This window comes from Bison bison, unplaced genomic scaffold (assembly GCF_000754665.1).
Source record: "Bison bison bison isolate TAMUID 2011002044 unplaced genomic scaffold, Bison_UMD1.0 scf7180017864068, whole genome shotgun sequence".
NCBI classification, from domain to species: Eukaryota; Metazoa; Chordata; class Mammalia; order Artiodactyla; family Bovidae; genus Bison; species Bison bison.
This window is the reverse complement of record NW_011494640.1, coordinates 12,663,957-12,735,786: the sequence shown is the minus strand read 5'-3', so window position 1 is coordinate 12,735,786 and position 71,830 is coordinate 12,663,957. Positions and strand designations below refer to the sequence as shown.

The following is a 71,830-nucleotide window of genomic DNA, read 5'->3' as shown; positions in this document are numbered from 1 at the left end:
CACCTTTTTTTCACTTTACATATTCATCATTTTCTATATGTATTACATGAAGAGTCGGAAGGGGACTTGAAAACATTCTTCATTATAAATTACAAGCCTGAAACTAAAGAAGTCGATTAACTTGCCCACAGCCGTCACGAGATCTTCCGTTTTCCAGTCAGGAAGCTCCATTTCTGAGCTTCCTCAGAATTCTTAAGAAAACAGCATATAAAGTTGCACCCTTCTGCTTTTCTCCCAACCTTTAACCAACCCCATAAACTATCTATTCCAACTGGATTACTGAAGGAACTCACATGAACCCACTAAAGAGTTGTTAAAGAAGCCATAAAATCATTAACCACTCGTTTTAAAACATGCTCCCCAAAAGAAAGACTATGACTCTTTTTTTCAACTTTCAAATGGCTACATCTACAGGCTCCAGTCAGCTCTCCATGCAGACCCAAAGCTGTGGATCTGTCCAACAAGCTTTTTTCCAGAAACTTAAACAGGGTTGTTGACAGTGACAGGCAAAGAAAAAAGAAATCCCACTTAGCCACGGGTTTAATGAATATACTCCCTTACCTTTCTTTGAAGACTTGAAGTCCTCGAACCAATCCTTCCAGACACAGCAGGTCATATCTATTGGCAGGGACGTCAATTTTGTAGAGAACAACATCAGAGGCCCCATGGGCCTTTTCATTACCTTGTTCCTTACTTATAATTTCCTTTTCAGATGTCTAAAACAAACCCAAAAATTAAAACAAAACTAAATAAATCTAAATTTTTTTCGAAAAAGTCATTATCAGTCCTATAAAGAAGTAACTACACTGTTCATGTTCTTTCCAGAGCAGCAGAAAGCTGTCTAAAGCAAGGCGAGGGCTAAACTTTGCCTACTACTTGTTTTTGTAAATAAAGTTCTACTGAAACACTGTCAGGCCTATTCATTTACATTTCATCTGTTGTCATTTCCATACTGCAACAGCTGAGTTGTGACAGAGACTCTATGTAGCTTTCAAAAGGTTGCTATTTGGCAGAAAATGTTTGCCCATCCTTGATCTAAAAGAAAATGAAAATACCAAGGAGAACACAATAAGAACCAAGGAGCAGCAATAACGAAAGTGTCAATGAGACAAAGTTAAGGAAATTCACCAAATAAAAGCTATTTTGGGAATTCCCTGGCGGTCCAGAGGTTAGGTCGCCACACTTTCACTGCTGAGGGCCTGGGTTCAATCCCTGGTCAGGGAACTAAGACCCCACGAACCAAGAAACAAAAAGAGAGAGAGACAGAAAGAAAAAAGAAAAAAAATGAAAAGATATGCAACTTTTTATAAGATAATGACTCTAAAAGCTAAATCCTATGGGCACCCAAGACTAGAAGCAACATGAAAATGAGAATAATACTATAAAAGCAAACAAAAACATTTTAAGGGATCATCAGAAGCTGTGGTATAAATCAGAAGGAATTATAAGTGTATAGTCCATGGGGTCGCAAAGAGCTGGACACGACTGAGTGACTTTCACTCACTCACTCACTCACAGGTACAATGGGAAGAGGTCTAAGGACAGTAAAGGGTACAAAGCAGCAAGAGCAAAAACAAACGAGGGAGAAAGGGGAAGAAATACCACTAGAATAAATTCAGTGCAGAAGTAAAAAGCTTAGAATATCTCAATCACCACACTGTAGAGATTTTCTTAAAAACAATCATTGCCAAGAAGTTAAATCTGTTCTCTACATTTACCATGGCAGGAAAATACCTATATACTTATTTCCAATCAAATTCCTTAGAAGTCATACTCCAACTGTTAATGTTACCCACTAGTTATCCCCACTTAACTGGAACTCCTGCTATTTCTATCACAAATCATCTGCTAAAATAACTGATGCACTCCTATCAAAATATATGATGTATTTTGTTTTACATGGGGCTTTCCCACTGCCACAAGATAAGCAGTTCAGATTACTTCCCAAAGAAGTATAATCTACACTTGTATAGCATGCTGAAGAATTCACTTTCCTCAATGAGCACTATGCACCTGAGTTACACCTGAGGAATCACAGAGTCCACAGGAGGCTGGAACCGCCCAGGGCTCATAGTGCTTTTTGACTGTGGGCTCCAAGGAACACCTTCACTGGCCATCTCAAACTCAGTAGGCATACTGTGAAAATTAGGGAAAATTTAAAAATAAAAAAAGAATGTTGATGTATGGCAGAAATCAACACAATATTGTAAAACAATTATCCTTGCTTATTTAACTTATATGCAGAGTACATCATGAGAAACGCTGGGCTGGAAGAAGCACAAGCTGGAATCAAGATTGCCGGGAGAAATATCAATAACCTCAGATATGCAGATGACACCACCCTTATGGCAGAAAGTGAAGAGGAACTAAAGAGCCTTTTGATGAAAGTGAAAGAGGAGAGTGAAAAGGTTGGCTTACAGCTCAACATTCAGAAAACAAAGATCATGGCATCCAGTCCCATCACTTCATGGCAAATAGATGGAGAAACTGTGGCTGACTTTATTTTTCTGGGCTCCAAAATCACTGCAGATGGTGATGGCAGCCATGAAATTAAAAGACGTTTCCTCCTTGGAAGGAAAGTTATGACCAACCTAGACAGCATATTGAAAAGCAGAGACATTACTTTGCCAACAAAGGTCCGTCTAGTCAAGGCTATGGTTTTTCCAGTAGCCATGAATGGAAGTGAGAGTTGGACTACAAAGAAAGTTGAGAACAGAAGAATTGATGCTTTTGAACTGTGGTGTTGGAGAAGACTCATGAGAGTCCCTTGGACTGCAAGGAGATCCAATCACTCCATCCTAAGGGAGACCAGTCCTGGGTGTTCATTGGAAAGACTGATATTGAAGCTGAAACTCCAATACTTTGGCCACCTGATATGAAGGGCTGACTCATTTGAAAAGACCCTGATGCTGGGAAAGATTGAGGGCAGGAGGAGAAGGGGACAACAGAGGATGAGATGGTTGGATAGCATCACCGATTCAATGGACATGAGTTTGGGTAAACTCCGGGAGTTGGTGAAGGACAGGGAGGCCTGGCATGCTGCAGTTCATGGGGTTGCAAAGAGTCAGATACGACTGAGCAACTGAACTAAACTGAAAAAATAAGTTGTTTTTTTTTTTAAAGAAACAAAAAAATAAAAAAAAGAGGATAAAGAGCAAGGGGAAGAGAAGGGGTCAGGAGAGGAAGAGGAGAAAAGAAATGGGGAAGGGACGGGGGAGGATATGAGAAGAGGCAGGAAAAATTAGAATTTAAACTGAGTTCCATCAAAGGGGTCAACAAAATTGCTAATGTTTTAGTGAAGAAAAATGAGTCACTTCATAGGGGTGCTGGATTTCAGGCAGGACCCCATATAAAGGAGGGGAGAAAATGTAACTAGAGATCCTTTACAAAAAAGACATGGCTGCCTAAGCCTTCTCCCATTTTCAGTATCTCAGTTCATACAAAGATCACAGGTGATGACTGTGATCAATGCAGTTTATCAGTGCTAACAAAAATGTTATGGAAATCAATAACCACAGAAACTTCAGAGCCAGAGGGATCTATGATAAGCGAAAGTTAAAGTGTTAGTCCCTCAGACGTGTCCACCTCTTTGAGACCCCATGGACTGTAGCCTGCCAGGCTCCTCTGTCTATGGGATTCTCCAGGCAAGAATACTGGAATGGGCTGCCATTTCTTCTCCAGGTCAGAGGATCGTCCTGACCCAGGGATCGAACCTGGGTCTCCTGCATTGCAGGCAGACTCTTTACTGTCCGAGCCACCAGGGAAGCCCAGCGGGATCTACAGGGATCCCTGAAAGGATCATACATGTAAACTCCTTATTTACAGATGAAAAATAGGCCCAGAAAGGCAATGTAATGTCCCTGGTTCCACAGCTAGTAAATGTGGTAGCTCAAACTATTACTTCATTTTTTCTGACCTTCAGTCCAATGCTTAGATATTACAAAACCTCAAACATAATTTTGAATTCTAATAAAATTAACATATACTATAGAAATCTCAGCTGACTTCTCGAGCATATAGATGCTCATTAACATTAAAAAAATTCTTTTTTGTAACATTAGTAAAGCAGCAGCAGGAAAACTAAGACAAGACAACACAGGTTTTTGTCAGTCTGAAGGCTTTTTTAACCTTATAGTGTTTTATACACTGAACAGATTAAGAAGGCTTGGGGGAAAAAATAACACTAATTACCAAGAAATATTATCTTTTTATTTACAAGCACAGTGCTTCTAATACATAATCAATATTAGTTATCTATTTGGTAAATAAAGCTATTTTTTAAACATTTTAATCAGTGTACAATTCAAAGACCAGGAAAATGTTTCAAAATCATTTTTACAAGCAATTCTTCAAAAGGCAGGAGATCATTTTACAAGATCAATGTGTAGAGTAATAAATGAAGAATGAATTAACACCGGAACAAGCATGGGAGGAAGGTGGGATGGGGCTCAGAGGAAATGGAGGAGGAGGGGCCAGAGGCCAAGGAGACAGCAAGTCGGCTGAAGCTCAGTTTCCATTGCTCCCAGACCCCTTCCTGATGCCTCGACAGGACTGCGTCCGAGTAAAGGCATGAACCCCTGTGGAGATTTTACATAAAGCAACAACTTGGAATCAGAGCTTAGTCTCATAACACAGAGAACACAGAAACCACCAGGGCCCACAAATGTTTCCTCTTAGTCTAACCATAAGGCATCAAAGATAAAATGTAATGAACTTAGATACAGAATATTAAAGAAGTATCTAATACATACAATTTCATCAAGTTCCAGTCCAAATTCAAAGCACAGTTCATCAAATTCTTCGTCAGCTAGGGGGAAAAAAAGAGATTACAAATTTTAATCTGTTCAGTACAAATGCAAATAGCACATAAAAACTGCATCTTTTTAACTGTCTTACACCGAACATACTAGATATCAGGCATCAGATATCACCATTTAAAAACAAAAAAAGCTTGATCAAAAACAATTTTTAAAGAAAGAAAAACAAAACTATTAAATAAAGGGCTGATTCATCTAACTAATATCAGCTATAGAATCAGATTACCTGATTGTAAGCATGGGGAGCTTACACTTGCTGCTAAGTTGCTTCAGTCATGTCTGACTCTGTGCGACCCCATAGACGGCAGCCCACCAGGCTCCCCCGTCCCTGGGATTCTCCAGGCGAGAACACTGGAGTGGGTTGCCATTTCCTTCTCCAATGCAGTAAAGTGAAAAGTGAAAGTGAAGTTGCTCAGTCATGTCCGACTCCTAGCGACCCCATGGACTGCAGCCCACCAGGCTCCTTCCACAGGATTGTCCAGCCAAGAGTACTGGAGTGGGGTGACCAGAACGTCATATTTAACAGTAAAATGCTAGAAGCTTTTACTCTGAAATTATTTTGAAGACATCTATGCCATCCTTCTTACACTTACTTGGAAGAAAAACAATTTGCAAGCAGGGATCTAATGTAAAGTGGGTCCAAATCACAGATCCAACACAATAGAATCACGTCATATAACTGCTATCATTTCAAATTCTCTGAGGTGGCCTGACAGCTGGCTTTGGAGCCAGCTCAGTCTGAGTTCAATTTCTGACTGTTCCACTAGTCCTGAGAGCTTGGCACCTTATGGAAACTTTCTGATTCCTATGCCTCATAAAGTAGTATTTTACAGCCATGCACGCAACTGTTGGAAAGATTTAAATGCATTCATGCAGATAATGGGCTTCACCTAGTATCCTGAAACACAGTAGGTCTGCAATCATTAATAGTTCTCTTCCTTACTTTTAAATCATATCTTACTTCGCTTTGCTACCTGATACACAGCATTGTCAGGGTTTTCATGTTACGAAGAATGGAACACAAACCATCATTACCAGTATATTCTAGTGTTAAGCTGGTCTTAAGATTTCTGATCCTGACATTGAAGTTCAATTCAAGTTAACATTTACTGCGCATCTTCTATGAGTTGGCACTATATTAGGTGCCAGGGCTACAAAGATAAATAAAACACAATTCCTGCCATAACTACTTCCTACTCCAGCAAACAAACCAGATATGTAAATGCAGGTATGTTAAGTGCAAGGTACAGAGCTGGCACAAAGGAAGTCATCAACTGAGGGTCAGTAAAAACTTCACAGAAAGGAGTCCATTAGGCAGGGACCGTGGGGAGTGAGACAACAGCATGAGAAATCTGGCACGTTCCCTATGAATGCTGCATGAGGCTCATGTCAGGAAGAGATACAATGGAAGAAGTAGAGAGAAGTCAGCTCCTGATGCCAAGGGATTTGCCCCCCGTCCTGCCTGAGGCGATGGGGAATTACACTGCAGGACTTCCAGCTGGGCAACAGCATGATCAGATCTGCACTTTAGAGCAGTGGTATCCAACCTTTTTGGCTCCAGGGACCGGTTTAGTGGAAGACAATTTTTCCACAGACCTGGGGGATGATTCAAGCACATTACGTCTATCATGTACTTAATTTCTCTTTTTATTACATCAGCGCCACCTCAGAAAATCAGGCATTAGATCCCAGAGGTTGGGGACCCCTGCTTTAAAGAATGGTGGCAGGGGACTTCCCTGGCATCCCCAGTGGTTAAGAATGTGATCCCAATGCAGGAGACCAGGTTCAATCCCTGGTCAGGGAACTAAGATCCTTCGTGCTGCATGGTGCAGCCAAAACAACAACAACAAAAAAGAATGGTGGCAGGGTGGCAGACGAACTGGAGCAGAGAATCTACTGCAAACAAGTGAGACAGTGAGGAATTCATTAAAGCAGCAGCAGTGAGTGAGGGAGAAGGAAGAATGTGAGAAATGCGGAAGGTAGAATCTGTAAGGCGCAAAGGCTGACTGGGAGGCGGGAAGAGTGAGTGAGCAGGAGGTGCCTAGGATGGCTCCCAGGTCCCTGGTGGGGTGAACGTGTAGGTGGCGAGTGTCATTAACTAGGGCAGGAGGTGACAGAGGCCCCCATCGAGCCCTCCTCCTGGTGCTCGCACCCTGTTAACTGAGGTCTCAGACGACCACATGGACGAACCCAAAGCACACTGTCCAGCCCAGCCCAGCTCCGAGATGACTGCACACCCAGCTGACAGCTTGCCCGCAACCTGGTAGGAGACCCACGGCCAGCTCTCCCAGCTCCGCAGCTCCTCCCTCGATTCCTCTCTCAGAAACTGCGAAATAATAAAGCCTTGTCATTTTAGCCTCCTAAATACTGGTGTAATCAGTGATGTAGCAGTAAATAACTAACATAGACTTCGGTCCCTGGAAGTGGAGTGCTGCCGTAACAAAACAAAACGCAAGAAAGGCTCTGGAGTCAGGAGGTGGGCTTTGACAGCGTAAACAAAACCTCAAGTGCCTGACAAAGCTGTTATTTGAAGCCTCAGTCTCCGACAAGGAGGCAGGTAAGGACATGGAGGAAAGTGAGGAAGTGTTACTGGAAACTGACAGACCCAGTATCCTTTTCATGTAGAGGCAAAGCTTAGCAACACTATTGCTGACAGTTACCAGGACTGAAGAAAATGTACCCACTCAACAGGGTGATATTAACTAAGCTTTCCATCCAGTGCTGACACAGTGGTTTATAATGTGAGAGAAGAGATGAAGACTAGCAAACAAAAAGGAGCTGGGACTTGATGGTTTTAAAAATTTTCAGTCTCCTCAGATACAACAAATGCTAAGATTAAAAAATGACTTCTGAGCAAAAAGCAAATCCAGAGCATTGCCAGGGAGACATGGTCTAAAGATGAAATCAAGGGTGTGACTGTAAACTCTTGAGACTCAGCAAAATCAAAAACACTGTTCACTCAGACAAAAGGCACTATGGATCAAGAAATGAAGGATGTGCCTCACAAATTTATTCAGTCTCCCAACTGAGTTTAAATAAGAGCACTGTGTCAGCAGAGGCCCAAGGTACAGAACAGCTTATTTCAGAGATCCGTGAGTGCTGTGGCTTTTGACCAAGGAAGTGGAAACCAACAAAACTGACTGAAGATCCAGAGTTTTTTTTTTTTCTTTTTAAAGAAATACATATGCACAAACATTGCAAGCTGGAGCTAAAAGGGACAGAGACGGGAAGAAATGAATACCCAAAAGCTGTTAGTGGGAAGAAGACTGAGAAAACCAATCAGCTGTAAAGAGTGCTTTCTTTTCACCAAAAAAATAAAGTAAAGAGCATCATCCGGAGGGTAGAACCAAGAGACTAGAGGGTGGAGCAGAACCAAGGACAAAGATCCCAGGCCTGGAGTTCTAATCAAGAATCTCCAACATTTACCAGCTCAATTTCAGAACTACCATAGACCAGTAAGTCCTTTGTGTCTCCAATCTTATCTTTTGAAGAACAATGTCCTAGGCCTGTCTTACCACAGTATGTTAGGTGCAGGTGGAGCAGATAACCTGTCTCTTTAGTCTCTCGGGTCAAGAGTAATTATACTCGAGGAGCTGTACTTAGGGAACTACACTGAAGAGCCTCGTCCGCAACTGGACCTGATTTAGATGAAGAGACTGGGTTCTGAGCTGCTGCTGTAATGCGATGACACTTCTTGCGGCTTTGGGAGGGAGTATACGTTGCATGTGGGAGGAACATGAATCATTGGGGGCCACAGGACAGACGGTACTAGTCAGGTCCCAAGCTGGCCTCCAAGAACACTTGCCTCTGGTCTTCTGGTACCAACATCCTTTGCAGTCTCCAGCTGCACAGTGCCAGAATTGGTCTCTGTGACCCAGAGAATATGGCCAGGGATGGTATATCACCTCTGATACGTTAGGAAAAACTGTGGCTTCTATTGTGAGCTCTCTCTTGACTATCTGCTCTCCTGGACCTCTCACTCTGGGACAAACGAGTCACCATGTTGCAAGCAGTCCTATGGAGAGGTCAAGGTGGGAAGCACTGAAACCTCTGACCAAAACTCAGCAAGGAACTGCTGTCTGCCAACAAGCACTTGAGTGAACTTGGAATTAAGACTCTCCAGCCCATTAGACCTTGAGATGAGTATAGACCTGACACCTTTACTACAACCAGGTGAAAGTCAGAACCACTCAGCTAAGTCACTCCCCAGTCCTTGAGCCTCAGAAACATACACCAAATGACCATTGTTTTAAGGTGCTAAGTGTGAGGATTATCTGTAGATAACTAAATGGTTACTGACAAAATTGTTTGGACTCATTAAAATATACTGAATCCTTTATTGGGTCCTAATTATCATACAATTTGTTTTATTCCTTTCAGCTCTATTTCACCACTTAAATGCAAGGATGAACCAACAATAAATCATGTTTAATGATTCCCTCTAACAAAATGACCCCCCTAAGTAACTACATCTTTGGGGTTTATATGATATACAGAAGTGGCTCTGGCAGCATTGCAAGCAATTACACCAAGGCAGGACAGGCCCAGAATTGAAGAACAGTGAAAACAAATCAGTTAACAAGAAAACGAGTGGCAAGAAGAAAACATCTTAACAGAAAGGCGATAAAAAAAGATGGACTAAGGAGACAAAACTGCCCCAGAAGAGCAAAATGAATAGAATAAAAGCAGCTTGAGGGATTCCCTGATGGCTTAGTGGTACAGAATCTGACCTTAATTTAATTAACATTTAAAAGATTAAGAACACGTGAAATATAAAATAATAATGAGTATTATTCCTGAACTGTCTGAAGTACACCAACATCAATCTTCCTGAGTGAAACTTTAATGAGCCAGCAGTCAACAGATATTTATGAATAATCAAGTTTACCTGATATCTCTCAATATGAAGAAAAGGGAGAGGGTAGCTAGAGAATAAAACATCAGATGATGGTGCTGCTGCTGCTAAGTCACTTCAGTCGTGTCCGACTCTGCGTGACCCCATAGACGGCAGCCCACCAGGCTCCCCTGTCCCTGGGATTCTCCAGGCAAGAACACTGGAGTGGGTTGCCATTTCCTTCTCCAATGCATGCAAGTGAAAAGTGAAAGTGAAGTCGCTCAGTCATGTCCGACTCTTAGCGACCCCATGGACTGCAACCCACCAGGCTCCTCCATCCTAAATAGGCTATAAATCTTACCATTTTTTAAAACCTAGATTATTTCTTACTTTCCCAGATATGGATATCCAAGTGGGAATTTACCACAGTTGTCCTGAACAAATTTTGCTACATACCACCTTGTGTAACTTAGATATATCATAAAAAATTAGTGAGAATACGGTTTAGAAGGATGGGTTAGAAATATAAAAAAGCATAGCATGAAATAAACAGCATAGAGAATAAGAGCCCCGTTTAGAGGACAAGAGCATTACATCTATTTTCAGGGACTTAGGGCAAAACACCGGGCTTCCCAGGGGGCTCAGTGGTAAAGAATCCTGCCAATGTGGAAGACTCAGGATCCATCCCTGGGTGCGGAAGATCCCCTGGAGAAGGAAATGGCAACCCACCTCCCAGGATTCTTGCTCGGGAAATCCTATGGACAGAGGAGTCTGGAGGGCTACAGTCCATGGGGAAGCAAAAGAGTCAGATATGACTTAGCGACTAAACAACAAGGACAAAAGACTAGGGAGAATAACACTTTAAGAATACAGGTAACCCTTGAAGGAGGCAGGGATCCAGGTTCGGATCCCTCCACCAGGTCCGAAATCTCTGTATAACTGACAGTTGGCCCTCCTGCGGTCTGCATGGGAGGATTCAACAACCACAAATGATGTAGAACCTCAGTATTTACTGCTGAGAATAAAACCTTCTCTAAGTGGACCCGCTCAGTTCAAACTTGGACTGTTCAAGGCTTAGCTGCACCACAGTATCTAAAAGTACACCTGAAGAGCTTTTAGTTTTTAAACCTAACTTTATTTCCACAGTAGTATCTTATTGTAGAGAGCAGTACCTGAGGGGCTTGCTATATTGAGCCCTTGAACCAATTATCACACTCGTTACACAAGCTGATAACATTGGACACGGCAGATGTCCCTTCAACTGCTACATGTATAGGATAATTGGTAAGTGTACTTTATATTTCCCCTTTTTTTCAGTGGCAGTGTTTTTTAAAACTGAAGAGATGAAGGGGCAGCCTGAAGACTAGGTCCACCGAGTCGACTCCTCGTCACTCAGGGCTCAGCCCACATGCTGCTGCTGCTGCTAAGTCACTTCAGTCGCGTCCGACTCTGTGCAACCCCATAGACGGCACCCCACCAGGCTCCGCGGTCCCTGGGATTCTCCAGGCAAGAACACTGGAGTGGGTTGCCATTTCCTTCTCCAATGCATGAAAGGGAAAAGTGAAAGTGAAGTCGCTCAGTCGTGTCCGACTCTTAGCGACCCCATGGACTGCAGCCCACAAGGCTCCTCCGTCCATGGAATTTTCCAGGCAAGAGTACTGGAGTGGGGTGCCATTGCCTTCTCTGAGACCACATGCTACCACCTAATTAACGTTTTTCCAGACACAGTATCTTTTTTGTTTCCCTGCTAGCATTTAACATTATCCAAACCAGCATCAGTTACTAAGCTGGTTTTATTATCTGCCCCTTTCATCAGAAATGTGAACGTGGTGGACTTTAGGCGCCCTGTGCACCGCTGTATTCCCCAAACGCCAAGAACAATACATGGCACATAACCGGCGTTAGGTAAACGTGAATAAAATAAAACTAGGAAGGAAAGCAGGCTGTGCCTCCTGCTCCTGCTCACAAATGGGAGTTCCCAGAGCGCTCTTCTTGCACTCCACTGGCTACACTTGGAATGCCATCCGGAGCTTCATTCCTGTTCTACCCCCTGGCATCAGGTACGCCGGAGGCGCTCCGTAAGACACCCGTGAATGAATGACACTGCGAGCCCAGCACGTGCGGGTGCTGCCCTGACACCCGCGGCAAACTGTTCCCAGAGGCTACATCCGCGGTTGGCCTACCCTAGCTGGACCCCGAACGCGAGGCCAAAACCTGCGCGCAGCATAAACGTGGCCACAACGCCTTTTTGCAAGAGGGTCCCAGCCTCCGAGGAGAGGCGCAGAGCACAGGCTACGGGACGCGCACTCACTGTAGGTCCGGCCCAGGGCTCGGAAGAGCAGATCTCGCTTCACGCTGACAGTCGGCATGGTGAGTCCTGCCCACTGCGCCTGCGCGGAGCGCGGGCCCAGGCTCGGCGACCGGCCTGTGTGTAGGACCCGAACCTTCCGTGCGGGCTGTCTTAAATATTGCCCGTCTAATTCTCACAGTTCCTCCTCTCGATTTTCATTTGAAAGCAGGTGAGTCGCCACCATGAAGCTCATTAAATCTAATTCGTTGGGAGAATAAACTGGAGGCCGAAAAAGGTGACATACTTGGATAGAATGGGCGAGGGTTTGATAGGCAGTAAGATGAACAGCCCGCGAAGGTCCTCACGCCTTCAACACTACGGGAGGAGGACGGCCAGCTAGGTGGGCGGGGCGAAGGCGGGGCGAGTGCGTGGAGGAGGCGGGACCTAGAGAAGGCGGGACCTAGAGATAGAGACGTCTCTTGGGAGGGAGTGAGACTGTGAGAAGGCGAGGTCTTAGGCAGCTCCAGGTGGCGCTAGGGATAAAGAGCCCTCCTGCCAGTGCAGGAGAGCTAAGAGACTTGGATTTCATCCCTGGGTGGGGAAGATCCTCTGGACGAGGGCGCGGAAACCCTCTCCAGTATTCTTGTCTGGAGAATCCCATGGACAGAGGAGCCTGGCGGGCTACAGTCCATGGGGTCGTAGAGTCAGACACAACTGACGCTTATTAGCAGGCAGCCAGGACTGCGTGATGTGCAAACCCAAGTAGCGGGAGCCAAACTGTTAGCGCTTCTGCTTTTATCTCATTCTTTAGACCCTGATGCTGGGAAAGATTGAAGGCGGGAGGAGAAGGGGACGACAGAGGATGAGATGGTTGGATGGCATCACCGACTCAATGGGCATGAGTTTGAGTAAACTCTGGGAGTTGGTGATAGACAGGGAGGCCTGGCGTGCTGCAGTCCATGGGGTCGCAAAGAGTCGGACACGACTGAGCGACTGAACTAAAACCAAAAAACTAATCTCTTACGCCCTACTACGTGTTCTAGCTGTGCTTTGGACTTTATCGCAGCCGTATTAGGGAGGCTTCCTTAGAAACCATTTTTTAAAAGCGGAAACAGACTGACATGTACTGGGTTTCTATTGGCAGATGCTGTGTTCAGTCCTTTGCTGGCCTTGGCAGATCTCCTTCTAACAACATTCAGTGTAATCAGCAGCAGAACAGCCATCGAATGTTCCAGGCCCTAATGCCTGGAACCTGTAAATGTTACCTTAAATGGAAACAGTCTTTTTAGATAGTTAAGATTTTCGAGATGCAGAGCCTATCCAGGATTATAAGAATAGGCCCTAAATACAATCACATGTATTATTATAAGAGGAAAGTCTAGGCAGTCTGAGTGCGGGTTGGAAAAGAATTTCCAGACACAGTATTTCAGAAGGGAGTTTCTTGAGAATAGGATGGGAGATAATGAGGGTGCTGCTAGCACAGTGGACTGGGGGCTGTTAGAACAGCTACAGCATCCCTGCTCAAGGGAGAGCGGATGCTTTCCCTGGGTTAGTAGCCAATTTTTATAGCCTCAAGACAGAATTCCTGCTGGAAGGGTGACATTAGGTGATTGGTCAGAGTGCTATAGGGTGAGCACTGGGGTGGGCATTTTTGCCTAAAATGGGATCAGGAAGCTTGTTGGTGGTGATTGGTGGCCAGGGAGGAGGCTTTAGGTAAGGGTTACAAAGGGGCTTGCATGCTAAGTCACTAAGTCATGTCCAAACGTCTGGAACCATATAGACTGTAGCCCGCCAGGTTGCTCTGTCCATGGGATTCTCCAGGGAAGAATACTGGAGTGGGTTGCTATGCCCTCCTCCAGGGGATCTTTCCAACTCAGAGAGTGAACCCAAGTCTGCTATGTCTCCTGAGTCGGCAGGCGTGTTCTTTACCACTAGCACCACCTGGGCAGCCCCACAAAGGGGCTTAGTCAGTTCCAGAGGTGACCTTGGTTCTGGGCTCCACTTCAGTGGCCTTGATGAAAGGCCTGGCACCTGTGGCCTTGGGGCAGGGCTCCATGAAGAAGTTAGAGGAAGATTTAAGAAAAACAGAAGAGAGGAAGCAGCGTAACCATGGGGGACGAGATCAGAAGGATACAGCCACAATCCAGGGAATGCCAGGAACCACCAGAAATGGAAGAGATGAGTAAGGCTTCTCCCCTAGCCTTCAGGAGCAGCCCTGGAATGTCTCTAGACACTTTAATTTGGGCCCAGTGAACCTGGAATTCTGCCCCTCAGAATTTTGGACTTTTGGACTTCTGCCTCTCAGATCTATCAGTTCAGTTCAGTTTAGTTCAGTTCAGTTTAGTTCAGTTCAGTGCAGTCTCTCAGTTGTGTCCAACTCTTTGCAACCCTATGGACCGCAGCACGCCAGGCCTCCCTGTCCATTACCAACTCCCAGAGTTTACCCAGACTCCTGTCCATTGAGTCAGTGATGCCATCCAACCATCTCATCCTCTGTTGTCCCATTCTCCTCCTGCCTTCAATCTTTCCCAGCATTGGAGTCTTTTCAAATGAGTCAGCTCTTCACGTCAGGTGGCCAAAGTATTGGAGTTTCAGCTTCAGCATCAGTCCTTCCAATAAACACTCAGGACTGATCTCCTTTAGGATGGACTGGTTGGATCTCCTTGAAGTCCAAGGGACTCTCAAGAGTCTTCCCCAACACCACAGTTCAAAAGCATCAATTCTTCGGCACTTCCCTCAGATCTATAAGCAAATGCATCTATTAGTTTAAAGTCACTGCATTTGTGGTACTTTGTTACAGCAGCCATGGGGAAATAATACACCAGGTAGCTGCTGCCATTATCCTCATTTTGCAAATGATAAAAATGAGGCCCACTCTGATTCACCCAACTCAAAAGGTAGAGCTGAGACAGTTCCACAAGGGAGCCTACCCTTATCCTTTCTACTGGACAGTGAGTGAGGGCCTCCAAGACCATTCAGCTGAAGGGACTGTGGCTATGTGGGATTTAGGCCTCCCTGGTTGCCAGGTAGGGCTTCCCAAGTGGTGCTAGTGGTAAACAGCCTGCCAATGCAGGAGATGCAGGTTCCATCCCTGGGTCGGGAAGATCCCCTGGAGGCAGGCATAGCAACCCACTCCAGTATTCTTGCTTGGAGAATCTTGCACAGAGGAACCTGGCAGGCTACAGTCCATAGAGTTGCAAAGAGTCAGACGTGACCAAAACAATTTAGCACACACCCACACACAGTTGCCAATTAATCTGGGTTTTTTTCTTTGTTTGTTTTTTACATAAGCTTTCCTGTTTGGCTGCAGGCAGTGCTTTCTCAGTGCCTAACACGATAGATTGGCAGAGGCCCATCAATGGCAAATAAAATTTGCCCAAAGCCAAATAAAATTCTCTGCCCCCCAAATTGATACTCGATGGAAAATGAATCAGTGAATAAAGAACTTCCTGAATTATTGCATGCTGAACAGCTCTTCTCTGGACATTCCAAATTGTTCTGTGGCCTTTAACCTTATTTTCCTTATCTATAAAGTTGTTGTTGTTCAGTTGCTCAGTCATGTCTGACTCTTTTCAACCCCATGGACTGCAGCATGCCAGGCTTCCCTGTCCTTCACCATCTCCTGGAGCTTACTCAAACTCATGTCCATTGGATTGGTGATGCCATCTGATGATCTCAGCCTCTGTCCCCCACCTTCTCCTCCTGCCCTCCTGCCTTTCCCGACATCAGGGTCTTTTCCAATGAGTTGGCTCTTCACATCAGGTGGCCAAAGTATTGGAGCTTCAGCTTCAGCATCAGTCTTTCCAATAAACATTCAAGACTGATTTCCTTTACAATTGACTGGTTTGATCTCCTTGCAGTCCAAGGGACTCTCAAGAGTCTCCTCCCACACCATACTTCAAAAGCATCAATTCTTTGGTGCTCAGCTTTCTTTATGGTCCAACTCACATCCATACATGATAACTAGAAAAACTAGCTTTAACTATACAGACCTTTGTTGGCAAAGTGACATCTCTGATTTTTAATACACTGTGTAGATTTTCTTCCAAGGAGCTGCTGCTGCTGCTGTTAAGTCGCTTCAGTTGCATCCGACTCTGTGCAACCCCATAGCAAGGAGCAAGTGTCTTTTAATTTCATGGCTGCTGTCACCATCTGCAGTGATTTTGAGCCCAAGAAAATAAAGTCTATCACTGTTTCCATTTTTTCCCCATCTATTATTGTAAGGATTAGAAATAATACTCATAAACGAGTAGCATGATTCTTGTGTCCTGAGTCCTGGAATTTGGGCATTGTCATTATTATTATCCTCAGTTTCAGACTATTCTCAGAGGCATTCTGTTCCCAGCTTCTACATGCCATATCTCATCCATCCTGCTTTTTGTCCTTGTGCAGGCATAGGTACCCTGTACCTTCTCCTGGGAAAGGTTGAGGTCAAGAGAAGGCGGCTTCAAAGGATGAGATGGTTGGATGGCATCACCAACTCAATGGACATGAGTTTGAGCAAACTCAGGGAGATATTGATGGACAGGGAAGCCTGGCCGAGCTACAGTTCATGGGGTTGCAAAGAGTCAGACACAACTGAGCGACTGAACAACAACCTTCTCCACGACTAGCTAGAATTAAGACAGGCCTGGCACCTTTTGTTGCTGTGCTTCAGTGTTTGTACTGGGACACACCTCTCTTCATGCAACAAAATACAAAGGAATTGTATGGAACTAAAAATAGTTGTGTGCATGCGCAGTGGAACAGATTCTGAACAAAAGATACAAAGAGACCCCAAAAAAGAAAAAAGAAAACCCAATTGCCACTTTCAAAGAGCCTGGAGCAAAAATGGGGTGCTGGGAGCACCACAGTAAGGGTACTGTGCACACTCCCCTGCACACAGTACCACCTAACAGGTGAGCAAAACACCAAAGCTACCCCTCTGTCCTACCTGTGGACACATTCCTACCCTCACCCCATGTAAGGAACAAGCTCTCTCCTTCCGCCTTCCTCCCCGCTGCACTCAAGGAGTGAGTAAGCAAGGGAACGTGTTTTTTTGTTCTCACTCCTCCCTGCTGCAGCAGGGGCCCCAGTAAAGCCTTGTCTGAATTTCTTGTCTGGCCTCTAGTCCATTTCTATTGATTGGGGAAGGCCAAGAACCCTGTTCAGCAACAAAAATGTTAGGATAATCTAATGGAAAAGGGAAAACTAGGCTACAAGTACACATCAAAAATGGCATTGCTGCTGCTGCTAAGTTGCTTCAGTTGTGTCCGACTCTGTGCAGCCCCTTAGACGGCAGCCCACCAGGCTCTCCCATCCCTGGGATTCTCCAGGCAAGGACACTGGAGTGGGTTGCCATTTCCTTCTCCAGTGCGTGAAAGTGAAGTTGCTCAGTCGTGTCCGACTCTTTTCGACCCCATGGACTGCAGCCCACCAGGCTCCTCTGTCCATGGGATTTTCCAGACAAGAGTACTGGAGTGGGGTGCCATTGCCTTCTCTGAAAAATGGCGTTGGCTGACAGATAAAAAAGAGATGTGGAAAATGTTGGGATAGTACATCACAAAATATAGATAGGTGTTTCTCTTGTCTAATTTTAAAGCCAGCCTGAAAGCAAAAATGAGATGCCACTATTTCCTAGGACTGAAAGATGGGCTGGCCGATAAACATGAAAAGTTCTCCATACAATGGAAATTAGGAAGACACAAATTAGGGCTTCCCTGGTGGCTCAGCAGTAAAGAATCTGCCCACAATGCAGGATACAAAAGAGACGTGGGTTCAATCCCTGAATCAGAAAGATTCCCTGGAGAAGGAAATGGCAACCCATTCCAGTATTCTTGCCTGGGAAATCCCTTGGGCAGAGGAACCTTGCAGGCTATAGTCCACAGAGTCACAAAAGAGTTGGACATGACTTAGCAACTATACAACATCAACAAACAAGATTAAAATAAAATACATTTTTATACCCACCAGATTGGCAAAAATGTGAAAGTCTGACTAAACCAGATGTTGGTAAGAATATGGGAGTATAAACTGATACAGCCACTTTGGAAAACATGACCTTACCTACCTAGCAAGGCGGGGCATATGCCTGCCCTACTACGCAGCAGTTAGGAACCCAGGAGTATTCCCCAAAGAAACTCTTACCCTTGTGCATTGGACTACCAAATAAGAAGGTTCACTTATATTGTTCATTATAGTTAAACACTGGAAATATCCCAATGTCTATTGATATTAGAACAGGTAAATAATTATAAATTCATACAACAAAGCACCATACAGCTGTGAAAATGAATTACAGCTGCATGTATAAACTTGGACAAAAAAAATAAACAAACCATGGAAATATATATACAGCATGGTGCCATTTATATAAAAATGAAAAACAGGGTAACCTAAAGAGTATATTATTTAGGCATACATCAATAGATGGGGCTTCCCTGGTGGCAGCGGTAAAGAATGCTCCTGCTAATAGAGGATACATGGGTTTGATCCCTGGTCTGGGAAGATGCTCTGGAAAAGGAAATGGCAACCCACTCCAGTATTCTTGCCTGGAAAGCCCCATGGACAGGGAAGCCTGATAAGCTACAGTCCATGGGGTCTCAAAGAGTTGGATGTGACTTAGCAACTGAAAAACGACATGTCAATAGATGGTAAGACTAAAGGAAAACCGATGATAAACAGAAAATCTGAGACTAGTCAGTTCTTCTAGTCAACCTTCTCCATGAATAGCTAGAATTGAGACAGACCTGTGGGATGGAAAGGACAAAGCCTATAGCATTGGGATACCCAAGGGTTTGAAAAATATTAGTAGTGTTCTGCTTTTTCTGGTATACCTTTATGGATGTATTTTAAGGAACTTAAAATGAAATGAGAAACAAGAGATGAATTGTGGCCTCCTTTTGGGAGGTGAGGGAAACAAATGCTTGGTGGCCTATAGCTGAGTAGAAACACAATAGGAAAACTTCAAATTTGATTTTAAGTTTTTTTTTTTTTCATAAACATTTTTAAAAGAATTTTATTTAAAGAATCTAATTTATGATTCTTTTCCTTTATATATTCTGGATTTTATGTTCTGTTTTTTTTTTAATTTTATTTTATTTTTAAACTTTACAATGTTGTATTGGTTCTGCCATATATCGAAATGAATCCGCCACAGGCATACATGTGTTCCCCATCCTGAACCCTCCTCCCTCCTCCCTCCCCATACCATCCCTCTGGGTTGTCCCAGTGCACCAGCCCCAAGCATCCAGTATCGTGCATCGAATCTGGACTGGTGACTCGTTTCATATATGATATTATACATATTCCAATGCCATTCTCCAAAATCATCCCACCCTCTCCCTCTCCCACAGAGTCCAAAAGACTGTTCTATACATCAGTGTCTCTTTTGCTGTCTCGTATACAGGGTTATTGTTACCATCTTTCTAAATTCCATATATATGTGTTAGTATACTGTATTGGTGTTTTTCTTTCTGGCTTACTTCACTCTGTATAATAGGCTCCAGTTTCATCCACCTCATTAGAACTGATTCAAATGTATTCTTTTTAATGGCTGAGTAATTCTCCATTGTGTATATGTACCACTGCATTCTTATCCATTCATCTGTTGATGGACATCTAGGTTGCTTCCATGTCCTGGCTATTATAAACAGTGCTGCGATGAACATTGGGGTACACGTATCTCTTTCAATTCTGGTTTCCTCAGTGTGTATGCCCAGCAGTGGGATTGTTATGTTCTGTTTTAATAGAACTTTTACCATCCCAAGTTATTTCTTTTAAAAATCACATATTCTTTTCAGAAGACTTGAATGGATTTTTTTCCTTTTCCATTTAAATCTCAGATCATTACAAAATTCACTTTGGTTTTAAGATACTGAATGAACCAGATTTTTTTTTTCCCCTAAACAGCTATCCAGTTAGCTCAGCAAAATTTATTGAATAAACTTCTTTTTCCTCAGAGATTTGAAATACCTTCTCTAGCACATATTGAATTTCCATATCTATTTGGGTCTGTTGCTGAACTATCTATTCCATTGCTAGTACAAAACTGCTTTAATTATTATAGCTTCATAATACATTTCAGTATTTGAAGGAGTGTTCGGTGCTTCCTTTTTAAAAAATTTCTTGACTATTCTCTCATGTTACTTTTTCTCCATGAGCTTTAAATTCTATCAAGTTCTGAAAAACATTCTTCTGATGTTTTACTAGGAATCATATGTACTTTATGGGTTAATTTAGGAACTTTTCTAACCAAAAACCATAGTCTCCATGCAGGTATTTCGACATACCAGACACTGGTCCACCTTAGAAATTTTGAATCAGCAGTTTCCTCTGTTAGAGTGTTCTTGACCCCAGACTCCTGCAGAGCCAGCTCTCTCAGCTCCAACAAGTCTAAGAGAGATTTATCCCTGACTATACTGTTTATTATGGTTATTAGATATAAATGTCTTTCCCTAATAAAATATAAATTTTATAGAGCAGAAATTTTTGTATTTTGTTCAATAATATATGCCAAGAGCCTTAAACAGTGACTAGCACAGAGCAGACCTTAGATAAATGTTTGATGGTTTCCTTTAATGATAGGAATATTATATATTTATATCATTAATATTAAAATACATATTGTTATATATTATATAGAGAGTATTATCTTTTCTTTTTTAAATAGATACTTCAATAGAAAAAAAACGGTCAAAGAATGTTAACAACCATTTCAATCAACAGAAACACAAAACAAAAAGTGAGGAGGGGGGAAGCAATGCAGATTAAAACCACAGTGAAAGCAGAGATATTTTCTCCAGGGAGACTAGCAAAGATTAAAGAAGTAAATGATCTGCCTCCTGCTGGCAAAGATTTAGGAGGCTGGCACTCTTAGGCACAGCTGTCAGGAATATAAATAGTAGCTTGACAGTATGAATCAAACTTTTAGATGTATACTCTTTCATCCTGAAATTCCACACCTAAGATTATTCCAAGGAAATAATGAAGGGAGTATTCTTCTCTTTATAATACCGAGAATTTGGAGACAAATGTCCAACAATATGGTACTTGATGGAATAAATTCTGACACCTCCATATAGTAGAATACCACGCACACATTAGAAATGATGCTGCATTTTTCAACATGAAAAATTCTACAACAGGGACTTCCTTGGTGGCCCAGTGGTTAAGAATCTGCCTTGCAATGTGGGGGACGCGATTTCAATCCCCGGTCGGGGAACTAAGATCCGGCATACCTTGGAGCAACTACGCCTGTGCGCCACAGCTACTGAGGCCCACGTACCACAGATGGAGGGCCATGCACTGCAGCAAAAGATTCTACATGACACAGTGAAGATCCCACATGCTGCAACTAAGAACCGAGGCAGCCAAACAAATGAATTAATCATAAAATGGCTCCTTTTAAAAAGTCCACAACGTAGTACAGGAAAACAAGTTTCTAAACAACATACTTAAAATGGTTTTTCAAGGGCATGTATGTATGTGACTGTGAACAAAAGTAAAACAACTGGAATGGTATACACCAAAGTGTCAACAGTGGTTATCTTGGGGTGGCGAGCTCACTTTCATCATTGTACCTTCTGTATTTTACAGACCTGTAATTAGTAGGATTACTTCTATTGTGAGGAAAAACCAATTGTGTTCGGTTCTCCTCCCTGCCTAATCAATGGCACACAACCTAGCTCTTTCATCACTACAGCTTGTGTAGATCTGGCCGATGATGATTGTTTTTGCCCATAAAACGTGTAACGTCCTTGGAAGAAGTTTCTGATTATGCCACTTTCCTGTAATGTTTGAGGGTTGGGCAGCAGCTGGGAAAGACATGTTGTCAGATCCGAAATTCTTCCTACATAGGTCCTGAAAGTGCAATGCTGTGTCTGATGACAGCTCACACTAGAGCAGCATATAAAGTGACACTTTAACAGATCTATTAACAGATCTGGTCTATTAACAGATGAATGGATAAATAAGATGTGACACACACACACACACAATGGAACACAACTCAGTCTAAAAAAGCAATGCAATTTTGCCATTTGCAACAACATGGATGAACTTGGAGGTATATACTAAGTCAGAAAGAGAAAGACAAATACTCTATGATGTCACTAATGTGGAATATAAAAAGTACAGTAAATGAGTAAATATAACAAAAGCTCACATATATAGAGATATAGAGATACTCACAGATATAGAGAAAAAAAAAAAAAAACTAGTGGTTACCAGTGGGGAGAGAGAAAGGAGGAAAGGCAAGATAGGGGCAGGGAATTAGGAGGTACAAACTACTATGTATAAAATAAATAAGATATGAGGATATTTTGTACAGCACAGGGAATATAGCCAATATCTTATGACTAGAAATGTAATATAATCTTTAAAACTTGTGGATTATTATGTTTTACACATGAAACTTATATAATATTATATATCAACTATACCTCAATTTAAAAAAAGAAATGCAAAAATTTTGATTAGAAAAAAAATAAAGTGGTATGCTGATATTATGTATGTGCTTTCTTCTTCAAAAACAAACACTGTCCATTCCCAGCCTAATTTCCTCATCCATAAAGTGGATGTAGGACCTCATTGGATGGTTTGGAGACAAAGTATGTGGAAACAATTTGAAAGATGCCAAATACCTTTTGAATACTAGCTATTAATACTCCAGGTGACAACCTAAGTAATCTGAGACTGCAAATCCTTTCTGGTATTAAGCTTAGTAAAACTTGAGCTGCTGCCTCCAGGAGTGTGAGACAGGGCTGTAAACTCAGATGATAGATGATACAATTTATAGAAACAATGGCAGATTTTCTTTTCTTGGGCTCCAAAATCACTGCGGATGATGACAGCAGCCATGAAATTAAAAGACACTTGCTGCTTGGGAGGAAATTTACAACAAACCTAAACAGAGTATCAAAAAGCAGAAACATCACTTTGGCGACAACAGTCTGTATAGTCAAAGCTATAGTCTTTCCTGTAGTCACGTACATGTGTGAGAGTTGGACCAAAAGAAGGCTGAATGTCAAAGAATTGAGGCTTTTGAAAACTGTGGTGTTGGAGAAGACTCTTGAGAGTCCCTTGGACTGCAAGGAAATCAAACCACTCAATCCTAAAGGAAATCAACCCTGAATATTCTTGGAAGGGCTGATGCTGAAACTGAATCTCCAATACTTTGACCTCAAGCTGAAGCTCCAATACTTGGGCCACCTGATGTGAAAAGCAGATTCATTGGAAAAGACCCTGACCCTAGGAAAGACTGAGGGCAAGAGGAGAAGGGGATGACATAGTATGAGATGGTTGGATAGCATTACTGAATCAATGGACATAAGTTTGAGCACACTCTGGGAGATAGTGGACAGGGAAGCCTGGTGTGCTGCAGTCTGTGGGGTCGCACAGAGTTGGACACAACTTAGCAACGGAACAAAACAGCAACAACAACCTCGTTTTAATTGCTATGTATCCAAAACTAGTTCTGTTCTGATGAAAACCTAATATGCCTTTCCTATAATTCTCCTGGAGTTTTAATCTCTTGTAGGACATGACCAAAGTTTTCTACTGATGGATCCAACAAAATCAAGAAGGTCTGCTAGACTCTCCAAGCATCAGGTTGATATTCCTGATTGTCAAGTCACTGGTCAATTTTAATTATATTTTTAAAAAAAACTTCTTAGACTTGTTATATTATTGACCATTCCCTCTTTCTTAAAATTCTTTCTTAATTTTCCTGACTCTCAACTCCTCTATTTAACTCCTTGGATTTTTCTACTATTGTAGGTGAGAAACCATGCAATGTCATGTTAAGGGTTCTAAAACTAGTCACAGATTATGATTCTGTATCTCAGTTCAGTTCAGTTCAGTTCAGTTCAGTTGCTCAGTCGTGTCCGACTCCTTGCGACCCCATGAACCGCAGCATGCCAGGCCTCCCAGTCCATTACCAACTCCCGGAGTCCACCCAAACCCATGTCCATTGAATCAGTGATGCCATCCAACCATCTCATCCTCCATCATCCCCTTCTCCTCCTGCCCTCAATCTTTCCCAGCATCAGGGTCTTTTCAAATGAGTCAGCTCTTTGCATCAGGTGGCTAAACTACTTACTAACTGAGACTTTAGACCAATTACTGAATACTGATAAGCCTTCATTTCTTATGAAGTGAAGATAGTAATAATATCTACTGCGTAGGTATGGGATAAGGCAATGGCAACCCATTCCAGTACTCTTACCTGGAAAATCCCATGGGCGGAGGAGCCTGGTAGGCTACAGTCCATGGGGTTGTAAAGAGTCAGACACGACTGAGCGACTTCACTTTCACTTTTCACTTTCATTCCTTGGAGAAGGAAATGGCAACCCACTCCAGTGTTCTTGCCTGGAGAATCCCAGGGATGGGGGAGCCTGGTGGGCTGCCGTCTCTGGGGTCACACAGAGTCGGACACAACTGAAGCGACTTAGCAGCAGCAGCAGCAGCATAGGTATACCTTAGGGTGGTTGTACAAATTTTAATAGAAGCAGATCATGCTATGCACGGGGCTTCCCAGGTGGTGCTAGTGGTAAAGAATCTGCCTGCCAGTGGAAGTGACACAAGAGACTCAGGTTTAACCCTTGGCTCAGGAAGATTCCCTGGAAGAGGGAATGGCAACCCACTCCAATATTCTTGTTGGAAAATCCCATGGACAAAGGAGCCTGGCAGTGACAGTCCAAGGAACCACAAAGAGACACAACTGAGCGACTGAGCATACACATGTATATACTTGGCACATGGGGAACACTTGATCAATATTAACTCTCATGGCCTCTTCTACCTCCTACACTACCCTTTCTCTATCTTCAGTGTGGGGTACCCTCTAGAGGTGTGTCTTTGGTGATCTTCTCCCTGAAAGATCTCCACTTCCACCATCACCTAAACAGATATGGCTGTCATTCTAGCCCCCAGCCGACCTCTTGCCTCTGCATAGCTCTTGCTGGTTTCTCAACAGGCTGGCACGCCATACTCAAAACTTAAACTTTCCACTTACCACAAAATTTGTTCTTCCCCATGTTCTTCCTATCTTTTTCAGAGTCATGAGCATCCACAGAGTTGTCCAAGCCAGAAATACTGAAGTCAATCTAACTCTTCTCTCTTCTAACAAGTTATGATTGAGGCAACTTGGGATAATCTGCTCAGCATTCCTTGTTTCTCTCCACACAGGGTAAACCTTTGAGTCACCACGGTAAAGCAACGGGACACTGTATCTCATGCCAGTGAATTGGTCCAGGGGTAAACAGCTGAAGTAAGCTGAATTTTGGACTTGGAACCACTGGGGACATGAGGTTCTTCTTTTTTTTTTTTAATGGTGGAAACAGCAAGATGCAAGGCTAAAGCTATTGGTGTTTCTGTATGTTCTCTGTATGTTTCCCATCATACAGAGAAAACTAATCAGTAATGAGCTAAAATGATATTGACATGAAGAAAAGATAGCAGAGAGAGACCCAGAAGGACTGAAATCCCTGGTTATTCGTAAGACTCAAGTGTCTCCCTCCTCATCCTGAAACTTGATTGTTCACATGAATGAAGTTCAGAAGGATGAAAGCTTGGAGTGTAAGGGTCAGAGAAGGATTACAGCTGAGACTCAAGAGGTGAGTGCGTGTGTGTATGTGTGTGAGTGCACGCTCAGTCCTGTCTGACTCTGTGACCCCATGGACTGTAGCCCGCCAGGCTCCTCTGTCCATGGGATTTCCCAGGCAAGAATACTGGAGTGAGTTGCCTTTTCCTTCTCCAGGGGATCTTCCTGATCCTGGGATCAAACCCACGTCTCATGCATTTGAAGGCAGATTCTTTTTCGCTGAGCCATCAGGGAAGCCCCAAGAGGTAAATAGAGGCCCTATAATGCAGGGTCTGAAACTACTTGAAAGAGTTTGGAGTTTAAGAGCAATGGAAGAAACTGAAAAGTTTTAAGCAGAAAAGTGACATGATTAACTTGGTATTTTCTTAAGTTCACTTTGGATACATTGTGGAGAAGGGATTAGGGATGGTAGACCAAGGGGCAAAACTAAAGGCATGGAAATCACTTAGGAGATTGCAATAATCCAAGAAGAAATGACAACAGCCAGGACCAGGGAAATAGCATGTGTCGGGGGAAGGAAAGTAACAATATTAACAATAGACCAGAGGAACCAACAGGTCATATATCAAGGAGCCATGAACAACCAGAAAGATACAAACATGAGTGAAAGTCCAGCCATTGGATTGGATATTCTTGGAAACTAAAAGTGAATGATGCAGTTTACTGCAATACTCCAAGGACACTGTTGTTTAAATGGCTGACAGCTTCTCTCAAGAGCCTGTCAGGACCCAGACCAGTTGCAGTGGGCCTTTCTAGTTTCTTTCTCCTAGATTCTCCCTTGTTTTGGTTGCTGGGGCCCCAAATAGGTTCCCAGACCACATGCAAACTAAAGTGCAGAGTGGACCATGAGAAGAGAAAGGACACTTAATGAACATTAGTGATTACCATGGAGAAGGCAATGGCAACACACTCCAGAATTCTTGCCTGGAAAATCCCACGGACGGAGGAGCCTGGTAGGCTGCAGTCCATGAGGTTGCTAAGAGTTGGACACGACTGAGCGACTTCACTTTCACTTTTCACTTTCATTCTTTGGAGAAGGAAATGGCAACCCACTCCAGTGTTCTTGCCTGGAGAATCCCAGGGATGGGGGAGCCTGGTGGGCTGCCCTCTATGGGGTCGCACAGAGTCGGACACGACTGAAGTGACTTAGCAGCAGCAGCAGTGATTACCATAATAATTTCTAATTCATGGGGCTTCCTCTGTACCTCAGTCAGTAAAGAATCTGCTTGCAATGCAGGAGATCTGGGTTCGATTCCTGGGTCGGGAAGATTTCCTGCAGAAGGAAACAGCAACCCACTCCAATATTCTTGCCTGGAGAATCCCATGGACAGAGGAGCCTGGCAGGCTACAGTCCATGGGGTCGCAAGAGTAGGACACGATTTAGCGACTAAACCACCATCACCACCAATTGTTCATAGTATTACAATAATTTAAACCATCAACTATGGAAGCGCCTACTTTGTAGAGGAAATCATATACTAACATTAACTAATGGAAAGATAACAACTGAACTTATATCAGTTGGACTTTCAAAGGAGAATGTGAAAGAAAAGAATAGTATATAGAGTCTGAAAACTTGTACATGCCTATAATTTATTATAATGTGCTCAGTTTTGTCCACTCTTTGTGACACATGTGGCCTCTGTCCATGGAATTTTCCAGGCATGAATACTGGAGTGGGTTACCATTTCTTTCTCCAAGGGATTTTCCCAACCGAGGGATCAAATCCACATCTCTTACATCTCCTGCATTGGCAGGCAGGTTCTTTACCACTAGCACCACCTGAGAACTTGTATGTGCCTATAGCAAAAGAAAATACAGAGAAAGGAAACCTTTGCAACATTATCATGGGGTGGCTACAAAGTTTCACTCTCTTGGGCAAGACTCCTGAAACTTTGCTCAGAACAAACACATTCCAGTCCTGTTGGACTGATAAAATAATTCATCGAAAAGATAATAAAAAAAAAAAAAAAACAGAGGGTCCTAAGCAAGTTTCTTGAACTTCGTTCAAAAGAGTATTGAAAATATAACTGCTTAAAGGACATTCCATTGAAATTGCCATAGTGATGGTCCTCTGTTTGACTTTAACCCGAGCTGGTCACTCTCAGTGAATAACTGTGATAGCTGAGTTTCTTGTGTGTACTCTGTGTGTGAATGAGAGAGAAATATTTACCTTTATGATGAATGTACTTTATGAAAACCAGAACAGTGAGCTAAACTGTCCACTTTAATGACTCTCAATGACTCTAGAGAAAATGCAGTTTCCTTTCCTAATAATAGGAACATTTTAACATAAATTATAGTAAAATGTCATGTTATAGAAAAACATTGCATCTTCTTGCTAGTTCAGTTCAGTTTAGTCGCTCAGTCATGTCCGACTCTTTGCGACCCCATAAACTGCAGCACACCAGGCCTCCCTGTCCATCACCAGCTCCCGGAGTCCATGTCCATTGAGTAGGTGCTGCCATCCAACCATCTCATCCTCTGTCGTCCCCTTCTCCTCCTGCCCTCAATCTTTTCCAGCATCAGGGTCTTTTCAAAATTTTCTTGCTAGTAGAAGTTAGCTATTGTCAAATGCACAGGAAACAAAACAAAGAAGTGATTTTTAGTTACTCATTCCCAAGGGTAGACTTTTGTAACCTATGATGCAATCTGAACTGTCACCTTCTCATTCCTTAATTAAAGAGAAGACCTGGAAAGAGGAGCCACACTTGGTTGCTGGAATCTCAGATCTTCAAGTTGGACAGCTGATTTCCAACACAATGGCCACCTCAGGATTTACCGTGGCAAAGCTGCTTTATAAATTTTTGTTGAATTATTGAAAAGTTATGCACGTTTTATTCACTCATATATACCCAATGCCAAACACATAGAATATGACTGGCAAATAACTATTGGCTGAATGAATAACTAACCCTAACCCAAATTATGACAAATTTGGCCCTCTGCATTCTTCCACTTGCTCTTCAGTGACTTATTCCTTGGTTTCAACAACATTCCCTTCCTTCCTTGTGATATCATTTGAGGAGGAGCCTAGTATGGTAGTTATTTGCTCAGGCTCTAGAAACAGACAAACCCATTTTCAAACAACAGAAACTCACTTCTACTACCTACTAGGTGAACAATTAGTTTGACCTCTAGCCTCACTTTCTTTACTGGTAAAAGGAATAATAGTATTACCCTGGAGAGCCGTTATGAGGCTTAAAGCAAACACAGCATATGAAGCATGTAGCCCAGTACCTGGTGAGATACTGGTTCAATGGTAAAGAATCCTCCTGCCAGTGCAGGAGATGCAAGAGATGCAGGTTTGACCCCTGGGTCAGGAAGATCCCTTGGAGAAGGAAATGGCAACCCACTCCAGTATTCTTGCCTGGTGAATCCCTTGGACACAGAAGCCTGGCAGACTACAGTCCATAAGGTCTCAAAGAGTCAGATATGATTGAGCGCACGTGCACGACAATGACAGACCCTGGTCAGCACTAAGTCAAGTTGATACATCACATACAGTTACTTAACTGCACCCCTGTTTAAGCTGTGTATTTCTCCAAATATTAAATGACCCAAAACTACCACCCCACCACCACACACACACACACACACACACAAGCACAAAGTGGTTTTCAACCCATTTTGCCAGTCCCTCAGAGATTCTAATGGGACAAAGTAGGTGATTAAATAGTTAATCCCATTTGGGTACTGTAAAACAGGAAGAGTGTGGGAGACTCCTCTAAGTTAATAATTACTCAAGAAAGTATGTTTGGGCTTCTGTGGTGGCTCAGCAGTAAAGAATACAAAGGCCAATGCAGGAGACATGGGTTGAATCCCTGGTCCAGGAAGATCCCACATGCCTCAGAGCAACTAAGACTGTGCTTCCCAACAAGAGAAACCACAAAAATGAGAAGACAGCACACCATGACTAGAGAGTAGCTCCCGCTCACTGCAACTAGGGAAAAAGCCTTCACAGCAACGGAGACCCAGCACAGCCAAAAATAAATAAAGAAAATTATTAAAGAAAAAAAAAGATAAAGCAGGTTTGCTTAAGTACAAAATCAAGCAGAGTTGATCAACAACAAGACCATGCAAGAGAAACACGAGATATGCCCCCAAACAATAAAACAATGGTGGCACGAGACCCGCATCCTGCCCAGTGAGCTCAGTAAGTTAGAACACACTATCTGTACATATTAAAAACAATCATCTGTGAACCTAGCTTGACAGGTAGAGACACCAAAACTCCCCTTCTCAGCCTGGAGGAGGAAATGATGATGGAAGCATGATGCCTACTCAAGAAAGACAAAGAAGTTCTTCTCCCCCTCCTCACTTTTCTTTTGATTATAAAACTGTAGCCCATAAAGTTCTGGGGGGTGTGGCATCCCTCCTCTCCTACCTGCTTGTAAGCCTCACAAGCATCCTATTCTAATATCCATCTTATCCATCACTTTGCCTCTCGCTGAATTCTTTCTGTGCGGAGACATAAAGGACTGTGGTACTAGAACTCTTTGGAGCCCCTGAAAATGACACTGAATGGTTTCAGTTCTGTAATTATTTGATGATACTAGTTTCATTTTGCTAAAGATACAGTTACCTTGGGAAGGAGGAAGATACTGACAAAGTGGCAGTCAGGGTCCCTGTTCATTTCCAATAAGAGCAGTTTCACTTTGATTTCTTTTATAAATTGGAGTTATTTGAAGATTTAAAAGAAAAAACCCCTGCTAAAGTCAAAGCTTGAAACCCATGATCCTACAGGACATCACTTCTCATCTGTTTTAGTGCAGTCATAAAGACATCTGGTCTACTCCTTGCCAGTAACTAGCTGGGGTGCCACAGACAAATCAGCTTCTCTGCCCTAATCTCCCTACTCCACAAAATGCATAGTTTAGAAAGATAATGTCTAAGGTTCATGCTTTCCTATTAGTTTTATTTCTGCTGCTAAGTCACTTCAGTCATGTCCGACTCTGTGCGACCCCATAGACGGCAGCCCACCAGGCTCCTCCATCCCTGGGATTCTCCAGGCAAGAACACTGGAGTGGGTTGCCATTTCCTTCTCCAATGCATGAAAGTGAAAAGTGAAAGTGAAGTCGCTCAGTCATGTCCGACTCTCAGCGACCCCATGGACTGCAGCCTACCAGGCTCCTCCGTCCATGGGATCTTCCAGGCAAGAGTACTGGAGTGGGGTGCCATTGCTTTCTCCGAGTTTTATTTCTAGAGATCAACAAAACTCATACAGAAAAGTTGTTTTGAATAGCTTGATGAATTAAAACTTTCTCACCATTTAACTCCAATAACCTGGGACACAATATGTACACAATATGTACAAAATAAGTGTGTTGAATGTTAAACAAGTGAATGAATGATTTATTTGCTAATTAAAGTTGTGATAGAACTTCATGGGTCCCTACTTTGCTCAAATGAGTTGTGGTGGGATATGACAGTTCTTTTCTACCTGCTGAGGGCTCCGGGAAAGTGACAAGAGCATAATTCAGGAGAGTGAACTCCAAATGACTAGGAATAGGAATTCTGGGTAACCCGCTTGTCTTACCCACCAATATATTGTGAATCCAATTAACCTGTCAGTCTTTATATCTGTCAAGCTTATGTCAAATCCATCTCTATTTGCTAACACAGTAGGCCAACCCAGCATCCTCTATTCTCACATAAGCCTCCTTAGGGTCTCCATACTTCCACTCTTGTTACTTCCAATCTCTTCTATTAATAATTAGGTGTTAAAGATGGTAACCACAACGCTATATGCAAGACAGCAAAAGAGACACGGATGTAAAGAACAGACTTCTGGACTCTGTGGGAGAAGGCAAAGGTGGGATGATTTGAGAAAATAGCACTGAAACATGTATATTACCATATGTGAAAGAAGCAGTCCAATTTCAATGTATGAAACAGGGCGTCAAAGCCAGTGCACTGGGACAACTCTGAGGGATGGGATGTGGAGGGAGGTGGGATGGGGAGGGAGGTGGGATGGGGAGGGAGGTGGAGGGAGCATTCAGGATGGGGGACACATGTACACCCGTGGCTGATTCATGTCAATGTATGGCAAAACCCACCACAATATTGGAAAGTAATTAGCCTCCAATTAAATAAATTGATTTAAAAAATAATTAGGTGTTCATCCTCTATCACTAGAACTTGTTTGTATCTTTCAGGGCACTAGCACACATTTGGCTTATTTTGTTTCTCTCACTAGACTCTGAGCCCTATGAAGTCAGAGATCTTTCTTATTCACCCCCTCTTATTCAGCCCATCCCCGTACCCCCACCTAGTGTTTAGCACCTGGACGCCTTTTCATAAATAGTCAATGAATGAATGCGTGTGAATTCTCAGTCTCAGTGACCCTGTCTTAATTCACCTTTGGGTTATCAGGACCGAGGGCTATGCCTGGTGCCAAGCAGGTACTGCATAAATACTTGTTTCACGTTTGGGTCAACTGAAGAAGGGAGGACTCTCCTCTCTACGTTGTAAACAAAGCTGAATTGTCACTCTGCTAGTTGCTTGACCTTGACCCTGGCCTTCATTAACTGACAAATGAGCTAATTTCACAGGGTTGCTTTACGATGCGCTCTGTTTGGCAAAGGGCTTTGCAGAATGTGTGACATGGCGTATACTCAACATTCCCAGTAGCAGTGGTGGGAGGTCCAAAGTCTAGAAGTGGAAGGGGCGGGGCGAGAAGCTTGGTGCAGATAATGCGTTCTGAGGCTGCGCGCCGCTTGGCCCTCTGGGCTCGCCGTCCTCCCCTCCCCCGCCGCCGTCACCTGGGAAACGGGACGCGTTCGCCCGCCCACCGACCGAAGCTAGTTTCATGGCAGCCACGAAGAAAGCAGTTTTGGGGCCGTTGGTGGGAGCAGTGGACCAGGGCACCAGCTCGACGCGCTTTTTGGTTTTCAATTCAAAAACAGCCGAACTACTTAGTCATCATCAAGTGGAAATAAAACAAGAGTTTCCTAAAGAAGGATGGGTGGAACAAGACCCTAAGGAAATCCTGCTGTCCGTGTATGAGTGTATAGAGAAAACGTGTGAAAAACTTGGACAGCTCAATATTGATATTTCCAACATAAAAGCTATTGGTGTCAGTAACCAGAGGGAAACCACTGTAGTCTGGGACAAATTAACTGGAGAACCTCTATACAATGCTGTGGTGTGGCTCGATCTGAGAACCCAGTCTACCGTTGAGAGTCTTAGTAAAAGCATTCCAGTAAATAACAACTTTGTCAAGACCAAGACGGGCCTTCCACTGAGCACTTACTTCAGCGCAGTGAAACTTCGTTGGCTTCTTGACAACGTGAGAAAAGTTCAAAAGGCAGTTGAAGAAGATAGAGCGCTTTTTGGGACCATTGATTCATGGCTTATTTGGAGCTTGACAGGAGGAGCCCGTGGAGGTGTCCATTGTACAGATGTAACAAATGCAAGCAGGACGATGCTTTTCAACATTCACTCTTTGGAATGGGATAAAGAGCTCTGTGAGTTTTTTGAAGTTCCAATGAAAATTCTCCCAAATATCCGGAGTTCTTCTGAGATCTATGGCCTAATGAAAGCTGGGTCTTTGGAAGGTGTGCCCATATCGGGGTGTCTGGGGGACCAGTCTGCTGCATTGGTGGGACAACTGTGCTTCCAGGATGGACAAGCCAAAAACACGTATGGGACAGGCTGTTTCTTACTATGCAATACAGGCCATAAGTGTGTATTTTCTGAACATGGCCTTCTGACCACAGTGGCTTACAAGCTCGGCAGAGACAAACCAGTATATTACGCACTAGAAGGTTCGGTAGCTATAGCTGGTGCTGTTGTTCGCTGGCTAAGGGACAATCTTGGAATTATAAAGACCTCAGAGGAAATTGAAAAACTTGCTAATGAAGTAGGTACCTCTTATGGTTGCTATTTCGTCCCAGCCTTTTCAGGCCTATATGCCCCTTATTGGGAGCCCAGTGCCAGAGGGATCATCTGTGGGCTCACTCAGTTCACCAATAAATGCCATATTGCTTTTGCTGCACTAGAGGCTGTTTGTTTCCAAACCCGAGAAATTCTGGACGCCATGAACCGCGACTGTGGAATTCCACTCAGTCATTTGCAGGTGGACGGAGGGATGACCAACAACAAAATTTTGATGCAACTGCAAGCCGACATTCTGTATATCCCTGTAGTGAAGCCCTCGATGCCGGAAACGACTGCCTTGGGAGCTGCCATGGCAGCAGGGGCTGCAGAAGGGGTCGGCGTGTGGAGTCTCGAGCCTGAGGATTTGTCAGCTGTCACGATGGAGCGGTTTGAACCTCAGATCAACGCCAAGGAGAGCGAAATTCGTTATTCCACATGGAAGAAAGCTGTAATGAAGTCCATGGATTGGGCTACCACTAAGTCTTCAGAAAATGGTGACACTGGCATCTTCAGTAGTCTACCCTTGGGCTTTTTTGTAGTGAGTAGCATGGTAATGTTAATCGGAGCCAGGTACCTCTCAGGTGTGCCATAAATAATACCAACTCCTGGATCCCAAAGATCTTGACCTAAGGAGAGAATTCAGTGATTCTGTCTCTTAATGTGCTGACGCTATTCATAGACTCTGATTTTATTTACAAGCCACTTGCTGCATGACCCTCCAAGTAGACCTGTGGCTTGAAATAAAGAAAATGGGGCCGAAAAAAAAAAAAGTGATTTCTCAATTAGGAAAAAAAAAAAAAAAAACCCAGCAAGTTTTGCATACAAAAAGTCACAAACTACTCCCCTGAACTACTCAGGTGTTGTTGTTTTTATCCAACTTTCTATTAAAATGTTGAAGGAGAAAGGGGCATGGTGGGGGGATTGGTAGTCAACTATGTTGATTTGCCCTGTTCCAAACTCCCTCTAGCAATGACTTGACAGCTACCTCCCACTTGGTGTTGGTCAACTCTACAGTAAGAATTATAAAGAAAATGTAGTGTGTGCTCATAGGATGAGGCACAATCTGTTATTTAGTTGCAAAGTTGTGTCTGACTCTTTTGCAACCCTATGGACTACAGCCCACCAGGCTCTTCTCTCCATGGGATTTCCCAGGCAAGAATACTGGAATGGGTTGCCCTTTCCTTCTCCAGGGGATCTTCCCAACCCAGGGATCCAACCTGTGTCTCCTGTATTGGCAGGCAGATTCTCTACCGCTGAGCCACAAGGGAAGCCCGAGGCACAATTTAGAATCACTCCATTTATTTAGCATATCATAAACGGAATCCTTCCGTGGCAAATCTTAGGGTAAAGACTTGAACCCTAAACACAGCCTGCAAGGATCTGATTCGTGGCCACTGTTTTTGCATCATTTCACTACAATCTCCCTGTTCTCTGAGTTCCCATTATATTTGAATGTATGAAGTAAATGAAGTATATTTATGTACTTTAGTTTCAGCCACAGGACCTTTGCACATGTGCTTCCCTTTGCTTGAGTTAGATTCACCTTTATAATTAAATTCAAGGTCACTTCTTCTGAGACTGACCCTCCAGTCTAAGTCCTAGAACATTCTCATTCATTCACAGTAGGGTTTCACTTTGCAATTACACACCCAATGGTGTGGTTAATTTTTCTTGTTTCTCTCCCCTCCCCACCCCCACCCTCCAATCTCAATTTGTACTGAGAGCAGAATTGATGAATGAGCTAGTGTATGTATCCTCAGCGCCCAGATTTGTTCCCGGCAAGTGATAGGTATTCAATAAATGTCCAATGAATGAGTAAGCGAAAGGTTTCCAGGATAGGTGTAGGAATCTGAGACACAAAGCTGAGGAGTCCCCCAGAGTTTGGGAGTGGTGTGGGGGACACAGACCAATAAACAGATGGGTACCGAGCTCCAGAGAAGCTAACGCTTGCTCCTACCTCCAGCTGGTGGGAGAGCCTAACCCTTCTCCAGCTGCAGACACTTTAGGAGGAAGAGGTGGGTTTAAGGGCGGATGCTGAAGCCGGACGCACAGTAATCGATCTCTGAACAACGGCCAGGGTTCGGCGGAGATCCCCGGGTTTCTAGGCTAATTGCAGGAACCCGAGTTGCCGGGCTTGGGCAGGTTGCCAGCTGACCCCGCTTGCCGACCCTTGTGCCCAGCGTTGCGCTCTCTCTACGGCGCCCTGGCGAGTCAGCCAATGCGCTCCGGGCGCCGCAGTTGCTCCCGAGCCCCGGCGCTCGTGATTGGTAGCCCCCAGCCTCAGCCCCGGCGGGCCCTCCCACCCAAGACCAAGTCCAGTCCGCGCCAGTCCCGGGCGGTCGCTGCCTCCTCTGCGCTCGGGAGCCAGGTGCTGGCCCGGGCGGCCGCTCACACTTTGCAGGCGCAGCGGAGCAACGAGGTCCCAGGCTACCGCGCTCAGCGCCGCCCTCGCTCGCCACGGCCGGGTCATGAAGGTCGAGTTTGCGCCACTCAACATCCCGCTGGCGCGGCGGCTGCAGACGGCTGCGGTGCTGCATTGGTTGCTGTCCTTCCTGCTGTTCGGTAAGGACGCCTGGCCGCGCAAGATCCAGGCGAAACCGCGCGGTGCTTGGGGCTCCGTCTGCTCCTTTCCGGACCGTCGTTGTCGGAAACTCCAGGGACGTTCTTAGACTCTCCAGCCCCACTCCCTTTGTAAGCCTAATCTGTCAGATCACACGGGGCGTGGGTAACTAATTTGGGATTCCCCTCTTTGATTCATCCTTTCACGTGAAGCTCGTAGCGAACGACTGATTTCCGACTTAATTTTCCCCAGTGCTGTTTTTAAAAATCGAGGCGTACCTTTACCCCAAGTAAAAGGCCCAGATTTACGGCTCGATGGGTTTTGACACATGTATACATCCAAATGGAACCACGACCCAAGCAAGCTGGAAGACATGGCACTTAAGCCTCTCGAAGTAGACAAACTCGTTTATTGAATTACGGGTTCGGAAATGGACTCAATGCCCAAGGATCTGAAACCTGATCCCTTCCTTCTCTCCACCCTAAGGACAAATATCTTGGTTAGCTTCTCCGTGTTGAAGGTTTCCGGGATGCGGAAAGGTACCTTGTTGCGGATGCACCATGCACTAGTTGGGCTGGGTGGCCTCTGCCTGTAAATAATTCAACCCCGGAGAATGTTGTCCTAGCCGGCTCTTAAATTAAGCCCAGGAGAGGGCAATGGCACCCCACTCCAGTACTCTTGCTTGGAAAATCCCATGGACGGAGGAGCCTGTTAGGCTGCAATCCATGGGGTCGCTAAGAGTCGGACACGACTGAGCGACTTCACTTTCACTTTTCACTTTCATGCATTGGAGAAGGAAATGGCAGCCCACTCCAGTGTTCTTGCCTGGAGAATCCCAGGGACTGGGGAGCCTGGTGGGCTGCCGTCTATGGGGTCGCATAGAGTCGGACACGACTGAGGCGACTTAGCAGCAGCAGCAGCAGGAATACACAGGAGCCAGTCACTAGATGGGGCAGGGGACTTACCTGTGCGCCTTTCCTCCGGGTATTTGTTCTGCTGTTGGAGTAAACGGGTTGAGGGGGTCAGGGTAAAGGGGGGTGGTATGAGAGCACAGGAATTATTGGGAACCTAACCGCTCAGACAGGACTGAGCGACTAACACACACAGCCGCTTCAGAAGACTAGTTATTTGTATGCTCGAAGACCATGGGCTGTGCACTGGAGGCCGCAGTAGCAGTAATAACTCATTGCACTGTAGAGGTTTACAGTTTTGAACCCTCTTACATTTTGAATGTCTTGGATCGATGGTTCTCAACCTAGGCTGCAATTAAAATGACTGGAGAACTTCCTTTAAAAAATAGGATGCCCATAGTCTCTCCCTAAGAATTTTGAATTCATTTATTTCAGAATGGAACCTGCCCATGGGGATTTTTTTTTTTTTTTTAATAAATTCTCCCAAGTGCAGCTTGAGTTTACTAAAAGAGGAAATTGAAAGCCTTAGCTCATTAAGTCCTCCTAGGCCAGACTGTTGGGACAGCATTATATTTTGTTTTGCTCTTGGTCAAAGTACCATTGAGATAATAGCTACACTTATCAAGGCCTTGGGGTGTGCCAGGTGCTCTCTGCCAACTACAAATGGGCACGTGCCGCCTACCTCTACAGTGCTAATCACCATACGCTGTTAACCATGTAATCTTTACCACAGCCCTTTGAGGTAAGGACTGTGCCTTCTTGCACTCATTGTACAGATGAAGGAACCAAGAGGTCGAGTGAATTGTTCACGGGTTAGTAGGTGGTGGAGGAGCTGGGGGCAAACCTGAATACTCTACCCAGACTTCCTGCTTTAACCATTCTGCTGTCCAGTTTAACGTCTTGAACCTGGAGACTGACCTCACTCACCAGTCAGCACATCTCTGATAGCCTGCTGTCTTTTCCTTCCATGGCCCTTGCTGATGCTTGTATCTGTGTATGTCTGTGGCTACTTGAGAAAGGTCTGTATTGCCATCCATAGGTAAGCAGAATTTGTCACTCTAAAATATGTTTCTTTGGTTTATTAATTATTTGAAGCTGGTTATTTTCTAAAAAGCACCAAACAAAACAGACAAAACAAAAAACTCTGAAAACCCAGCAGGAGTTACCCTTTTGTAAGTAATATTCACATTTATAAGAGGAATCTCTATTTGTAGTTGTGTGTCCCTTGCTGTAGGAAAGAGGATGACCAAATCTCTAGAAACCTATCAAGTGGAGAAGGGAGGGAAAATGGAGAAGGGAGGCTTATGGTTTGGTTACTTGGTTATGGGGAGGGGCTGGGTGAAGATGGAACCATAGGGCGAAAGCATAATTAGGGAGTTTGGGGTGGACATGTACACACTGCTATGTTTAAAATGGACAAGCAACAAGGTCCTACTGTATAGCACATGGAAGGAACTCTGCTCAGTGTTATGTGACAGCCTGGATGGGGAGTTTGGGGGAGAATGGATACAAGTGTGTATATGGCGAAGTCCCTTCGCTGTTCACCTGAAACTCACAACATTGTTAATCAGCTACCCCAATACAAAATAAAAAGTTAAAAAAAAAAATAGTCTGTCAAGCCACTGTAGTCTGACTCAAATTAGGAGTGGTGGGCCATGTCCAATCCACTCACATGTGGTATGTGGAGCTCTACCACTCACCTTGTGACCTTCAACAATTACTATGCCTCCAAGGAGCCAGGTTATCTGTTCTGCAAGATACCTTCAGGATTCCTCTGCTATTTTGGAGGGCTAACTTGTTCCTCAATTATCTATTGTTGTTCAGTTGCTTAGTTGTGTCCAACTGTTTTCAACCCCATGGATTGCAGCCTGCCAGGCTTCCCTAAACTTAACCATCTCCCAGAGTTTGCTCAAACCCATGTCCATTGAGTCTGTGATGCCATCCAACCATTTCATCCTCTGTCATCTCCTTCTCCTCCTGCCTTCAATCCCATCATCAGGATCTTTTCCAATGAATCAGCTCTTCACATCAGGTGGCCAAAGTATTGTAGCTTCAGCATCAGTCTCTGTATTTCTTCTAAAAGGGAAGTTGGAGCTAAAACCTTGATGAGATTTAGGTGAAGTGTTTTTGCCAGTCCTATTCCAAGGTGTTGCTGGGTGCTCATGTCACATTATGTCAGATCCATGTAATGTCCAGTTGTCCCATTATTAGTGTCTAAGAGTGGTCAGTGGGTCCAGGTAAGAAGTAATGTGAGGGCTGGTAATTGACATGGGTGCAGATAAAAGTTCCTCATTGACCAATGATCTTTCACCTAGTCTCTGTTAATGATCCTTGACTAGATTAACTTTTATTTGGGACTACAAAATGGTAATTTTCATATTGTCTCATTCTTTCTTCACACATTAGCTAGAATTCACACCAGGAATAATTTTTCCTATCATCTATGGCCATCGCTTACCCTACAATTCCTTTCTTACAGGGAAGATAAGGATAAACACTTATTTCTTTCAATTTTAATTATTTTAAAGAGTTGTAATATCTCCTTTCAATGGTGACAGAAATTTTATTAACTATGTCTTTTAAAATCTCTAAATGAAGATCTTGGAATGCATTTTTCTTTCCACCATCAGGAAATGGGTTTAAACTATTACCAATAGCACTTGAAATATATTTTTTAAAATAGCAAATTGTTTCATTTAGTCATGAAATCAAATACTCTTTCCTTGAGATAAATGTTAAGTGCTTGTTTTTCAATCTTACAACATTGTATTAGTTTTAGGTATACAACATAATGATTTGATTTCTCTGTTGCAAAATGATTTCCACAAGTTCAGTTAAAGTCCATCACCACACAGTTACAATTTTATTCTCTTATGATGAGACCTTTAAGATTTACTCTTAGCAACTTTCAGATATACAATATTATTAACTATAGTCACTATGCTATACATTACATCCCCAGAACTTTTGATTTCTAGTTTCGATTTCCATTTTTCTAATGAGAGATGTTGAACATCTTTCCATATTAAGCTATCTGTCTTCTTTGGACAGGGAGGCCTGGTGTGCTGCAGTCCATGGGGTCGCAAAGAGTCGGACACGACTGAGCGTGAACTGAACTGTCGTCTTTGGAGAAACATGTGTTTAAGTCTTCTACTCACTTTTTGACCAGGTTGTTTGTTTTTCTGGTATTGAGCTGCATGAGCTACTTGTATATTTTGAAAGTTAATCCTTTGTCAGTTGTTTCATTTGCTATTATTTTCTCCCATTCTGAGGGTTGTCTTTTCCCTTTGTTTATAGTTTCCTTTGCTGTGAAACAGCTTCTAAGTTTAATTAGGTCCCATTTGTTTATTTTTGTTTTTAATTTCTGTTACTCCACAGTTCATTTGCTCATTTGTGTCAGACTGTTTGAGACCCCATGGACTGCGGCATGCCAGGCCTCCCTGTTCATTGTCAACTTCCAGAGTTTACTCAAACTTATGTCCATTGAGTTGGTGATGCCATCCAACATCTCATCCTCTGTTGTTCCCTTCCCCTCCTGCCTTCAGTCTTTCCTAGCATCAGGGTCTTTTCCAGTGAGTCAGTTCTTCACATCAGGTGGCCAAAGTATTGGAGTATCAGCTTCAGCATCAGTCCTTCCAATGAATATTCAGGACCGACTTCCTTCAGGATGGACTGGTTGGATCTCCTTGTGTCCAAGGGACTCTCAAGAGTCTTCTCCAACACCACAGTTCAAAAGCATCAATTCTTCGGTGCTCAGCTTTCTTTATAGGCCAACTCTCACATCCATACATGACCACTAGAAAAACCGTAGCCTTGACTAGATGGACCTTTGTTGACAAAGTAATGTCTCTGCTTTTTAATATGCTGTCTAAGTTGGTCATAGGTTTTCTTCAAAGGAGCAAGCATCTTTTAATTTCATGTCTGCAGTCACTATCTACAGTAATTTTGGAACCCCTAAAAATAAAGTCAGCCACTGTTTCCACTGTTTCCCCATCTATTTGCCATGAAGTGATGGGACCAGAAGCCATGATCTTTGTTTTCTGAATGATGAGTTTTAAGCCAACTTTTTTTTTTTTTTCTTAAGCCAACTTTTTTACTCTCCTCTTACACTTTCATCAAGAGGCTCTTTAGTTCTTCTTTGCTTTCTGCCATAAGTATCACATCATCTGCATATCTGAGGTCATTGATATTTCTCCCAGGAATCTTGATTCCCAATTGTGCTTCATCCAGTTCAGCATTTCTCATGATGTGCTGTGCATATAAGTTAAATAAGTACAGTGACAATATACAGCCTTGACATACTCCTTTCCTGATTTGGAATCAGTCTGTTGTTCCATGTCTAGTTCTAACTGTTGGCTCTTGACCTGTATACAGATTTCTCAGGAGGCAGGTCAGGTAGTCTGATATTCCCATCTCTTGAAGAATTTTCCATAGTTTGTTGTGATCCACACAGTCAAAGGCTTTGGCATAGTCAGTAAAGCAGAAGTGGATGTTTTTATGGAACTCTCTTTTTTGATGAGCCAACAGATGTTGTCAATTTGATCTCGGGTTCCTCTGCCTTTTTAAATCCAACTTGAACATCTGGAAGTTATCGGTTCACGTACTGTTGAAGCCTGGCTTGGAAAATTTTGAGCATTACTTTGATAGTGTGTGAGATGAGTGCAATTGTGTGGTAGTTTGAGCATTCTTTGGCATTGCCTTTCTTTGGGATTGGAATGAAAACTGACCCTTTCCAGTCCTGTGGCCACTGCTGAGTTTTCCGAATTTGCTGGCATATTGAGTGCAGCACTTTCACAGCGTCATCTTTTAGGATTTGAAAGAGCTCAACTGGAATTCCATCACCTCCACTAGCTTTGTAACGATGCTTCCTAAGGTCCACGTGACTTCGCATTCCAGGATGTCTGGCTCTAGGTAAGTGATCATTCCATCATGGTTATCTGAGTCGTGAAGCTCTTTTTTGTACAGTTCTTCTGTGTATTCTTGCCACCTCTTCTTAATATCTTCTTCTTCTATTAGGTCCATACCATTTCTGTCCTTTATCAAGCCCATCTTTGCATGAAATGTTCCCTTGATATCTCTAATTTTCTTGAAGACATCTCTAGTCTTTCCCATTATGTTGTTTTCCTCTATTTCTTTGCACTGATCACTGAGGAAGGCTTTCTTATCCCTCCTTGCTATTCTTTGGAACTCTGCATTCAAATGGATATATCTTTCCTTTTATTCTTTGCTTTTCGCTTCTCTTCTTTTCATAGTTATTTCTAAGGCCTCCTCAGACAACCATTTTGCCTTTCTGCATTTCTTTTTCTTGGGGGTGGACTTGATCACTGCCTCCTGTACAATGTCACAAACCTCCATCTATAGTTCTTCAGGCACTCTATCAGATCTAGTCCCTTGAATCTATTTGTCACTTCTACTGTAAAGCAGAGACATTACTTTGTCAACAAAGGCCCATCTAGTCAAGGCTATGGTTTTTCCAGTAGTCATGTATGGATGTGAGAGTTGAAGTATAAAGAAAGCTGAGCACCAAAGAATTGATGCTTTTGAACTGTGGTGTTGGAGAAGACTGAGAGTCCCTTGGACTGCAAGGAGATCCAACCAGTCCATCCTAAAGGAAATCAGTCCTGAGTGTCCATTGGAAGGACTGATGTTGAAGCTGAAACTCCAGTACCTTGGCCACCTAATGCAAAGAGCTGACTCATTTGAAAACACCCTGATGCTGGGGAAGATTAAGGGCAGGAGGAGAAGGGGAAGATAGAGGATGAGATGGTTGGATGGCATCACCGACTCAGTGGATATGGGTCTGGGTAGACTGTGGCAGTTGGTGATGGACAGGGAGGCCTGGCGTACTGCGGTTCATGGGGTTGCAAAGCATCTGGGTGACTGAACTGAGCTAAACTGAATGGTCTAGTGGTTTTCCCTACTTTCTTCAATTTAAGTCTGAATTTGGCAATAAGAAGTTCGTGATCTGAGCTACAGTCAGCTCCTGGTCTTGTTTCTGCTGACTGTATAGAGCTTCTCATCTTTGGCTGCAAAGAATATAATCAGTCTGATTCAGTATTGACCATCTGGTGATGTCCATGTGTAGAGTCTTCTCTTGTGTTGTTAGAAGAGGGTGTTTGCTATGACCAGTGTGTTCTCTTGGCAAAATTCTGTTAGCCTTTGTCCTGCTTCATTTTGTACTCCAAGGCCAAACTTGCCTGTTAATCCAGGTATATCTCTTGACTTCCTGCTTTTCCAGTCCCCTATGATGAAAAGACATCTTTTTTTGGTTTTAGTTAGTTGTAGGTCTTCATAGAACCACTTAACTTCAGCATCTTTGGCATTAGTGGTTGGAGTATAGACTTGGATTACTGTGATATTGAATGGTTTGCCTTTATATGGACTGAGATCATTCTGTCATTTTTGAGATTGCACCCAAGTACTGCAGACTCTTTTGTTTACTATGATGGCTACTCCATTTCTTCTAAGGGATTCTTGCCCACAGTAGTAGATATAATTGTCATCTGAATTAAATTCACCCATTTGGGTCCATTTTAGCTCACTGATTCCTAAAATGTCAATGTTCACGCTCGCCATCTCCTGTTTGACCACTGCTAATTTACTTTGATTCATGGACCTAACATTCCAGGTTCCTGTGCAATATTGTTCTTTACAGCATCAGACTTTATTTTCATCACCAGTTACACCCACAACTGTGCATTGTTTCTGCTTTGGCTCAGCCTCTTCATTCTTTCTGAAGTTATTTCTCCACTCTTCTCTAGTAGCATATTGGGCACCTACCAACCTGGGGAGTTCATATTTCAGTGTCCCATCTTTTTGCCTCTTCATACTGTTCATGGGGTTCTCAAGGCAAGAATGCTGAAGTGGTTTGCCATTCCCTTCTCCAGTGGACCACGTTTTGTCAGAACGCTCCACCATGACCCATCTGTCTTGGGGGCCCTACATAGCATGGCTCATAGTTTCACTGAATTAGATAAGACTGTGATCCATGTGATCAGATTGATTAGTTTTCTGTGATTGTGTCCAAATCCAAAGATGTTGTACTATGACCTGACTGACTCATTTGAAATGACCCCAATGCTGGGAAAGATTGAAGGTGGGAAGAGAAGGGGATGACAGAGGATGAGATGGTAGGATGGCATCACCAACTCAATGGACGTGAGTTTGAGTCAACTCCAGGAGTTGGTGATGGACAGGGAGGCCTGGCGTGCTGCAGTCCATGGGGTCTCAATGAGTCGGACACGACTGAGCGACTGAACTGAACTGAACTATGACCTAATCCAGGGGCCCTATTCATGTTTCACCAGTTGCCCCACTAATGTCCTTTATAGCAAAGGAATCTACGTGTATTAAATTACATCGTTTTAGTCTCCCTTCATCTGGAAGATTTTGAGGTAGCACGTTTTAATGTTCACTCTAGTGCTTTGTACTAGATTCTTGGACTTGCATGAACACTATATGCCTCTTCTATCATGGATTATCTTTGTGCTTTTTAGTTTGTAGCTTTACAAATTATTTATGTTTCTTTTGTCCTTCAGCTTGTAAAGCTTTCTGAAATAGTATGAAAACGGGACTGGTTTCAACTCAATCCTTGTTATAACTTGACTTCATTAGGCAAAGAAACAGTTCCAATAATGAATTCATCTTTAACCAAGAAAAGTGTGAATCCTTGTAAGTCAATACTTTTAAACGGCAGTATGGAGCAGACCCACATATGAGGAATACTAGGCTGCAAAATTCTTCGAGGGGTTCTTAGATTTGTGTTTTAGCATCATCGTCATCCTAAGAATCTCTGGAAGTGAAGTTTTTTTAAAGCAAGCATTTTAAAAATTAGAGGAATGTTAAAATTGCAGTCTTATACTCAGCAGATGGCACTGATTGATGTTTTAAAACACAATGCCTCAGGAATAAGAAAGAAAAGAATGTGATGTGCTAAAGGATTTGCTTGCCTCTGAATTCTCTCCTTTCTCTATACTATGTTAATGGCTAAAATAAGTATAGAAATAGTTTTTATGGGGGCAAATGAAAACTTCTTAAATACAAGTGGAAATGGTACCCATACAAGTTAAATATTTTTAATAATTTCTTAATAGTGATCACTGGTCACTATTTAATGCAAATAAATAAACTTCCACAAGTTTTCACAGTGTTTTTCTGATGAGATTTGTTCATGGTAATTTAATAAAATCATGTTAAAGATGAAAATATTCTTACATAAGTAGACTTATTCTGCAGTGTTTTCTTTACTTTTTTTTCTCTTTAGTGGAATCACTTTATTTAATTTTTAAAAAGAAGTTTTGATTATAAGATAATTCATGCTAGCTATTAGAAAAATTAGAAACCAAAGAAGAACTTTTAGGAGAGACTAGAGAAAGTCCATTTTCTCACCCAGAGATACCTATTGTAAATGTTTTGTCATATTCCTTTCCTTTTATTTACCTGTTTTTACAATTTTTATCAAGGTAATATAAGCACTGGGAAATAAATAAAAAACTGGGTTGAGCCATATGAAACTGGTATTTATAAAGGTCTCAAACAGTTAATGGTGGCTGATAACTAACATTTATTTGGAATTTTCGTATATGCCACTTTTACCAAACCTGGGTTCAGCTGGTAAGCCAATAATTCAAGAGACAAGTGTCAGTAGAAAGGAAAGATTCTTTCATAAGGAAAGCCAGCCACCTGGGAGAAGGTGGATTCGTGTCCAGAGACCAGCTCTGAAGATTGTGCTCAGTCATGATGATTTTTAAAAGGGGAAATGTGGGAAGGGGAAGCATCCCAGTGAATCATCCAGGCAGGAGGTTGAGTTCTACATCATTCTCCATGAGGACAGGCTGGCTGACTCTTCAGATATTATCTTGCCTGTATGATCTGCCTGCAGTATTGCTTGGGGGTAGAGAGCTAGTTATTTTGTTAACTGTATAATTCTTCATTTCCACTTCTTTTTATCTAGGGAAAGGATCAACAGGTGAGGCAAAGCATGGTGTGCATTCAGGAGAGCCTAAGTCCAGAGTTAGTTTCAATGGCTTAGTGATCTCATTCCTATAATTAGGTTCTTTTAAGGTTAGAAGGGAACAGAACTGGGCGAATAGGAAAGGGGCAAAACAGCTGCTCTCACCATCATTGTTCTTTTATTATTCTTATTGTTATCCTTTTGTTTATTAAAAATTTTTTGGTCACACTGTGGCAGTGCAGGTGTGGCATCCCAACCACTGGGACAAAGTTGAGAATGGACAGGAGCTGGGAGATAAAGTCAGCCTGAGATTAGTGACTCAGCACAAAATAAAGAAGAAAGAGGCAATGCTACTCCTTAGAGTAGTAGTAATGGCTGGCATTTTTTGAGCATTTACTCTGTGCCAGGCTTTAAGTCTCTGTGCTCTTCCCCATTGATATCTTTTTGTTTTTATAATTTTTTAAAAAATCTGACACAGAGCATAGACACATGGGCTCCCCAGGTGGCGCTAGTGGTAGCGCCTGCCAATGCAGCTGAATGTAGGAGACATAAGAGACACAGGTTCAATCCCTGGGTCAGGAAGATCCCCTGGAGGAGGGCACGGAAACCCACTCCAGTATTCTTGCCTGGATAATTTCATGGACAGAGGAGCCTGGTGGGCTACAGTCCATGGGGTCACAAAGAGTCAGATATGGCTGAAGCGACTTTGCATGCATTGACACAGCATTGACATAAGAAGAAAACGTGTAGCTTAGCTTAATGTATTACTTAAAGGCAAATATTCTTGTCCCTATTGCCCAGGTCAAGTTTTATCAGTTCCTGCTGCATCTATTTGAGTCTACGTCATTAGGTGCACAAATAATTAGAATTGCTCTGCCGTGAAATGTTGCAAGAAGTAGGTGAGCTAAGGCACAGAGTTTCTTCTCTTTTATTTCTATCTCTGGCAATTGAGTTCCTGAAAATGAAGTTTCTCAGTGGAATGTGCCCTTTACGTGGGCATATGATGAATAACTGCTCAATCAAGGTGAACACTTGAGGTAGGAACTCTTCTGCATCCGTCTTGTCAACGACAGTTCCTCCACATTGGGGGTGCAGTGGGGTGGTGGGGTAGGGTCATGGGCTTTGACAATGGACCTTGAATTTAGACGGGTCAGCCACTTACAATTCGTGTGTCTTGAGCAATTCACTCAACCTTCTAAGCTGCAATTTTCCCTACTGTAAAAAGTACATTAGCTCAATGTTATGTAATAACCTAAAAAGGAAAAACATTTGAAAAAGAATAGACACAAGTATTGGGCTTCCTAGGTGGTGCTAGTGGCAAAGAACCTGCCTGCCAGTGTGGGAGATGTAAGAGATGAGGGTTCGATCCTTGGGTTGGGAAGATCCCCTGAAGGAGGAAGTGGCAACCCACTCCAGTATTCTGGAGAATTGCATGGACAGAGGAGCCTGGTGGGCTGTGGTCCATAGGACACGACTGAAGCAGCTTAGCAAGCACGCACAAGCATGCAGACACGGATACATATGACTGAATCACTTTGCTGTACACCTGAAACAAATACAACGTTGTTAAACAGCTATATGTGAAAATAAACAGCTAAAACATGTATCTCATTTCTAAATTATACCCTTTTGTGAAAAATTACTTTCTAGACTTTTAAAAAACAAAATCAAGAAATTGAAGCCTAGGAAAAAAAGGAAAAAATTACATTAGGAATGTTCCGGCTGCTTCTATGATGTTGTGGCTATATGAGGATTAAACTTAAAAATATTTTGGTGAAGCCCACAATACAGAAGTTGCCATATACTATACATCCAAGAAATGTTAAGTCATACTATACATTGCTGTCTTGTTATATTATCTCAGTTGAACTGAGGCTCAGTTAAACATACTTTGAAAATATTAGGTCCTCCTACCTTGGGCCATCTAATGCAAAGAACCAACTCATTGGAAAAGACCCTGATGCTGGGAAAGATTGAGGGCAAGAGGAGAAGGGGGCAACAGAGGATGAGATGGTTAGATTGCATCACTGACTCAATGGACATGAATTTGAACAAACTCTGGGAGATAGTGGAGGACAGAGGAGTCTGGCATGCTGCAGTCCATGGGGTCGCAAAGAGTCGGATACAACTTAGCAACTGAACAACAACAACACCTTGACCCAGTGATTGTATGTACAGCGGGAAGATTCTAACAGATCCCAATTTCTGAGGTCTTCCCTTTTCTTACAGCACAGGTATGCCTCGGAATTATCGTGTTCCTGATCATACACAACTACTGGTTCCTCTACCTTCCTTACTTGACATGGCTTTACTTTGACTGGCAAACCCCAGAGCAAGGAGGCAGAAGATCTGAATGGGTCAGAAACTGGGCCATTTGGAGGTACTTTAAGGACTATTTTCCAATTCATGTGAGTAGAATTATTTTACATAGTATGGTTTTGAGCTGAGAAAAAAATGCAAATGTGTTTTTATCACATATTTTTCAAGCTTTTCCCTTTTTAGAGGAAGAGAGCCTGAAATTCAGCCCAAGTTACTAAATGGAGTCTAAGCTAAATTGACAACATTTAGCAGGCTGTATGTGAAGGGCTCAGGACACAGTTGAAAAATGTGAATACAGCTCTACCCCAGGGAGGGCTTCCCTGGTGGGTGAGATGGTGAAGAAACTGCCTGCAATGGGAGAGATCTGGGTTCATCCCTAGATCAGGAGAGACTTGGGTTCATCCCTGATCCCTTGAAGAAGGGAATGGCAAACCACTCCAGTATTCTTGCATGGATGGAGGAGCCTGGCGGGCAATCAGTAGGGTCGCAAAGAGTCCGACATGACTGAGAAACTAACACACACTGTCCCAGGAGACTAAAACGAGTCAAGTTTCCCATTTCCTCTTGAATGTAGAACTGCATCCTTTTGTTTCTTATTGGAAACTAATCGGGCAACATTTTATTTTTTTATGTCAACATAAATGCACTGTAGCTCATCAAAACCTGGGATTTGGATCCGAGTCACAACTACATATTTGGGTTTCACCCCCATGGAGTGCTTGTGGTTGGAGCCTTTGGAAACTTCTGTACAAATTATTCCGCCTTCAAGGAGCTGTTTCCCGGCTTTACCTCCTATCTTCACGTGCTGCCGTATTGGTTCCGGTGTCCGCTCTTCCGGGAATATCTGATGAGCAGTGGTAAGTGAAGGCAGATCACTGTTTCCACAGTGTTCTGGGGTGGCAGGACCACACAAAATGTTCTCTCTCAAGCCAACCAGGTTTATGGTTTCTTAGAGTACAACTCTCAGAGAAGGCAATGGCAACCCACTCCTGTACTCTTGGCTGGAAAATCCCATGGACGGAGGAGCCCGATAGGCTGCAGTCCATGAGGTCGCTAAGAGTCGGACACAACTGAGCGACTTCACTTTCACTTTTCACTTTCATGCGTTGGAGAAGGAAATGGCAACCCACTCCAGTGTTCTTGCCTGGAGAATCCCAGGGAAGGGGGAGCCTGGTGGGCTGCTGTCTATGGGGTCGCACAGAGTTGGACACGACTGAAGCGACTTAGCAGCAGCAGCAGCAGAGTACAACTCTGTCTTTATCCCTGTCTCACACTTCATATGCTGTTTGGATGGTTCTTGCTTTCCCCCACCGGACTGGAAACACCAGGAAGACAGAAAGGAAGTGGAAGTGTTAGTCACCTAGTCGTGCCCGATTCTTTGCAACCCCATGGACTGTAGTCCGCCAGGCTCCTCTGTCCATGGGATTCTCCAGGCAAGAATACTGGAGTGGGTTGCCATTTCCTTATTTCCTTCTCCAGGGGATCTTCCTGACCCAGGGATCGAAGCTGGGTCTCCTGTACTGCAGGCAGATTCTTTACTGTCTGAGCCACAAGACTGTGTATTTTTTTTTCCCATAATTCACCAAGTAACTAGCATAATATATAGCATAGTACCTGGGATTTAAGAATGTCTAATAGATGTTAATTTAATGAAAGCATAAATTAATGAATGCATTTTGTGTATCCAGATGAGAAAGAAAGAATCATGCTTGGAGCAAATAAGTAGTAAATGGTACCTTTGGAGAGGTGCTATGTCTGCTTTTATGAATACTAGAAACTGAAAATGCCCTCCAATGTGTCTTGGAATAATGGCCACACTGAATCTGCTGTCTTTTTCCTCCCAGATTAAGCACAACTTGACTCAGAAATTTTACTCTGCTACTCTGAATTAGTGGAAGACTTTCAGATTAGAGAAACCATAATTCTCCCAATTCTGAGAATAAAATTCAGTAAAAATTCTGTAAAGATATTATATGAGTGTGTCTCAGAAGTCTGAGATTGTGTTAATAGCTCTTATTTCAACTTAAGAGGCTCAATTTACTTGGTTTTTCCAACTTGACCAATTTACTAAGCGTGAGCTATAGTAACTACAAAGAGCTTTATGTTTATGATCATTGTGTAGGTTAATTATTATTGTCTTTGCATTTCTTGGACATAATGAAAAATGGATAATCTCTTGGGAAAATTGTAATTTCAGGATCAGAGCATATTCAGAGATAGAATTACTCATGGTATCCCAGGTTTTGATTACTTCTTATTAATTTCTCAACTCTCTGTTGTCATTAGATAGCTTGTTGGAAATCACTGAACATCCTTGCCTGGGTTTCCAGGTTCTGCTTATGGACCTTCACACATATAACCCTGGGCTGTGTCCAGTTTAGGCTGTGCCTGCATCTGGCCACTAGAGGGCGCACTATCCCCCATCTCCTGAACTAAGCGGGGGGGGGGGGAAAAAATCCCTTCTCTTTCCTCTTTTGCAGATGCTGGGTTAGAGTTTTGTAAAAGGAAGAAAGTTAAAAGGAAAAGTTTTTTTTTTTTTTTAATTTCAAAAAATCACAGAAATATATTTACATTATGTGTGTGTGTTAGTCACTCAGTCGTGACCCCATGGACTGTGGCCTGCCAAACTCCTCTGTCCATGGGATTTCCCAGGCAAGAATACTGGAGTGGATAGCCTTTCCCTTTTTCAGGGGATCCTGACCCAGGGATCAAACCCAGATCTCCTGCATTGCAGGCAGATTCTTTATCATCTGAGCCAGTAGGCAAGCCCCATTTACATTATACTGTTTGCTGAGTCGAAGTATAGCCACAGGTGAGTTTGGGTAGTATAATTGGAAGCAGGTGTGGCAAATTTGTGGCAGGAGAGATGAAGGTATACCCTCTTGAAGGCCATGTCAACCACAAATAACCAAGGATAGGGTCTTTGTCCACGAGGAGCCACTGTTGCTTTCTAGAACTGGCATTTGAGATGAAGCCGGTCTACTGTCCCTGGCTTATGACATCATGAGATCTTCCCTGTTGCTGTCACCTGAAATCTCCTAAAGCTAAATAAAAACTTCCAGACTTGTAGCCAGGGGAAGTTTGGACTGTCCTTATCTCTAAGTTTAGGGAGTTCTCATCCCTTCATAGAACTGGCCTCCTAGAACTGCCCCTGGTCCAAAGCTGCCTCTCTACTCTGCACCTGCCTTGGTGGCTGCCTCTTTGGCGGGGAAAGACAGACAGCCATGTGCCCCAGACCTCACTTAGTAAGGAACCCATTGTTGTTGTTTGGTCGCTAAGTTGTGTTCAACTCTTTGCGACCCTATAGACTGCAGCATGCTAGGTTCCTCTGTCCATGGGACTCTCCAGGCAAGAATACTGGAGTGGGTTGCCATTCCTTCTCCAGGGGATCTTCCCAACCCAGGGATTGAACCCATGTCTCCAGCATTGGCAGGTGGATTCTTTACCACTGAGGTTCTCTACCTTAGGAAGCCCTAAGTAACCCATTGCGTTTCAGAAATCCTCTGCTGATGGTATTTCACTCTTACCAAGATTTCTGTGGCTATAAGTCTTTGCAAGTTCCCTGTCCATGCTACTCCTCTGGGTGCCTTTTGGTAAATCTGTACTCAGCAGATGTTGGCTAGAGTACACGATGTGGTTCATGTTTCTTTATGTCTACTCATTAAGGCTGAGCAGGCAGTTGAGATCAGATCATAGCAGCTTTATCTATAATATATACACTTTAGATTTTTTTTCTTGTAGGTTAGCCATGAGGTGAGGGATTTTGAGCAAAGTAGAGACCTGATAGGATTTTGCACAGTAAGTCATGTAGGCAGCAGCTTGGAAATAAGGTAGAGATGAGCCTGGAGACTATGAACATGAAAAGGCCTATTTCAGTCATCAAGGGACAGGTGATAAGGGCTAAACTGGCACAGTGGCTGTGGTAGTGGAACTAGAGAACAAGGAATCAATATGAAAAATAGTTGATAGAGTCTACAAAACTTGGGGTTCCCAGGTGGCTCAGTGGTAGAGAATTCACCTGCTGATGCAGGAGACTCAAGAGATGCAGGTTCAATCTCTAGCTCGAGAAGATACCCTGGAGGAGGAAATGGCACCCCACTCCAGGATTCTTGCCTGGAGGAGCCTGGTGGGCTACAGTCCAAGGGGTTGCAAAGAGTTGGACATGACTGGGCACACACACAGTGCAACAATATTTAGTGACTGATTCAGCCCATGAGGGCAGCAATTGTATTTCACTGTCTTATCAGCATCTAGCACAGTGTCTAACCTGTAGCAGTAAGTGTTTTTGAATGAATGAATGAACGAGTGAGTGATAAATGATCATGGTGGCTGAAAAGAGGGGACTGTATATGGAAGGAACCTACATTCTGACTTGCGGGACTGGATAGATGATAGTCCCAATCGCTTTGATAAATAATATTGGGAGAAAAACAACTTTGTGGAAAAATTTCATGCACTGGGTTGGGAAGCATGGAGTTTGAGGTGTCTCTAAGCTGTTGAGGTAGAGATGTCCTTTGAGCAACAGCAGGTGTAGGCCTGGAGCCTCTGGAGTAAAACTCCCTGGAGATGGGTTTGGGCTAACTCAGCACACGTGAGTGGTGGTTGAATCCTTGTGGAGAGATGAGGTTAAAGACATCAGCCGCTATAAGAGAACACTGTAGACTGGATAGCTTGAACACTAGAAATTTATTTCTTGCAGTCTGAAGGCTGGGACGATCTGATGTCTGGTGATGGCTCACGTGCTGGTTTGCAGATGGCCATCTTGTTGTATCTTCACGTGGTGGAAAGAGAGAACAAACTAGGTTTGTCCTCTTCCTGTCAGAACATTCATCCTGGGACTTCTCTGGTGGTCCAGTGGCTAAGACTCCACGCTCCCAATGCAGGGGGCCTGGGTTCGATCCCTGGTCAGGGAACAAGATCCTGCATGCTGCATCTAAGAGTTCTCATACAACAACTGAAGATCTAAGTGCTGCGACTAAGACCCCGAGCAGCCACATTAATTAATTAGAACATATAAATAAATATTAAAAAAAACATTAATCCCATTCAGGAGGCCTCCACTCATGTGCACTAATTATCTCCCAAAGGCCCCACCTCTTAATACCATCCTATTAGGGATTAGAGTTTCAACATATGAATTTTGGAAGAATATAAACCTTTAGTCCCTAACAGCCCTGAGAAATACCAACTTTTAAGCATGATCTGAAGAAGGGAAGACTCAGGAGGAAACTGAGAAGTGGACAGAGGCAAGAGAGGACTGCCAGGTGTCTGAAAATCCAAGGGGCTCTCTTTTCCAGTGGAAGTGATGCCTCTGCGCCCATTCAGGGCACACGGAGCAGAATGGCCATGCCCTGAACTCAACGAGAGTTCACACCCCTCTTTGCCCAGGTTCTCTACCCTCTAACCCACTCTCCTCTGCCTCTTCTCTGCAGAGAGTAGCTGGTTTTTCAGAATCCGGTCCTTATTTTATATTCCCCCAGCAATAGAAATGCACAGTAAAATGAGCATGTAATTTCCTTTAAGAGATGAAGTGCTATGTCTTGATAAAGCTAGCACATTCTTTTATGACTAAAAAAAAACAAGGATAAAATCAAGAGTGGAAGGAAACAATAAGACATTAAGAAGGGATTATCTCTGAATTATGGGTCACGAGTTGTTGTGTTTTCATCTTTATTCTTTTTCTTCAAGAGTTCATAGTATTTTCTTCCAAGAGTACATTGTGCTTTTAAAATCTGAAAAGGAGTCTTTAAACTTATTTTTACATGGGAAAGCCATATAAAGACTGAACAGTTATATAACTTATGTCTTAAACAATTTACCAAAGTCAAACTAGACATTTTGGAACCATGCACAGATTTAGCAATTGATATAGGTTATTTGTCAGATGTCTGAATTTTTTTGAAACCATTTACATTATAAATCCATGCTTGAGAAATAAAAATCCATATAGAATACCTGAAAACAAATCATTGGTGTACAGAAGATCAGTGCAACCTCTTGGAGGGTATATTGTTTGGTTCTGAGCAAGGATCTGCCAGGGTAATGATCAAGACTACCACATACAGCTGTGCAGGTTGTGCACTGAACAACTTCAGGAGACACCTTTTACTTAAAATGCAATATGAATGCAGTCTGTAGAATTCAGCAGTACACAACTTACTCAAACAACTGGTAGACCTAGAAATAATCAAGTGACATTTTAAAGACCTAACCCATCACCTGCCAAAATGTTAGATCTTATTGATGGAATCTATTACCGAAGATTTGGCTATGGAAAAATTATAAACCCACACAGTGCTCCAAATATAAGCAGTGTAGGAAATTTTGTTTAATATTTGCTAGTGCCATAAATCAGGGGTCCCCAACTTCTGGGTTCTAATGCCTGATGATCTGAAATGGAGCAGATGTAAAAATACTAGAAATAAAGTGCACAATAAATGTTCAGTTCAGTTCAGTTGCTCAGTTTTGTCCGACTCTTTGCAACGCCATGAACCGCAGCATGCCAGGCCTCCCTGTCCATCACCAACTCCCAGAGTCCATCCAAACCCATGTCCATTGAGCCGGTGATGCCATCCAACCATCTCATCCTCTGTTGTCCCCTTCTCCTCCTGCCCTCAATTTTTCCCAGCATCAGGGTCTTTTCAAATGAATCAACTCTTCGCATCAGGTGGCCAAAGTATTGCAGTTTCAGCTTCAACATCAGTCCTTCCAGTGAACACTCAGGGATCTCCTTTAGGATGGACTGGTTGGATCTCCTTGCAGTCCAAGGGACTTGCAAGAGTCTTCTCCAACACCACAGTTCAAAAGCATCAATTCTTCGGCACTCAGCTTTCTTCACAGTCCAACTCTCACATCCATACATGACTACTGGAAAAACCATAGCCTTGACTAGACGGACCTTTGTTGGCAAAGTAATGTCTCTGCTTTTCAATATGCTGTCTAGGTTGGTCATGACTTTCCTTCCAAGGAGTAAGCGTCTTTTAATTTCATGGCTGCAGTCACCATCTGCAGTGATTTTGGAGCCCAAAAAAATAAAGTTTGACACTGTTTCGACTGTTTCCCCATCTATTTGCCATGAAGTGATGGGACCAGATGCCATGATCTTAGTTTTCTGAATGTTGAGTTTTAAGCCAACTTTTTCACTCTCCTCTGAACCTTCATCAAGAGGCTTTTTAGTTCCTCTTCACTTTCTGCCATAAGGGTGGTGTCATCTGCATATCTGAAGTTATTGATATTTCTCCCGGCAATCTTGATTCCAGCTTGTGCTTCCTCCAGCCCAGCGTTTCTCATGATGTACTCTGCATAGAAGTTAAATAAGCAGGGTGACAATATACAGCCTTGATGTACTCCTTCTCCTATTTGGAACCCGTCTGAATGCACTTGAATCATCCCCAAATCACCCCCCATCCCCCTGGCCCATGGAAAAATTGCCTTCGATGAAACCAGTCCCTGATGCCAAAAAGGATGGGAACTGTTGCTATAGATTCTTAAGATAAGAATGTTAAAGGACAATTAGTTAACGCCTTTTGTTTTATTCACTAAGGGCCAGTCTCAGTTTCCAAGAAAAGTGTGTCCCACGTGTTAAGCAAAGAGGGAGGTGGAAACATCTCAGTCATTGTGCTCGGGGGTGCAGAGGAATCCCTGGATGCCCATCCTGGAAAGTTCACTCTGTTCATCCGCCAGCGGAAGGGATTCGTGAAAATTGCTTTGACCCATGGGTAAGTGGCTTTTCATTTCAGGCAACTGGGTCAGGGAAGCTAACCCATTATTAAGTGAATTCAAAGAAGTAATTTTTCTGGCCCTTAAAGACAGACTTCATCACTGACCTTACAATGAATCCAGATGTGAATGTTTGTGGGAAATAGAAGACAACCTTCCCTCTAAGATAACTCAGTGTCATGGCATCCAGCCATTCAACTTGTCTATAAGAGCAAAACAAGCAAAATACAAAATTTCATAGGCACAGTATAGATTTCCAACCAAATGAACAAATGAGCCATGGCCAAAACCATAAATGAAAAAGAAACCTCTGGAACCTTGATTTTCTATAGAATAAAATTCCACAAATCACTAAGACTGCTGAGGTACCTCCGCAAAGGACTTTAGGAATTCAGTTTCAATACATGGAACATAAACTTAGCACTCCAAGAAGGCTTGGGGACATTAAACAATTGTGAGGAATCTGTTGCAGGTCAGCTGAGCTAAATGAAATATTTAAATCCTTTTCATTGAAAATGCTTATTCTTCCTCCTTGTTATTTCCAGTGCTTATTTGGTGCCAGTGTTTTCTTTTGGTGAAAATGAACTATTTAAACAAGTTAGCAACCCCGAAGGATCATGGCTTCGAAATGTGCAGGAGAAACTACAGAAGATCATGGGATTTGCTTTGCCACTGTTCCACGCCAGAGGAATTTTTCAATACAATTTTGGCCTAATCCCCTATAGGAAGCCCATTCACACTGTTGGTATGTACATCAAATACTGGAGGCTTGTTAAACTGAGCAAAAGGATTATCTTACTTTGAGCAATGTTTGTTGTTACTGAAGTAGCTTTGAGTAAGCCCTTCCTAAAATAATAGTCCTATAGATGTTATTTGACCTTCCTTTACAGTATGCCTTTTATTTATGAAATGATTATATTTTCCGTTTGAATGGGAACCCACTATTTTTAAAAATATTGTTATTGCACTCCAAATACAATCCAATTTTAGAAGTGGCGCTCCTAATACTCTGTGATGAATCTATTTCTCTATACTAGAAGATGATAACATAGCAAGTCTTTGAATACATTACATCAGAATCCCTTGTGAAATTTTGTGTATAATAGATGTCTTCATCAGGTTTAGTTCATAGGCATCAGTTTCTACCACAAAGCATTTTGTTCCCAACTAGGTATATTTATATGTATTCTAATATAGGGCTTCCCAGGTGGCTGAGTGGGTGAAGAATCTGCCTGCAACGTAGGAGATGTGAGTTCAATCCCTCAGTTGGGAAGATCTCCTGGAGGAGTGCATGGCAACCCATTCCAGTATTCTTGCCTGGAGAATCTCAGAGGAGCCTGGCAGGCTACAGTCTAGAGAGATGCAAAGGGTCAGTTCAGTTCAGTCGCTCAGTCGTGTCCAAGTCTTTGCGACCCCATGAACCGCAGCACGCCAGGCTTCCCTGTCCATCACCAACTCAGACATGACTAAATCAACTGAGCAGTCACTCGCAGACTGATTTTCCTTTTAAAAATGGCATGTTTGGGTTTGGGGGGCATTGAGATGGGGGAGGAGGGTAACGACCATGTTAATAGAAGAACAGAGGAAGAAAATAATTGCTCCTGAGGTTGAAAAGGGGTTTGGAGGGTGGAAAAGGAGAAAGTGGTGAGTCGATTGCTAATAGCAAGATTAGCCAGACTATATACACATATGAAGTGGAAGTAATAATTTCACCACGAATGGCCCATTAAGTGAAATTCAAGCATTTCTTTAGATCTGTTCCCTTGGAATGGGAGTTCACTGCTGTCAGTGGTAACAGCTTCGCATTTCTCTTGCAGTCACATGACATTTTTTAAAATGCTGCTTTTAACTCAAATGGAATATTCAGTTCAGTTCAGTTGATTAATCAGTGTAATAGGAATACTGAGATAAGCGTGCAGTTACATTTTTCAAGATAAGTGGTTCCATTTTTTTGTCATAATATTAGTCAGTTTTGATCCCTTATGTGCAAAGTATGGTCATTGGTATTTTGGGGGCATATGAGGGAAATGATATGATATGATTTTTCAGGGTCATTCTCATTGGACATAATTTATAAAGAAACTGCCATGTATTTTCTCTACATGTGTCAGAAGTAGTATGTCATTTACATATTTTATGAGTTATTATCAGTTTATCAAAGTCGAATAAACTGTTCACATATGTTGTATTTTATCACACAGTAGTAGAGAGAAGCTGATTTCAATGTCCCATCTATCATGACAACTGGGAGAGAAAAAGGAAGTGAGTTTAGGCTTCAAGAACAGCTGTAAAAAGTCCCAGTTCCTTGCAAGAATGTTGCTTTTTCTTGTTTCTGCCTCACAGAGCTCCAGGTGACAGGGATTTTACTCTTTGTTCTCTGCTGTGTCCCCGGTGCTCTCAGGGTAGGAGCTCAAGACACATTTCTGAATCAACAAATTAGTCTTTAGTTAGGCCTGTCTGGTTGTAATTCTCAAGTTTTCAAAAATCGAACAAGTACGTAGTAACAAAAATTTTAAATAAACTTCCCAGGTGGCTCGCTGGTAAAGAACCAGCCAGCTAATACAGGAGATGTGAGGTCGATTTCTGGGTCAGGAAGATCCCCTGGAGAAGGAAACGGCAAACCCACTCCAGTATTCTTGCTTGGGAAATCCCATAAAGAGAGGAGCCTGGTGGGCTACAGTCCACAAAGAGTCGGACATGACTGAGCAAACATACACGCGTGGTATTTTTTTAAGATTTTTTTGATGTGTGTCATTTTGAAAGTCTTTATTGACTTTGTTAAAATATTGCTTCTGTTTTTATGTTTTTGATTTTTGGTCATGAGGCTTGTGGGATCTTAGCTTCCTGCTGCTGCTACTGCTAAGTCGCGTCAGTCGTGTCCAACTCTGTGCGACCCCATAGACGGCAGCCCATAAGGCTGCCCCTTCCCTGCGATTCCCCAGGCAAGAACACTGGAGTGGGTTGCCATTTCCTTCTCCAATGCATGAAAGTGAAAAGTGAAAGTGAAGTCGCTCAGTCGTGTCCGACTTTTAGCGACCCCATGGACTGCAGCCTACTGGGCTCTTCCATCCATGGGATTGTCCAGGCAAGAGTACTGGAGTGGGGTGCCATTGCCTTCTCCGACCAGAGATCAAATTCTCACCCCTGCACTGGAAGGCGAAGTCTTAACCACTGGACCACCAGGAAAGTCCCTCAATTTACTAATAAGTTCAAGTTGTAGAGCCAGTACCAGTAATGTGATGGAAAGTTGTTTGGGCAAGAAAGTAAAATACAAGAGAAACTTGATATTTAAAAGAGGAAATTTCATGTGTTGTAGTAGGTGTTGGTTTTAAGTTTTAAAATTTCATGTTGAAAAATTTCAAATGCTCAGAAAAGTCTCATGAGTAGTAAAATGAACTCCTATGTTCCTTTCTCCTAGACTCACAGTGTGTTAACATTTTTGCTACAATTTTTTTTCTCTCTCTAATAATATCACAAATACACTTTATACTATTGTTATCACTGAACTATTTAAGTAAATGCATACAACAGGAGAAGGCAATGGCACCCCACCCCAGTACGCCTGCCTGGAAAATCCCATGGATGCAGGAGCCTGGTAGGCTGAAGTCCATGGGGTCGCTAAGAATCGGACACGACTGAGCGACTTCACTTTCACTTTTCACTTTCATGCATTGGAGGAGGAAATGGCAACCCACTCCAGTGTTCTTGCCTGGAGAATTCCAGGGATGGGGGATCCTGATGGGCTGCTGTCTATGGGGTCACACAGAGTCAGACACGACTGAAGCGACTTGGCGGCAGCAGCAGCAGCAACAGCAGACAACATGACCATTTGTTCCTCATTACTTTTATGTATCTCTCTTAAGAACAAGATTATTCTCTTTCATAGTATCAGTAGGGTACAGGAATTTAACGTCAATTAAATGCTATTAACTGTGTACACTCCATATTCAAATTTCATCAGTTGCTATAGTCACTTTCTTTTTAGTTGTGGGTTTTGGTGAAGGGCAATATTTTTTCCCAAAGCAGGATCATACATTGCATTTAATTTTCACATTTCATTAGTCTACTTTAAACTGGATTTGTTTTTAAAATTTTCTTTGTCTTTATGGCATGAGCGTGATCAAATCAATGATGTCTATGACTTATTCTCAAATGGTTCTACAAAAACAAAAATAATAATACATGTGTGTATCTATATACATACTGTGTATGTGTGTGTGCAAAATGTTTGAAATTGGTGAGTCTAGAGGAAGGGCATGCAAGTGCTTATTGTATTATTTTTTCTATAGGTTTGAATTTTTTTTATAAAAAAAGTTAGGGAAGGGAATGTACCTTATTTGAATAAAACTGGTTTGGATCCCACTTGAGAACAAAAGTAGTCCATTTTGTTTCAATTAGTTATTCTACTGTGAGGGATAAAACAGCTAAGGGATTTTTCTGAAATATTGGGGTTGGCCAAAAAGTTCTTTAAGGTTTTCCATAACATCGTACTGAAAAATCTGAACAAACTTTTTGGCCAACCCAATAGAAAGAAAGAAAGAGGAACCTAATTTAAATTTTAATTATAAAGTGGGGATTGTTGTTGTGCTCAATCATTCAGTCATGTCTGACTCTTTGCAACCCCATGGATTGTAGCCCACCAGGCTCCTCTGTCCATGAAATTTTCCAGCAAGAATACTAGAGTGGGTTGCCATTTCCTCCTCCAGGGAATCTTTCTGACCCAGAAATCAAAACTGCATCTCTATAAATAAACTGATGCAACTGGTTTTTCCTTTGTGTTATAAACAGGGAGTCATGCAGCAGTCTGCAACTAACCCAGTCTCATGTTGAAACAGCTTTCTTCTCCTTAGTAGTAAAAATCTCCTTTTTCTGGAAAGTGGGAATTATGATCTTCTAGGGCTCCAAAGGTGCTTCTCAGATTTGCAAGTTTTTCTTTTGTTACCTCTGTTTTTATCCCTAAAAAGTAATTAGAAAGGTTTCTTACTCTCCAATCCAATTTTGGGCTAGTTTAGTAATGAGGGGCAAAAGTGTTGGGTTTAAATCTTAATTCCCTTTGGCTTCTGTGTATGTCTGTTTCTGTTTGTTTTTCTGTATGTGTATATGAAGTTTGGAAATGTTCAGCATCTCATTTTCTCTACAGGTTAAATAAGAAAAACACAATCAGAGTTTAAAGGGAAAAGTCTTATGATGATAAATTCAATGTATGTGGGCATGTTTGAGCTCTTTGAAATATAATAAAACTATTAGTAGGAAAAGAACAGGATTGAAATGAACTATAGGCTAGCTTTTAGGAAATAGGATTCAATAATTCAGAATTCACAAGTCCTAATTGAAGTAAGTGCTTCTGAGGTGGCTCAGTGGTAAAGAATCTGCCTGCCAATGCAAGAAACGTGGGTTCGATCCCTGGGTTAGGAAGATCGCCTGGAGAAGGAAATGGCAACCCACTCCAGTATTTTTGCTTGGGAAATCCCATAGACAGAGGAGCCTGGTAGGCTACAGCCCATGGAATCACAAAAAGGGTCTGACACAACTTAGATACTGAACAACAACAATCTGAGTAATCTAGGAGCAAAATACAAGACTTCATCTTCTTAGACCACGTAGACCCTGTATCACTATAAATCCCCCCTCCCACCCAGAACAGTTGCATTTAATCTCTCTCCATGATAATTTCACAAGAAAACAAACCATTTCTATGAAGCCACAAATTTGCTAGTAGATTTACAGGTAGATTTCTCACTATGCCTATAAACTTCTCAGTTTTTTTTTGGGTGGGTGGGGATCAAACAACAATAAAGATTAGAGCTAGAAATGTGTGTGTGCTTAGTCGTCCAGTCATGTCCGACTCTTTGCCTTCTTATGGACTATAACCTGCCAGGCTTCTCTGTCCATGGGATTCTCCAGGCAAGAATATTGGAGTGGATAGCCTTTCCCTTCGCCAGGTGATCTTCCTGACCCAGGGATTGAACCTGGACCTCCTGCACTGCGGGCAGATTGTTTACTGTCTGAGCCATGAAGGAAGCCTTAGAGCTAGAAGGAAGCCTCAAGATCACCTATTCTTTTATCCTATTGTTGTTCAGTCACCAAGTCATGTCTGACTCTGCAACTCCATGGACTGCAGCATGGCAGTTTTCCCCGTCCTTCACTATCTCCTGGAGCTTGCTCAAACTCATGTCCACTGAGTCGGTGATGCCATCCAACCATCTCATCCTCTGTCCCTCCCTTCTCCTCCTGCCCTCAATCTTTCCCAGCATCAGGGTCTTTTCCAATGAGTTGATACTTCACATCAAGTGGCCAAAGTATTGGAGCTTCAGCTCCAGCATCAGTCCTTCCAGTGAATATTCAGGGTTGATTTCCTTTAGGATTGACTGGTTTGATCTCTTTGCTATCCAAGGGACTCTCAAGAGTCTTCCAGCACCACAATTTGAAAGCATCAATTCTTTGGCACTCAGCCTTTATGGTTCAACTCTCACATCCATACATGTCTGCTGGAAAAACCATAGCTTTGACTATATGACTTTTATCCTATACATGTGAAAATTAAGGTCAGAGAGGAAGTTACTTGCTAGCTGGGTGTACCTGCTGGGGAGTTAGCCCTGGATGTGATCTAGCCTGGTGCCTCTTGTGCAACACCAGCTCCTGTTTCCATCAGTTTTCAGCCTCTCCTAGTCTGTATTTCACCCACAGCTGACATGGGAGTTCCCTGGTGGCCCACTGGTTAGGACTTGGTGCTTTCACTGCCCTGGACCTGGGTTCAGTTCCTGGTTGGGGAGCTAAGATCTCACAAACCATGTTGGGGGGAAAAAAGGCAACCACAACCGACAGTGATGCTGTTACGTTGAATCACAAAGGACTGCTGCCTACTATATATGTTTGATATCCACGCTTTCGAGGAAAACTCTATATGAGCTTCTTGAGGCTATATCTAGCTAAAAATATAGGAATTTGGGAATACTAATGTTGCTGTGAGGATATATATATATATATATATACACACACACACACACACAGGATGGATAAATTATATATAACCTTGTATATAAATATAGATCTTAATACATGATGCATTATGATACCTATGTGTGTGTTTGTGTCTGTATCATTCCCTTTCTTGTACTCCCTAACCTCCCATACTATTATCACACTTCTTTCACTGTTATTTATCACTTCTTCTTTCTCTGGTTTCTTTTTAACTAATCATGCTTTGTTACTGACATGGATTGAGCCTTGGAGGTAGCATGAGGAGACTCCACGTAGGCAAAGGAAGCCCTGCGAGTGCCATTCTGTTACTACAGCCCCACTTGACCTCATGCCGAAGCTGACTAAAAGTAATAAGCAGTTTTCTGCTCAGCCTTTGACGTTGACCATCCTGTACATTGGAGAAGGCAATGGCACCCCACTCCAGTACTCTTGCCTGGAAAATCCCATGGACGGAGGAGCCTGATGGGCTGCAGTCCATGGGGTCACTGAGGGTCGGAAACGACTGAGTGACTTCACTTAAACTTTTTACTTTCACGCATTCGAGAAGGAAATGGCAACCCACTCCAGTGTTCTTGCCTGGAGAATCCCAGGGACGGGGGAGCCTGGTGGGCTGCCGTCTATGGGGTCGCACAGAGTCGGACACGACTGAAGCGACTTAGCAGCAGCAGCAGCAGCATCCTGTACATTTGCAGCTCTTGGCTTTAGTAGCAGCATCAGGCCAGCAGAGGGCGCAATGCACAGCAGAGAGGACTGAAGAGCAGGTGGCAGAGCCACGTGTATCTAATCTTTAATCTGAGACAAGTGAGGTAAAAGTTATTTATTATATAAATGTTAGGTTTAAAAAAATTAATCCGTTTTTTAATTATACAGGTAATACTAGTGCCTTCTCATTGTAGAAAATTGACACAATACAGATAAAATATAAGTCCCCAGCTCTCCCTTCTTCCCTCCATGTAAGGGCTAGCAGTGTCTCTTGGCTGACTTTCTTAGTAGACTAAATGCTTATAATGCACCTAGATATAGAACATTTTCAATAAATAGGATTATGCTGTATTATTTTGCAACTTTCCCCTTCCTACTGCATTTTAGACTTTTGCATATGTGTGTGAACACACATATATATTTCATTTTTTTACATTGAGATATATAATTACATATAACAGATTAGTTTCAAGTGTTAGTTTGATATTTGTGTATATTGTAAAAGGATCACCGCAGTAAGTCTATTTAGTATCTGTCACCATACATAGTTTCAAAAATATTATTTCAGCTTTCAAAAAAAATTGCTGCCTGGAATTCCATTGAATGAATGGTCTGTGATTTATTTAATAATTTTCTCTATGAAGTTTTTTGGTTGGTTTTGTTTTCTGCTGTCACACATAGTGGAACCCTTGTGATTAGGTATGTTTTCTAGTCCAGATTCGTGGCAGTGAAGATGTATATTCTTTTCATTTTTTAGGATGACATTACAAAGAGCCAGATTAGAGGGTTGATGGCTCATGAGTCAAGACTTCCCCGGGCAGTGATAATAGAGCACTGTGGTCTGGCTGTCAGCTGTACCAGAGGGAGCGAGCTGGTGACGTGCACACACAGCCATGTGCTTGTACTCCACAGCTGCAGCAGCACAGTCGTTCATTTGACTCCAAGTCAAAACCACCAGTGCCCTGACAATCCAGCATGTGCGGAGAAGGAAGGCTCTTCATTTGTCACCAGAAGAGATGGTGTGACCACTGCAGGCAGCCAGTGAAATGAAGAAGGGATGGGAGCTGGCAGGCCTGACAGCTTCTGATTGGAAGATCTTTCTAGAGCTGTCCCATTAGAGGTGGTAGTCCGTGGTGGAGTGGTTTTGGTTTCTTACTTAATGATGCATTCTTTGTTTTTTGCAGTTGGCCGCCCAATCCCTGTTCGTCAGACCCTGAACCCAACCTCAGAGCAGATTGAGGAGTTGCATCAGACCTACATGGAGGAGCTGAGAAAATTATTTGAAGAACACAAAGGGAAGTATGGTATTCCAGAAAATGAAACTCTCATTTTTAGATAACTGTCGTCTTAGAAGACATGCAAGAGAGCGAGAGAACATCCCACTGAAAGAAAAGATATTCTAAATAAATTTTTTTCTTTGACAATGGAATCAAATTTGCAACTGTAAAATATTATTTATGGTGACAGATGTTGATATTTATCTGTGGTAACTAAAAATCCAGTGGGTGACTATAGGGTAAGGTTGGAGGTGATGATAAGCCTTTTAAGTGTCTTTAAGTAGGAAGGTAAAAATTGTTTTACAAGTTAAGAAAATGTTTAGAATTATTCATGTGCTTAAAAACAATGACAGCTTTAAAAGATAATTAGACCCTTTTACTGAATATCACAATAATTTAATGTGGTGTTTTCACTGAGTGTGACAGTTGTTGTTCAGCACAGCTGGGACATTTATGAGACAAGTGTGTAAAATAATTTCCCATATAGAGCTGGAGGAGATAATTTTTTTTTTCCTGCTTGAACAGACCATTTGTTAGTGAATAATGTTACTTTTAAGACTTAGATCATTTGATCCTTTAGGTCGTATCAACCAACGCGTTTTTATATAACACTGCAGAATTCTTATGCCGTTTTAGAAATAAGATGAATCACCATATGGAAACCCATGTGGATGAGAGCGTTTCTTCTCTTTTCTCATCATGCTCAGAAATATTCATTCATTGTCATTTGCTTAGAAATATGTTCATTTGCTACAGATAAGGAGGTCTTTTGGAAAACATACTTTTGATGGCTTTTAAGACTTTGAAGAAAAAAAAAAAAAAGACTTTGAAGGGCTTCCCTAATGTCTCAGATGGTAAAGAATCTGCCTGTAATGCTGGAAACCTAGGTTTGATCCCTGGGTCAGGCAGATCCCCTGGAAAAGGGAATGGCAACCCACTCCAGTATTCTTGCCTGGAGAATCCCATGAACAGAGGAGCCTTGTGGGCTACACTCCATGGGGTGGCAAAGAGTCAGATACAACTGAATGACTAACACACACACACAAGATATTGAAATTCCAAGAGGTTTTCATGGTAATACAGGGGTTTTAATTTTCTCCCCTAATGGCCTCTTCAAGGTAAGACAAGCTCTGAAAGAAAGTGTCTTTTCTGGTGAGATGTGACCAGTTCACAGTTGACTCGGGTTGGGTAATTCTCCCTAAACCAAAATATCAGGTCCAAGAGTGGGAAGCTTGTCCTTTTTGTTCATAGATGTCTCCTGTGGGCCTGAGTCAACTTATGACACTTAGTACACATGAAATAAATGCTTGTTTAATGGATGTATTTCTAGGTGAACACACAAACTTTGCCATAATGTGAAGAATTTTTAAAGTTATACCAGAAGATGAAACCTATTCTAAGAAAAGACCCACTTTCAGAAGGAGATAATTTATGTCTGATTGTCCTATGCTGGTAATTGACAATACTGTGGGCTGGTTTGTAAGAAGCAAGTCAGAAGGCAGATTCTGAGAATTAGTCGAAAAGTATTAAGTGTTTATTAAGTAAGAAGACTATCTAGTTTTCAAATGATCTCTGCTGCTACATGTCTTTCTATACCTCCTTCTCTCTCAGTATTTAGGGGCAACTTTATTGAGTTGTTCTAACTTATTGTTAATATGTGTTAAAATCCATAATTTTTAAAACAGCAGGTCCTGGGCAAGAGCCTAGATTGGGTTTAGCAACAGCAAAACACAATCATTCTGGGTAATGGCCTGAGTAGAAGACCATTTCATACAGGGAAAAGGGAACCTTCTCAATTGTTCTATAGAAGACTTTTAGGCCGGCATCCCTTTGGCTTCATATGGTTGGGCTGTCCAGGAGTCCACTGACCTGTGGTCTTAAAATTAGATCAGTTTCTTTGTCAAAGCCGGAAATAGGACACTATTTATCCTCTCTTTTTCTTTGGCTGCACTTCGTGGTTTGTGGAATCTTAGTCCCCTGACCAGGGATCAAACCCAGGCCTCGGCAGTGGAAGAAACATAGAGTCTCAACCACTGGACTGCCAGGGAATTCCCCGGACTCATCCTGTTTTAATAGATGCAGATAATTTGACTATAAATTCTTTTTTGTATTACTCAATACCAAACAAATGTAAAAGGAGAACCATTTGCGTGAAACCACACAACTACCCTCTAGCTACCTCCCTGGTGGCTCAGCAGTAAGGAATCTGCCTGCCAAGCGGGAGACACAGGTTCCATCCCTGGGTCGGAAAGATCCCCTGGAGAAGGAAATGGCAACCCTTTTCAATATTCTTGCCTGGGAAATCTCATTGACAGAAGACCTGGCAGGCTACAGTCTATGGGGTTGCAAAGAGCTAGATACGACTAAACAACGCTCTAGCTGGTCAGGGGTGAGTTTTTGTAAGCAAAGTTGTGAGGCCCAAATAAGCATAATAACCAAAGGCTTTTAAGTATAAAACCCATGAACTTCATTCTTTTGGAAAAGTTTATGAAAATCTCATGACACAGTCTTTTGCAATTTCACCATGTTATGAATTTTAATCTCACAGTAGTGAGGAACCAGGCTGACCACCAGCCTCCACTGGATTGTCTAGCGAGCGGTTAAAGCCCATCTGTAGTAAACAGAAGCCCTGAAAAATGGGAAGAGTTCTGCTCTGTTTAATTTATCTAGAATTTTGCTATTTAAAAAATCCAGACATTGGTCTCTTTAATTTTGGCACACATAAAATCTTATTTTTAGGTGTGTATTAGGGAGTTTATTTCTTCCTTTCTTAGGGTCTCCGAGGTCTTAATTCAGCCAGGCCAGAAGTCCTTTCTTAAACTCAAAGCATAGTTTTAAGTCCCATATTGTCCTGCAGATGGGAAGGGAATATTTTGATAGGAATTTTTGCTACAACACAATGTGAGCAATATTTTGTATTCATTAGTATGACTTGATGGAGATCTCTTCAGTTTTAGAGGTGCTGATCTAATGTGTAATTGCCCATAAAATTTAAATAGCAAAACAACAACAAAAATAACCCCAGGACACAGGAAGGGCCTGTTGCCTTAAGAAAATGTGCATTTATGCTGTTTGATCTGGACATTTCTTTCTCCCGTTTCCTTTGCACACCATGTACAGGCTGAGTCATTTCCTTTGTCCTGCAGCTAGAAATATTGAAATTGTCTATACCCAGCTAGGTCTGTTACACTCATTGAAGGCTGCAGCTTTGGTGCTTATGAAAGCCAGCCTGTTTTGCTCTGTCTCAAGGGGAACCAGGGCGAGGGATGCTCCATGATTTACACAAACCCTTCACCGTGACTGTGAAAACAAAGTCTCTATAAATCACTGATGGTAAGTGACCCTTTACTGTGTGTATAGGGTTAAGAGTAAAAGCCCTACTTCCGGTAGAAGTTCCATTTCTGTCATGGGACACACAGGAGGTGGGGTCTAGATTCAGTGTCCTTACTTCTGCAACTTTGCATCTCTTCTGAACTACCTCACTGGTGCAGATCGCCAAACTTGTGATAAATTAGAAAACACGTGTGGGGCAGATTATCTGTCTTCTTTTCCTCTGAAACAAGAGACAGTGTTAATGGGATCTGTCAGTTTTTTCCCCAATGGCCCAAGGTTGCTAGTTCTCATGTTTGTTTGTTTTTTTAATTAAATGATAAAATGTCTATTTGTGCGGCTAAGGAGAGTTCCTTCTAGTAGGCTTTGTATATCTTTTTAAAGGAGGAAAACAAGGCAAATGTCAATATAACCAAGTAGTTGCTCCTGTTTCTCTGGGATGGCAAACGCAGAAGCAATTCTTTATATTTAAAACAAAGGGATTTTTCTCATGACTTGTATTTTTGTTATTTTAATTAATCTTTCCCAAATGTCATCAGCTGAGTGCCTTAATGTATTATATGAGAAAAAGAAGGTTATCTCAATCCACAGATAGGTTTTCTTGGGTGAGGATTTCCTAGGTGGTGGAATCTCTGTGTTGTGTATGTTTTGATCCTGGCCCCAAGAGAGCAGACTACTGCTGTTTCTGCATGAATGATTGAGGCACTGACCTGGAAGTCTGATGGATGGTGCCATGGGAGCCAAGTATTAGAGCCAGAAGGGACTGCAGAGTCTGTCAGTTTCTTCTGCTGCAGATGGAGCAGTTGAACCCCAGTGAGGCTGAATACAGACTGGAACTGACTCCATGTTCTAGGTTGAATAGGAGGTACCACCGTCCCGTGACTGTTGATTGGTAAACCCAAGAATCCTCCTATAAAGCAAAAGTGTCCAAAAAAGTAGAGTAGGATTAAAAATACACTTAAGGCAAGGGATTAACAACTCGGGAGCAAGCTCGGTCTTATTGGGATGGAGAACATTTTTCTTTCTTGAGGCCAGTACACCGCATTGTTGATTTTTCTTTTTGCAAGAGCTATTTTGGTGATGCATCTGGGCAAAGTCCAAGTTTCCAACAGCGAGCTTGGGCCCTGGAGCCTCCGGTATCAGAGCTGCAGGATGGGGCAAGGTGTCTCAGGCCCAGAGTGAGTGACAGACCCTGCAAAGATCTTCCCTCTCAGCCGCGTTGTGATTGTTAATGTGGCCAAAGCAAGCTCATTACTCAGAGGTGCAAACAGGGCTTCTGTCTCCCTGGTCAGCTCCAAGCCCTGTGTCCATTCTGGCTCTGGCCTCATCCAGCTGCTTTTTTTTTTTTTTTTTGATAGCTCTTAAATTCTGGTTAAGAATTATCTTAGGCTCTATTGAGAATAAAGATAAATCTGACTTTCCTTGTATTCCCAAGGGTTTGCATGATTCTCCCTTGTTCCGTTTGCAGACCAACTTGGAGCTTCAGGTCTTTCTGGCTGGATTTCAAGCCCTCATTTACTGAGCTGCAGTCATATCGATACAATCAGAGAAAATAACTATCCCACTCTTTTCTACTCTCCAGGCTTCCATGTTCAAATCCCCCTTTAGTCTCTGGCCTTCCACTAATGGACTAAGTGACTTGGGATCATTGAGTTCCTATGTAAATAGAGTTAGGAGTGAATGGTCTCCAAGGTTTCTTCTGGCTCTATCTCTGTGGTCCCTCGCTGGCCATTTTTCTGTCTTCATGATGACATTTAGTGGGAGATGCAGATTTACCTAATGACTTTTCCTGTACTTTCCTCATTTGCCTGTGTTCCCCCAAGACATGTGGTGAGTTCGAACAATTGTCTCACTTGCCTGGTATTTACAAAACACAGAGTGCTACCAAAATTTCTCCAGCATTGCAGTGACTTTTCCTCATGGTGTTTCTTAAGAAATAATTTAAGTCTCTAAGTAAAAACCAGAGAAATGTCTCTGAGACTGCCTCCTCTCTATCATTCAATACTAGGGAGTAACAATTTATTACATGTTAAATCCTATAGGAGATGATAGATTTTTATATTTTCTATGTTGGACGTGTGGCTGTATGTTTTTTAAAAAGTTGTTTGTAAAGTTTTGACCAATAAATGTGTTTCATGCCCAAGTTGTAGTTGTGTGAGTGTGATGTTTTACCTGGATGGAGTGGTTTTCCTTTGTTCACACCTTGACACGGCTAAATTAACTTGAACTTGAGATTGAATATAAGCAGGGTAACACAACAGTGAGCATTGCAAATTCTCCTACTGAAGAGTCAGTCCTTCAAATTCACTTGGGATAAAAACTAAAACAGGAACTTCCCTGGTGGCCCAGTGGTTAAGACTCTGCACTTCTACTGCAGGGGCCATGGATTTGATCTCTGGAGGGCTTCCCTCGTGGCTCAGATGGTAAAGAATCTGCCTGCAATACCAGAGACCTGGGTTCAGTCCCTGGGTGGGGAAGATCCCCTGAAGAAGGGCATGGCAACCCACTCTAGTATTCTTGCCTGGAGAATTCCATGGACAGAGGAGCCTGGCGGGCTACAGTCCAGGAGGTGGCAAAGAATTGGACACAACTGAGTGACTAACACTTTCTTGGGGAACTAAGATGCCCGTGCTGCTCACGGGAGCCAAAGAAAAAGCAAAAAGAAAAAAGACAAACAGAAAGCCAGGGCAGGGCTAACCGAAAAGCGCAGGTGTGCAGGATGCGGCAAGAGCAGAGGACGGTGAGCGAGGAGGAAGCAAGTCAGGAAACGGCTGTGGTCTCGCTCGCGTGGTAGGAATAAGTATGAAATTTCTCAGATCCAGAAGTATTCAAAAACTAGTCAAGCAGTTGATAGATTCCCAATCAAGTGAATCACCGCTAGTGGGTGCTGGGTTTCTTCTTTGGGTGATGAAAATGTTCTAAAATTGGATAGTAGTGATGGTTGCACAACTCTGAATATTCTGAAAACCCCTAAACTCTACACATCAAATAGGTGAACTCCATGGTGTGTGAATTATGTCTCAATAAAGATGTTTTGTAAACTCAAGTCATCAGACATTTGCCAAAATAAAGGAAGAAGCTCAAAAATTCCTTTTATTAACGTGTCAGAAATAAAATGGCCCCCCTTTGATGCCAGCACTTTGGATGACAAAACTGATAAGGCCTGTGATGTTTCTGGTGTTCCCTATCAAAACAGGTGTTTCCAGTACTCGAAGTATTTTATTGGATAAAGGACATGCTGTTTTATTATAGTGTACAATACTGCTTTGACTTTAATTTTTCCAAATATTTTATTAATACTGTAGCTGAAGACTAATTAATATTATCATATAAAGGTAACAATCAATATTTATTGATCACCTCCAATGGACCAGATTCAGGGTTAAGTACTTTATGTGCATTATGGCATTTAGCTCTTGAAATAGCCCTATGGATTGGTACTATTTTTATCCCATAGGAAACTGGGGCTCAGAGCAGCTAAGGGCTTTGCTCAGGCAACCCTGATGGTGGGTGGTGGAGCTTGGACATGACATCTGGTCCCCTGGCCAGAGCCCATTTTTTGGGTGTAGGGCTCAAGAGCCCTGGGGTGTGTGCTGTCTCTGTCTCTAGCTGACCGTGTGACTCTGTAAGTGACCTTGTGTTCTTTACCTACAAATGAAAAGGTGGGATTTGAT

The 71,830-nt window shown here is 42.7% G+C and overlaps 3 protein-coding genes across 4 annotated transcripts in view; 2 read left to right on the top strand and 1 right to left on the bottom strand.

The window, feature by feature from the left end:
• FARSB (phenylalanyl-tRNA synthetase, beta subunit) overlaps positions 1–12,046 on the bottom strand; it is a 75,748-nt gene extending 63,702 nt beyond the window's left edge. The window contains exons 1-3 of the mRNA XM_010837072.1: positions 11,963–12,046; positions 4,752–4,807; positions 562–716 (exon numbers count right to left, since the gene is read on the bottom strand). Of these exons, the coding sequence (XP_010835374.1) occupies positions 562–716; positions 4,752–4,807; positions 11,963–12,020 (269 nt within the window). The 5' untranslated portion in view covers positions 12,021–12,046. The remainder of the gene's footprint in view (positions 1–561; positions 717–4,751; positions 4,808–11,962) is intronic.
• Positions 12,047–32,331: 20,285 nt separating this feature from the next.
• Positions 32,332–34,162, top strand: LOC104986471 (glycerol kinase). The gene has a single exon (XM_010837071.1). The coding sequence runs from the start codon at positions 32,335–32,337 to the stop codon at positions 33,994–33,996; it is 1,662 nt and encodes a 553-aa protein (XP_010835373.1). The 5' UTR covers positions 32,332–32,334; the 3' UTR covers positions 33,997–34,162.
• A 1,325-nt stretch (positions 34,163–35,487) lies between these two features.
• On the top strand, positions 35,488–65,698 carry MOGAT1 (monoacylglycerol O-acyltransferase 1). Of its 2 annotated transcripts, none has more exons than XM_010837070.1 (6): positions 35,488–35,966; positions 48,058–48,062; positions 48,800–49,004; positions 55,691–55,865; positions 56,412–56,611; positions 64,734–65,698. In XM_010837070.1, the coding sequence occupies exons 1-6, from the start codon at positions 35,873–35,875 to the stop codon at positions 64,886–64,888; spliced, it is 834 nt and encodes a 277-aa protein (XP_010835372.1). In that variant the 5' UTR covers positions 35,488–35,872; the 3' UTR covers positions 64,889–65,698. The 2 variants fall into 2 exon arrangements, with proteins under 2 accessions (XP_010835372.1, XP_010835371.1); XM_010837069.1 differs by having other exon boundaries at positions 35,491–35,966; positions 48,058–48,236.
• The last annotated feature ends 6,132 nt before the right edge of the window (positions 65,699–71,830 follow it).

Coding starts and splice junctions, on each gene's coding strand:
- LOC104986471 (XM_010837071.1), top strand. CDS start 32,335: ATGGCAGCCACGAAGAAAGCAGTTTTGGGGCCGTTGGTGGGAGCAGTG.
- MOGAT1 (XM_010837069.1), top strand. CDS start 35,873: ATGAAGGTCGAGTTTGCGCCACTCAACATCCCGCTGGCGCGGCGGCTG. Junction 35,967..48,057: donor GCTGTCCTTCCTGCTGTTCG/GTAAGGACGCCT, acceptor CTTTTCTTACAG/CACAGGTATGCCTCGGAATT. Junction 55,866..56,411: donor AAAATTGCTTTGACCCATGG/GTAAGTGGCTTT, acceptor TGTTATTTCCAG/TGCTTATTTGGTGCCAGTGT.